This window comes from Equus caballus, chromosome 17 (assembly GCF_041296265.1).
Source record: "Equus caballus isolate H_3958 breed thoroughbred chromosome 17, TB-T2T, whole genome shotgun sequence".
NCBI classification, from domain to species: domain Eukaryota; kingdom Metazoa; phylum Chordata; class Mammalia; order Perissodactyla; family Equidae; genus Equus; species Equus caballus.
Genome location: NC_091700.1, coordinates 53,691,799 through 53,763,887, shown reverse-complemented (window position 1 = coordinate 53,763,887; position 72,089 = coordinate 53,691,799). Strand labels below are relative to the sequence as shown.

The 72,089-nt window shown below is 34.2% G+C and overlaps 1 non-coding gene and 1 pseudogene across 1 annotated transcript; both read left to right on the top strand.

Moving 5' to 3' along the window:
* The first annotated feature begins 39,341 nt into the window (after positions 1 to 39,341).
* Positions 39,342 to 39,447, top strand: LOC111768716 (U6 spliceosomal RNA). The gene has a single exon (XR_002801187.1). It is a non-coding gene; the product is annotated as a U6 spliceosomal RNA (small nuclear RNA).
* Positions 39,448 to 42,844: 3,397 nt separating this feature from the next.
* Positions 42,845 to 47,777, top strand: LOC100630189 (large ribosomal subunit protein eL31-like; annotated as a pseudogene).
* The last annotated feature ends 24,312 nt before the right edge of the window (positions 47,778 to 72,089 follow it).

Sequence of the window (72,089 nt, the reverse complement as noted above, 5' to 3'; positions counted from 1 at the left end):
TGTTTGTCCATATGATTAAGTTCTAGCCCATGAGATATAAAGTACAGGGTTGTGTGGGACTCTGATAACACTTTAGAGCCATCAATGTAAACTTAAAACTTTTTTTAAAATAAGAGAAAAAGATACACTTTTGTTCTGTTTAAGCCACTGGTTTTGAGTTCTTCTGTTATTTGAAGTAGAACAAAATTTTGATTGATGTAGAGTAACTGGAACGAAGAGTGAGGAAGGAGTCCTTCTTTAGTAAGGCAGTTTGAAAATATTTGGAGAGAGATAATAAAATGTATTATAGCCCATGTGAGGAGTTGGGATTGTCTCATAAACCAGTGTTTCTCCATTCTGGCTACTTTGTAATCACCTGGAGACTTAAAAAAAAATAAAAACATATAACTTCCAGGTCCCACCTTAAACCAACTGAATTGATCTCTAGGGTAGGGATTTTCAACCTTGACTGCACATTTAAATCATGATGCCCAGGCCACATCCAGACCTAATATGTCAGAATCTCTGGGGGTGGGAACTTGGGCATCAGTATTTCTAAAAATCTCCCCAGGTTATTAAAATGTTCAGCCAGGGGTAAGAAACATTGCTGTAACCAATAGACTTGGAGAGTCTTATGAGACTTTTAAGTAGGTTGGAAAGATTTAGTTTATGTGTTATCATTTTGGCTGCAGTGTGGAGGATCAATTGATTAAGAAAAAAATTATGTTTTAGAATGAAATGTACTACTTTCCTCTAAATTGTGCAAAAGAGTTTTCCTTGGAGTAATAAAATCTCCATTTTCTACATTAATATGAGTAGGTGTGTACCCCCAGGCGTGGTATGACCTAATTTTTAAAAGACACTAGACAAGGAATCAGAGTATCTTAGTAATCCTCATCTTAATCATATCAATTTGAGGTGCTTCTGGCTGTAGCTATTGGAAATCCCACTAAAATTGACTTGATCGATAAGAGTATTTATTATTTCACCTAATAAAGTCCAGAGCTAGGGTGCTTCAAGATTTAGTTCATTCTTCAGATTAATGGTGACATTAAATCCTTCCACCTTGCTCCTCTGCCATTCTCAGTGGATGACTTATGGTTGTTGTAGATCCAGGTGTTACATGTAGATAATAATATCCAGAGACAGGAAGAGAGAATAGCATGCCTTTTTGTTCTTGGTTAAGAGTGAGGACAGTGTCTGATGAACCCTTCAAGCCCATTTCCTCTAACATCTGATTGGTCAGAATTATATCACATGACCATTCTTCTTTTTGGGGGGGGTGGGGGTGGGAAGATTAACCCTGGAGCTAACATCCACCACCAATCCTTCTCTTTTTGCTGAGGAAGATTGGCCCTGAGCTAACATCCGTGCCATCTTTCTCTACTTTATATGTGGGACACCTGCCACAGCATGGCTTGATAAGCAGTGCATAGGTCTGCACCTGGGATCTGAACAAGAACCCTGAGCCACCAAAGCAGAGCACACAAACTTAAGTGCTACACCACCAGGCTGGCCCCATCACATGACCATTCTTAAAAACAATCACTGTCTTCAGGATGAATTACCATGATTGCCTGCTCTCAGTTCTACCTGCTGTCCGTGGATCTTACTGAAATTTGAGCTTTAAGTAGGGCCAAATTGCAGGAAACCCCTTAGAAAACACTATCTATGGCAAAATATACAGACAGAGAAAATCCTACCTATAGATTTAAAACAGGAAGACAACCAAAACTGAAACTGTGAGCACCTCCAGAGCCAGGAGGAAACGGAGCTTCTTCATCTAGAGTCAATTGGATGGAGAACATGTGAAGACAGGAGGCGGAAGTGGCAGGGCTTCCCTGTGTTGTTGGCACACTGTGGTAAGGGAGCTAAAAAGATCTGCATTGACTCTGTTATTAATTATACTGTGGCACTAAATGCTTAACCTTTCTTGATCTCAGTTTCTTTGGTATAATGATTATAATAATTTCAAAACTTCCTAACGTGATTTTTTTTGGAAAAAATTGGGAAATTAGATACTTAGTTTATTATCTACAAATTGCAATTATTATATAAGTTTTTAACATATATTTTATAGCTACTGTAATAGTAAAAACAGATAGATGTTTATGACTTCAGCAAAAACTCAAACTTGATGTCAGTTGTAGGCTGTTATCAGGTCCTTCAGGCGGCCCGCATTCCTTGCCTTGCGGCCCCCTCAATCTTCAAAGCCAGCAACGGAGGATCTCCCTTGTTCACATCCCTCTTATGCTTCAAATCTTGGAATTCTAGAAGATCCCAGTCTCTTTTAAGAGCTCAGCTAATTAAGTCAAGCCCATCCGGGATAGTCACCTGTCTTAAGGTTAACAGTTTTGAGACCTTAGTTGCGTCAGCAAAAATCCCTTTACAGGGGGCTGGCCCCGTGGCCGAGTGGTTAAGTTCTCGCGCTCCGCTGCAGGCGGCCCAGTGTTTCGTCGGTTCGAATCCTGGGCGCGGACATGGCACTGCTCGTCAGACCACGCTGAGGCAGCGTCCCACATGCCACAACTAGAGGAACCCACAACGGAGAATACACAACTATGTACCGGGGGGCTTTGGGGAGAAAAAGGAAAAAATAAAATCTTAAAAAAAAAAAAAAAAAAAAAAAAAAAATCCCTTTACAGCAGCACCTAGATTAATATTGGTATCAATAAATGATAGAAGGTGTGTTATACTGGGGAGAGGGCATCTTGGGGTCATTTTAAGATTCTACCTACTGTAAGGACCCTGGAAAATATTATGCATATGATTTACATATTTCAAGGCCTTTCTTGTTCTGGTCCCAACCTTGCTTTCTTTTCTTGCCTACCATTAATCTCCTTTGCAAAGCAGTTCCATCCAAACTAATTTATTAATTGTTAATCTAAAAACACTTATGTGTTTCTGTCTTTGTCTTTTGCACTTTCCATTTGGTTTGCCAGAAGTCGTCTGATTTTTATTCTGTTTTTCACAACTTGTAAATACAAATTTTAACTACTGTATAATTTTCACCAGCATTTCCATCTGAAATTATCATTTTTCTGTTTTGTTGATATATATGCACCAGCCATTTTTAGATTTTTGGCAATGTAGGGGACATATTTTCAGTAGCAGCGCACTATTTCTCTAAAACAAAGGAGTTTGAGGTCAGTTGCATGCTACCTGTTGAGCCATCTTGTTTGCATAAGTGCTGTTTAATTAGAAGAACATTTTCAATAGAGGATTAAGGGGACTCAGATTAGTAAAGGAAGACATTAGAATACCTTTCTGTTCCAAGACTTTTCTTGTTCTGATTCGGAAATACTTTGACTCTTTGATATTAATTACAGCTATTTACTGCACTGTATGTCTTAATTATTGAGCAATATGGCCACAGTTATGCATGTTATTAAATGCGTATAAGATTAATTTTTGTGGACTTACTGAGTGTTTGTTTTTCTCCTTTAGGCTCCACAACGAATTGATCACGTAGCAGGTTCCTGCTTACAGGATGCAGAGTATAGTGGACAATACCCTTTGGAGTAAGATCTAGGTTTACATCCTGGCCCTACATGGAATTTGGGCAAGTTATGTAATGTTTTGGGGACTTATTGCATTTGAAAAAAGGGAGATAATAAATATATGTCAAAGAGTTATTGTGAAGATTTATGAGATTTTTTAAAGCATATGGAACAAGTAGGTAATAAATAATTGTTTTCTTTTTCATCTTTCCTCCTTCTCATAATTCCCAGTAATTTGAAAAAGTATGCATTTTAAATTGAATGTTTAAAGTGATATGTGGTAATAAAGGGAAAAATTTGATATTAATCTCCTCAAAATAATATTGAAAGGTATTAGAATCCTGCTGTGAAAGTTAGACGGTAAGTTAGCAAGGAGTCTATTACATATCCCCTCAAAGAGATATAATCTGATGGAGGATACTACCACACTAAACAAAACCACAAACTAACACACTAAGAAACTGAAAATCCAAAGTGGGGTAGGGAAATTGGTTAACAGTCAAATCTTGTTCTTGTACAGTAATGTTGGCAGATAGGCAAATATTGGCACGGCAGTCTCCCCTTCAGTAAGAGACAAGAAAAGGTATATTGACTTAGAATATTATGCACTGCTTCGTATTTCTTATTCAACATTTTAGATGTGTTATGGGGATATAAACATGCTGGTCCTAAGGGTATATATATTCCTCTCCACATGATTATTTTTTGTTGTAAATTTGTACATTTTAAATATGGCATAAATGATCAGACTTTGTGTGCTTAGTCAATGTCAGTCTACCTTCTGAGAAATAGAGTTGTTGCTCTCTCTACAGTAATGAATTCAGATTTTTGAGACTGCAAAACTAAGCCCCAAATCCTTTTCTAGAACTGCATCCTGGAATTATACAAAGGCTTAATAATGGAAGGGAAGATTGAGAGAGTGAGACTGATGGGAAAAGAAGTCTGTTTCCATATTCTAACACGTGGTCACTATATTGAAAAAAGGATAACATAAGTTTGATGCTTTTCATGGAGGAATAAGGTACTTCATTATACATGTTTAAGCCATTTTTTTTAAAAGTCAGCTATTGTATTTTAAAACTTAAATATTTGATGGGGTCGGTCCCATGGTGTAATGGTTGGGTTCATTGCACTCTGCTTCAGTGGCCCAGGTTCACAGTTTCAGATCCCAGGCGTGGACCTATGCCACTCATCAGCCATACTGTGACGGCCACCCACGTATCAAGTGGAGGAAGACTGGCACAGAAGTTAGCTCAGAGCTAATCTTTCTCAACAATAAAAAGAGGAGGATTGGCAAAAGATGTCAGCTCAGGGCTAATCTTTCTCAGCAAAACAAAAACAAAAACACTTAAGAATTGAGGAGTTTTTGTGATCGATGTTTTAAAGTATGATTAATCATTAAAATGCTGACAAAGTAAGTAGAGATATGTACTATTTTGCATGTAGGAGGAAACCATCTTTCTCTTCTATCAATTGACTATATAAGAGGCAATTTAGACGCAGGTACGGGGAAGAGAGATATTAGAGAAATCTGATAAAACCATTAGAAAGGAATAACATAAAAAAGATTACTGAATCCTGGTACTCTAAAGAAGGCACTGGGAACAACATGGTGAACAGGAAGAATAGGATCAAGAACATAAGTAGGGTGAAAAAAATCCCTGCAGAGATGTGAAGAAGCTCCAACGTTGACTGTCTTTCTTACACAAATAAATTTCTATAGGCAAACCATGAGCTATATATTTAAAACAATTGAAACTGCAAGTTTTATTCAAGTCAATAAATGTGTGTATTGAATGGATATTATGTATTATAAACTATGCTAATTTATGTTGCTTCATAATGAATAAAAGATGATTCCAGTATTCTAGTGGTTCACAAGGGTGATAAAATTTATCTGGTTATAAAAATTGCAATACATGATGATAAGATATAATAAAATGTGATGATAGTGGCAAGGTCAGGGTCCTAGGAGATGGTGAAAGAGTGTGGAGTACCTAACTTCTAAGACAGTCAAGCCAAGATTCACAAAAACATTAAAACCATGGCTGAAATTTGAAAATAACTTGAAGTTCACAAAGCAGGTAAGGCCAGAAGGACAGACTACCTGGAAGGGTAATCTACTTACAACATCTGTTATGCCCTTAGGAGTTGATCTGGGTCCAAATGACCTGGCTGGTACTATCTCCCTGTTTGATCTGACCACTCCATATGTATTCATCTTGAACTTGATACCTCAATCAAACAGTATGACCTTGCTTAATTAAGGCATACCATTCTTTACATTGTTTTAATTTTTTTGACTATATTATTCTAAGTTTTTGGTTTTATGCCTTAGCAGACAGTTGTCTCAGAGTAGATAATTTTTGTAGAAATTATTCATTAAATCACTGAATCCCAAAAAAGAGGGAATATATTTAAAAATACAGCTTACTATATGGATTGAAAAATTGTATTAATTATATACGAGAAAGAAACTATTTTATATCCACTTCTGTTATTCCTGTTTTGCAAAACCTACTTTGATTTATATCTTGTCTGGTTTTCATTTCTAAATGACTGTAGAAACACTAAAATTAGGTTAAAGAAATGTCACGGGGTATTTCTACACATGTATGAATTTAAGTAATGTGATGCTATCTATCAACAAAGGGGAAACTGGAGCTATGATGAGTCTGAATTATTTAAAAAGTATATTAATTCCGATTTGCAAAGAGCTTGACAAAATCAGATACATTTGGTCTACCATCTATTACAATTTCTCATGTGTCATTTGCATTTTATTTAAAAAATTGAGATTATATATATTTAGTGGAAATACTTAAATTTCCCTTTCTTCTCCCTGGCTTTTCCTTGCATAAGTGTGTAGTTTTTCTGTGTAGCCCTATGAATCTATAGAATTTTAGACTTGATAAGTAGTTAATTTGCATATGTCCATCTCCCATAAATTTTAGGGAGTATAGATTCTTTTTCAACTTTGTTGGTATCTTCTATGACAACTAGTATGGCACTATTTATTTTAAGGGGGAATAAAAAGGAGCTATTTGAAATGTAATTACTCTACTTGAATAAATCTATTGAAAATATTTTTTTCTAAACCAAGAAAAACAGTTATTTTCAAGTATTTTACTTCTTTTGAAAGATAAAATTTTAAAAATAAAAGTGTCATGTGTAGAATATATTTCTGAGCAATCCTCCCCCACTCCCCATGAAACCAAAATAACAAGTGGAAAAGACAGAGAAGCCAATAATATCTATTTGGAAAAAAAGAGGCTTTTATAGTCAAGTTTATTATTTATCCAGGGCTTATTTTGTGGCAGACATTTTTCTAAAGACTGTATATTAACACAGATATGTACAGATAAGCAGTATTAAGTTCTTCATTTCACAGAAGAGACAACAGTCATAGATAATTAATTAGCTTGTTGATGTCACACAGCTAGTAAAGAACAGAAGTCCTCTGAACTCAGGCAATCCAGCTCCAGACCCCAAGTTCTTAATCATTATGCTTTCTTACCTCTAAGGTATAATGAGATATACTTTTATGGAAGAAGTACATATATAGTACGTGCTACTCTTTTCTACAACTTCCAACCTTGAACCATGAAATGTCTATGTTCAGAACATAAAAGCAACATTACTGTAACAAGTGCCCTTGGCAGAAATATCACCTTCCGTCCTAGATATGGTGAAGAGAGTTATTTTCTTCACCGAAAAGATCTTGGAAATCTTTCGGTATGACTCTTGACCTAAGTTTTTTGATACGGAGGGAGACTATATTATTTACATTGATGAATCTGAAAATAATGATGAAAGTGTTATAGGATAGTATAGATGTTAAATATGATTCTGATTAGTGCTAATTGGTTCTGTGATAGCACATTGTAGGTTCCTGTTCCCTGAGCTCTGGGCCCTGTGAAGCCAAATGTGGCTATTTCCATTTGATTTTGCTGGTGAACTGTGAGTATGTGTTGTTATTTTTCGCACTTACTATGCTTAAAATAAAATTTACAAAAAAGCGATAATTTTTTATATTTTTTCTCTGTAATTACTGTAAATATTTATAAATTTGTCTCTGCTAATTTTGTCTGATTATTTTTCAAGCCCGTACTCTCCAACCATCTGTTTGAATAATTTACTTTATGTCAAGGCGACATTCGCGACCTTTGGGAAGAAGCATCATATGTGTGATATTGAAAAAATACTATTGTGTAGTAGAAAGACACAGGATTGTATAATATAATCCTACTCTGTGATTTATTAGTTTATGGCCTTGGGCAAGTTACCTCACCTTTCTAAACCTCACTTTTTCATCAATAATAACGGGATTAACAACAATTATTTTCAACTTTTTTCTCAATAAGAGAAGATGTTTAAAATCTGTCACAGATTAACCAATTAAAATATCAATTTTCTTTTATACTGTTTATATTTCTAAGAACAATTCTTTAGACTTCCACCATTTATCAATCAAGAATCATAGACTTAAAGAATTTCAGTTCCCAAGGCAAAAATAAAACCAATAATTATTTATCCTGGCTTATTTCATCTTTAGACAGTGGTAATTGTTAGAATACTAAGTCAAAAATCTTCTCTCTGATTTTCATCCATGGATCCAACTTCTGATGCCTGAGGCCAAAGAAAACAGTCAAATTGTTTCTAATGATATCTAATTTGGCTTCACTATTAATATTTCAAATAGAAATTTTAAGAGCTCAATATCTAAATTTTATTTTAATGATAATAGTGTTTCATAATATGCACAGATAATAAAAATCTACAGTTTATGCACTTTATAAAAGCACATTGTGTATATTATTATTAATACTGCAAATGAGTATCATTGATACTTATGTTTTGAGATCAAGTGCCTCACTAATACATGTGTAAGAAAACTGACTGTTGGCGACGAATCTGATTTATTTGATTGATCTCAGAATTTTTCCATTTCCTTCAGTGTACTGATAGTGAAATTGCAGCTTATGCTATACAAGAAAGCAAGAACATGCTAAAGGAGTCTTAATCTTTTCAGTTAAAAAAAGTTCTCTTCTTAGAGAGAATGACAAGATCTTTGTAGAAATTGGAATTCTTTTTCCACGCTTATATTTGTTTCTTTGCTTTTCATTACTGAGAGGAAGCTGTTTACCTTGTTGCTCCTGTTAAGATCTTATATTAGTCTGGGCACTTTTTGTTTCAGGAGTGCAGGGGTCAACTGTACAAGTTTAAGAGAATAGCGCACTAGAAAGTTCATATTGGATCAAGTTCTCCTGGGTCTAGTGGCTCTCATGAAGCCATCAGGACTTGCTATCTGAGGTTCTTGGGTCTTTTTCCCATGTGCTGCATCACTCAGGCAGCGGAATGTTGCCGTGAGGTAGTACTGTGGATACCAATAGCTCCAGGCTTTCACTCTATCCTCTCAGACAATAAGCTTAAGAAATGCGTCTTTTTATTGCAATTCCTAGAGAACTGCCAAAACCGGCTGCATGAGGCCCTTGGCAGGAGCCTCTTGCCTTAGTTAAGGGTGTTAACGGCTAGGGACATAAAATGTTCTTACTAGTTTTTTGGGTTATGTACCCACTCCCAAAGTCAAAGGGTGGAATCAAGTGTACACATACCAGCTTGCGAATGACTTAGAAATAGTTGTTTCCTCAAGGGAAATTAGAATGTGAAGGAATTAAAGAAGAGTAAGAAGGAAAAATGTTCATTACGGCTCCTTTCTTTATTCTTTAATAGATATGATGCTTGGAGAACTTGTAAAACTTGCTTAAAGTCACACCACTAGCCATTGCTACAGTCCCCTCCCCCATCCAATCTCCTTGCTCTCTAGTACAACGTTATATAGTGTGAGACAATATAGATACTGCCCCACCACTTGTGTTGATGTTCTTATCCTTCATTGCTTTTTTGAAATGCTCGAATACCATAAATGTGAATGAATACAAAAAAGGTTTTATGTGAATAGAAACAAAAAATAGATTTCTACCTACAAGTATGATTTAGTCTCCAGCAAGAGAAAATCACTCCCATAGCAACAACTAGGAGAAAAACAAAAGATGAATTACAAATCTATGTCTTTTAATGCATTGGAAGTGAAGACAAGATGAACCAAAATAACAGATAGGAAAGAACCCTTCTTAGATAAGCTTGAGATTGCCAAAGGTTTTCTGTCCCTAGGGTCATGTGGTTGCAGGGTGAGGGGCAGCCTTAATCTAGTTAGATTAAAGTAGATTAATCTAGGGAGATTAATCAGTTCGGGAAGAGAAAACATCAGAACTTGTGACGGCCATGTGGACTGACATGCTGGATTGGCATCTAGAGGAACTCCAGGCTCATGGCTGTTTTCCTCACAGGACATTACAGACTGCTGAGATGATAGTGTAGAAGGCTCAGGGGTTGAGCTGGACAACCCAACTGAGTTCTTTCAGCTGGATGGTGCTTAGGAGGCAAAGTCCCATTAGAGGGATGACTTGCAATAACACACAGTACATCTTGTCCTGGAGACATTAGAAAAGAGAGATGAGCTAAACCTAACTAAAAACTGCAATCCAGCCCTGATCCGGATCAGGGCCTGATCAATTGAGGTGACAGCCCTTCCCTATCTGCCTAACAAGGAGAAAACCCTCTCAAAGGGAGAAAATAGCATCAGCTTTAGTGTTAGTCTTTTATATTTCTTTTACATACAATGTCCAGCATAAAAGATTATATTTTAATATATAGTGTATATGATATATATTATATAATATATAATGGATACATTATATTGTAAAATTATTTGATATAAGAAATAACTAAATAATTGTTTATATTAAGTAATTAAACCAGTACATATCAATAACATTTTAATGATAAATAATTTATGTCATGTATAACATAAATGTATATAAAACTCAAAGAATCACAAAAATGTGATTTTCTTCTTTCTTCATTGACCAACTCTTTTTTTTTCCCTCCTGATTCCTCCTTATCTTCTCAACCACTAAATGTTGGAGTGCTCCAACTCTCAGTTCTCTAAACTATCTAGTTTCTTCTCTGCACTCATTCTTTTTATGATCTCATGGCATTAAATACCATCTATGAAGGATAATGTCCAAGAGGAATTCACCTCTCTGCGAACTCTGGACTTGCATATTCAACTGTACACTCAAATTTACCATTTCGAAGTCTATAGGCAAACCAACTTGAAGCATCCTTAACAATACTCCAGATTTCCATTAAAAGCTTGTTTTTCTCACAGTCTTTATTTCAGAAAATGCAATTCCCACTTTCTAGGTAGTAAGACCAAAAACCCTGAAGCCACCTTCTCCCATTTCGTTTTCTCATGTCAAATCTCCAATCCAACAGCAAATCATGTTGGCTTTGTCTTCAATATATGTTAAATATATGGCCACTTATCATTTCACTCCCCTGTTCAAGCCATAATCATCTCTTACCTGGAGGCTTGCTTTAGCTGCAACTGGTCTACCAGGTTACACACTTGTTCTTGAGCAACCTGTTCTCAGCACAGGGCCCAGCATGAGAAATTGTCCACAATAGTACTTTAAACCCTGGAACACTTCCAATTTCCATCAAAGGGAAGCTAATATCCTTACAACAATCAACCAGGCCCTACACAATCTATTTTTCTGTTACCTCTCTGAACTCATTCCCTGTCACTAACCTCCTCACCCTTTGCTGCAGCTGTTCCTTTTGTTGTTCCTGAAAGGTACCCATGCCTGAGTGTGCTCGCTGCTGCCTGCACCTGGAATACTCTTCACACAAAAGTCAGCATGGACATCTCTCTCATTTCTTTCATGTCTTTAATCCAACACCACAGAAATCAGGCCTTTTCTTGTAACTGTATTTGAAAATGACACTCTCCCCAACCTATACCCGATTACTCTTTTGTTCTCTGTATTTTCTCCACAAAACAGATTACCACCACACACACCCATACACACGCGTTCACTTATGTATTTGATTATTGTCTTTCCTCTATGACTAGACTATGACTGTAATGAGGGAGGCAATTTTTTTGTCCTCTTTTGTTTATTGCTATATTCCTATCATCTGGGACGTGGACTGGCACATAGTAGGTACTTAATAAATAATAATTGAATAAATAAATACGAATATCATTAATGTTTCCTTAGCAAACATTGCTAATAAGATCTGATGTTCTCTTTATTGGAGAGATATCTTTATTTAGCAACAACTCAAAGAGTTTTGGAGTTATTTCATGGTATAATGAAGGTATTATTTAAATCATACTTTTAAATCATTTGCGCAATACGCAATTGGGAAGAGAACTCTCAGTGCTTCTACACACACGTATAAAATGTACACAGAATTAACTTAGATAAGTGGTAGCAGGAAGCCAGATGTGTGTATAGTCAAGATTACTGATCATTTTATTAAACTTACAAACAAAGTTGGTCTAAGAAGAAAATGGAAAGGACATCTGATATCCATTATTAGATACTCATTTAACGATTCTGGGAAATAGCAATTCTCATTCACATTTTCTGTTAACATCCTAAAAGTGGTCCTGTCTAACAGTGCAGCCATGGGGAGATGTGTTTTGATCAAGCCTGTTGCTTTTCCTTTCAAGTTGAACTACGTAATGCACCTGTGTAACTTCCCTTCTTAATCGGATCAGCAGCATCTCGTTGAAATGGAGTGTAATGCTGCTGCAAGTTGAGCTTGCTTGAAGAAAGTGTCCTAATCTTTCTTCTCTAAAAGAATAAAGTACACAATACTTATATGTCTGTCCCCTAGATTTAGTAAAACTGGGCAAAACTTTGAAAAGTATCTTTTTCTGTGCTTGTCTTGGATTTGGCACTTGTTTTTACTAGTAAAACCATCTTTCTATTTTATTAAAAACTATAAACTCCAATTTCAGAGAAAAGAATTTTCTAAATCATATACTGAAAACTTCACTAATAATCTTGGGTTGCTATTTCCTTGAAAATAACATGTTGGTAGGAAGGCTAGCTTCTAGACTAAATGATTTAGGAAGAAGGAATCCCTGTTTCTTCGCTCATTTCCTGTTTTTGTGTATTTCTTCCTGTATGCGTCATGCTTTTTCTTTTTCTCCTCCTATTATAATTAGCTGGCTCTGAATCAATAATTTGAAGTTAATAATTTACACACATTTGTGAGTTTTTTGCATCAGTGTTGTGTTTTATGACAGCATGATATGTTTTTTTATTATCCCACACTAGCTGTGGAGGCCGTAGGAGCAAAGGCAGACGTACTCGTGGTAGTGGTGGGGTTTTAAAGAATCGTCCTGGTTTTCCTAAAGTGTCAATCATTTTCCAACTAGTAAAAACTTCAGAGGAGAATGTTCAGGAAAAAATCTACTATATTCATGGCCATATTTATCTTCGTATAGACACATGGCTACACTTTCCTCTTAATTAAGAAATAATTGTAGTTTATAACTTCTCACTTGCCTTGTTTGGATCTTTTTTTGTTACATTAGTTATCAGGAAAACTCTTCAGGACTTTCGAAGGTTTAGGAAAATTTGAGTGGAAAAGGAAGAAACCTGAACATTCAACTATGATCACGGCAGCTAAAAGAAGATTGAGATTGTTGTTTTATATAAAAGGAACATATTATTTTAAATGACAGAGAAGATTCCTACAACACATTCTAACTTCCTAAAGCTTTAAGTTCCATGGTGCTCATTCTTCAGTTTTTCAACTTCCTTTAAGATTAATGCAATTGACTCCCTCCTTCTGCACATGACCAATTTAATTAACGTGGTCATACTTCCAGTCTTTTATATGTCAATCTTTAGCACAAAGCAATTGATCTTCTTGAGAATAATTGTTATAATTTCTAGTTTGTGTATCTCAATTGTTACAGATGGCACACTTCTGTATTATTATAGGTATGTGTTATTAATAAAAATGAAAAAATTTAGTATTGTAATAAGTAAAATTAGCATTTTGCAAATAGAAAGATTCAGCTGCACATATTTGCTAAAACACTTCATTATCAGAATGCGTTCAATGATTTCTCTTTAATTTGTATACACCTCCAGGCTTGTTGATAGGTAAGAATATGTTCATACTACACAAAAGTTATATTTTAGCAAAAAAGCAAATCAGTGCATGTCATTATCCATATTAAGAAACTATTAGCAAATGTCTTTTTATAATTTGTTTGCAGGATTTGTCATTAAGCACCTACTTTCTACTAGATTCTATGCTGTGTATGGAAGCTGAGAGGATTGCTTAAAGAAAAATGTTGGCAGTAGAGCCAGCCTCAAGCCTAGTTTTAAATTAGTAAGTGAGTAAAGCTTTTCCTCTATTTTTTTCTTTCTTTCTTCCTTTCCTTTTTTCCTACTGTTTTTGTCTTTTGCCCAAAGTGCTACCTTTTATGAGGAAATACTTGCTAAACCAAATGCTTACTGACCATCTAAATGGGTCACAGTCAGGATCCTTATGCAAATTCTTCTCCAGAAGAGGGTCATTCAGATTCCTGGTTCAATGTATTTACTTCATCAGGTGATCATTTCACTGAGCCAATTTGTGGGTGAAGGAGGTTAAACCAGGGGAAATAAAAAGACTAGAAGAGTGGAGAATAGCTAAGAAATTTAGTGATCTTGTATACTATATTGGTGATATATATTAGATATATATTAGAACAATAGATCTCATTCAGGTAATAACTTCAAATCCTCTTGATTCCACAGTTGTTTGTTTGTTTGTTTGTTTGTTTGTTTTTTTGGTGAAGAAGACTGGCCCTGAGCTAATATCTATTGCCAATCTGCCTCTTTTTGCTTGAGGAAGATTGTCACTGAGTTCACATCTATGCTAGCCTTCCTCTGTTTTGTATGTGGGATTCCACTGCAGCATGGCTTGATGAGTGGTGTAGAGGTCCATGCTCTGGGATACAAATTCCTGAACCCTACGCCACTGAAGCAGAGTGCACGATCTTAACCACTATCCCACCAGGGCAGCCCCTTCACAGATTTTTTTTTAACATAAACAATGGACAAGACACTGAACCATATATAACTACGGAGATGATCCAGCTTTGCCTTCAAAAAATTTATAAACCAGTAGGTAAAATATCATAATTGTATAAATAGGTATAATATAAGGATTGATGTGACAATTGCCTTTAAGGTATAAAAATCAAATCTTCAGTTAAAAACTCTTAATTATTTTATAAAATCCTGTGTTGGAATGAGGATATTGATGTTAAGATACCAGAAATGTCATTAAGATCTACACTTGATCAGAGTATGAGAGAAATTTTACCCAGGGTTAAAGTTAACATTCACCTTACTTCAACCTTTGCTTAAACGTGAAGCTTAATTAAAGTCACTTCATATCTTTGTAGATACTGGGAAACTTTGTCTCTGTTTTGAACAAAATGTTAACTTTTCTTTAAAATATTTAAATCCTTGGACACCACATTTTATTTATTGGTGTAAAGGTTTACAAATATCAATATCTTTTACATTCGAAATTAGTATCTTCTAATGAGGGTTTTTTTGGGCAGATCATTTGCAATTCATACTGTAGACAAATGAATACATCTTTTGAAAAATTATGGGATTCCTTTGGGCCAATCAGACACATAGTACATGGAGTAGAGCGAAGGATGGGGCCGAGGAAGGGGATATGAAGGAGGAGAAAGGGGAAAAATAAGGAGAATCTTCCTGCTGTGTAAAGCATCCCACAGCTTCTTTCCCTGAAAACATATAAGACAACATTAGAGATGCAATTGCAGTTCATAGCTCTCTTTACTGAGAGATAGCCAAAAGCATTTGAGTCGTGGGGAGCAATAAATGTCACAAAGAACGGTAATGTGAACATTGCAAATCACGAAGATTTCAAACAACAGTGTTGTGTCTAAATTTCAGCCACATTATGCATTATTGAAAGCTGCACAAATTACAAAAAGATCAATATACAGAATTTTTCTTTTGTTGTTCACTTTACAGCCACTTATAAATTATTTTGTCTATTTACAAAAGAAAAAATGTTTATAATGGAGTTTTTGAAAATAAAGAAAAGTGTAATGAGGAAATCAGATTCACACATAATCTCACTTACCCAGCTGTAACCACATATCAGTTAAGACTATTTTGGTTGCAAGTGGTAGAAATCTGATCTGAATCAGCATAAGCACAGGAAAAAATGAATTTACTTGAAGATAGTATGGTGTTTTACAGAAACAAAGTAAAAAACTGCAGGATCTCAGGAATACATGAAGCCAGACACTCAACTACAATCAGGTCTTTTTCTCTCATCCTCATTTCTACACGTGGCTTCAGTCTGTGCTCCCCACTGTATCTGGACGAACAGGAAACACTGCATATTTTTTAGTTTCAGCCACAGGAAAGAGAATGACGTTACCAAGTCCAACAATTCTAAGGAATGAGAGTAATCTTACATTTCAAATGCACACGCTTGGAACAAGGTCTGTGTCCAAGTGAGGGTCACGTGGTACTACCTTGGAGATGCTGACAGTAACCCTGTGGTTGGAGACGGAGAGTTCAGACAAGGGTGCTAGGGCAAGAAAATCCCGTGGGTGTCCACCGCAAAGACCGTTAACATCTTGAAGTACTGTCTCTTGTGGTATAAGACATTTTTAAAATGCAAATTAACTCAACAGTGGTCTATTTGAAAAGGAAGTGATATGATAGTATAATGAGGAAGTCCTGTTGGTTCATGCCGCCAAATTTCCCAACACGTTCATGTTTTAAAGAGATTAGGGACAAGTTTTCTTCCCATCAAAGGCTTAACAGTATAGGGAGAACTTATAAAAAGAGCTGAAAATAATACAGAGCTACTTTTCTTTCATAGGAGTGACTGCTTTAGAGGCTTGAAAAATACTACACTTTCAACTATGTTAAGATGTCTGGACAAGCTGAAAGTGCTAATAAAGAAACTGTAAAGATATACTCCTGTGTGAAAAGAAAAGTAAATGTCCTTCAGGATTTTTATTTCAAAGGAGGAAGCAAGCAAGGCCCCCAGTGTTTAAGACTGCAAAGATCCCTCACTGCGATGCTAGGTAAAATGCCCAGAGAAATTTAACCATCCAATGTTTTTGATGGGATTGTTACCATTTTTGTTGGTGCTCTGGTTACAAAATTTCAAGATTTAAGCTGACTGCTACTACATCTAATTTTCCCATAAATTCAATTACTTTTATTGTGTGATTTTGTAGAATGAAGGTTTTTCAGGGACACATATATGGTATTTCAGCTGAAATGCTTGTATATGCATTCTGGCTTTTTTTCTCTTTTTATATCTGTACACACACACATGTGCACACACCACATATACACATTTATACACATACACAAACGCCAATATCTTTAAAACATTTAAATATTAATACTCATGTTATGGGCTGACTTGCGTCCCTCTCCTCAATTTGTATGTTGAAATCCTAACCTCAAGTGCCTCAGGATGTGTTTGGAGACAGGGCTTTGACAGAGGTAATTACGCTGAAATGAAGTGGTTAGGATGGGCCCTATTCTAAAATGACTGGTGTTTTTATGAGGAAATTTGGACGCAGACATGTACCAAGCAAAGGCAATGTGAAGACATAAGGAGAAGATGGATGTCCACAATCCAAGTAGAGAGACCTGGGACAGATATGTCCCTCATGATTCTCAGAAGGAGCCAATCCTGCCAGCACCCTGATCTAGGACTTCTAACCTCCAGAGCAGTGAGAAAATAAATTTCTCTTTAAGCCACCCAGTCTCTAGTACTTTGTTATGGCAGCCCCAGCAAACTCATACAACTCACTTAACATAGTTAATTTATAAATTGTAGAATATTGCTTTTGTAACTGGCCTTTTTTCTTTAACGTGTTCTGAACGTTTTCCCATATCTATAATATCTCTTTTTTTTTTTTTTTTTAAGATTTTATGTTTTTCTCCCCAGTACCCAGCCCCCCGGTACATAGTTGTATATTCTTTGTTGTGGGTCCTTCTAGTTGTGGCATGTGGGATGCTGCCTCAGCGTGGTTTGATGAGCAGTGCCATGTCCGCACCCAGGATTCGAGCCTATGAAACACTGGGCCTCCTACAGCGGAGCGCGCAAACTTAACCACTCGGCCACAGGGCCAGCCCCTCTATAATATCTCTTTTAGTGACTGTGTAGTGTTCCAATTGTTGAATAGCTAAAGTGTTTCAAATTTTTCATTTTTATAAAGGATGCTGCAATAATAAACTTGTGAATCCATCTTTGCTCACATCTGTAGTTATTTTATGGTAGGTTCCTACAGTGATAAGTTATTGTGTTTCATTATTTTTACATTTTAAAATGCTGATATAAATTACTTAATAGCCCTCAGCAATGTTATACCAATTTATACATCTACCTATTCTTGCATGAGGGTGCCTAATTCTCTATAATTTTTAGTTCTGAGCAATTTCATTTTTTAAAGTCATACAAATTTGATTGTGTAAAAATGGGAACTCATGTTCTAAGTTAACGTTATTTGGTTAATGGAGAAGCTGACCACTTTTGTTCTAGATATTTTTGTCATATGTTCTATTACTGTAAATTCTCCATTGCTATCATTTTTCCCCTTGTCCTAAAAAACCCATTTAATCCTGATACCTGAAGTCTTTCTCTCCTGCCAGTTATTGGCCATGAAACCATGAATCATGTGAGTTATGCGGTCAAGAATGACTTAAAGACTCTTTGGAAGTTGCATTGACCACATGATGCTTGGGTTTACAATAGCTTGATCTCATCTCAGATCAGACTTAGAGTCACTTTCACAGAGATTTTTATAGATAATTATCTTATTATAAAATTTCCAATTTGTTCCTTCCTATAACAATATCTTATAATAAAAAAGTAGATTTGTCACCAAAAGTAGCAGGAGGGAAGGCTTTTGGCGTTTGCCTTTTCCAGCTCGTTTTTGTTAGGATTTCTTGATATTCAGATCTCAGATAAAATGTGTGAAGGGTTGGTCTTGAAACGAGCTTAGGCTTGTTTACAACAGTCTCTGAGCTTGCTGCTTAGAATCTCCAGCTGCCCTGTCACGTTTTTTTCAGTCCCAGAACTCAGTTCCTCCCAGTTCCTCAAGAATTTTTTGAACTCTCAGCATCTTCCCAATGAATTATCTTTTGCTTAGAATAGTCGTATTTGGTGTCTGTTGCTACAACTAAAAATGCTGACTGTTTCAGTCAGCACCTGAAGCAATAATTTTGAGGTTGGGGAGCTGTTAAATGTGGCAAGCTTTCGGTGGTTTGCTGTGGCTTAAGACTTTGGACAGCATATGAGCACCTGGGGGATGGGCATTAGACCTCCAGAATGTTGAAGGGAGGTTAAAGGGGAAATGTGAGGATACAAGGAGAGATATCATCTGCTTCACAGTTTTGTCTAAAATGACCCTAAATTCATAAACCAAGCAGAAATATTTGAGCAAGTTGAGCACTAGGGGCAGAAAAATCTGGGCAGAATCAGAAACAGATGGTGCCGTGACATGGTCCCTCAACTGGGGTTATGCACCTGAGTTCAACAGACCACTGGGCACCTGTCCAAATGCCAGGAAGATCAGGCTGTCCTTGATAATTAAGGCTAATTGAGTTGTCCTCTCATGTAAGGCCAATGTTGGAACATTCAATATATATTGTAGATAAATCTTATTTAATCTGGAAACATTTATGCAACAGGTATTTTTTGATCACATAGTAGGTGAAGATTATGATATTTACCTTTAAGAATTGATTTATCTGTACCTTAGGATACTTTTGAATTGAAAAATTATGGAATTTCTTGACCTCTATTATCAGAGATTTTGAATTCCAATGTATACACATACATAAATATTGACCAAAGTGAAATATTGTCTTTCCTTACTGTTTTTACCATTCAAGAGTATTTTAAAAAGATTTCCACAAATCTGGACCTTAAGGAGTAAATTACAGAGAATCATAACTTCTTAATTAAATGTAGCCTCGTTTGCCCATAAGGAGTAAATCCCATTTTTCTAAAATATCACTGTTTTCTTGTTTTATTTCCTCCTGTGCCTTCTCCATTATGTTGTTTGAAATCACTGTTGGAAGTCTGCATTCAGAATAATGGGATTATAATAAAGAAGTTTGAACTTTTTGTGCTTTTCCACTCATAGATATTTACATTTCCTATCTTTCATTTGTAAATGAACTTCTTGAAATTATTGTTTTTGTGTGTGAATTAAGTGCAGTTAGTATTTGCAACTCTGGAGACTTCTTACACACTGTGTTTCATCTTTGTGGGAAATGAAAAAAAAGACTTCATTAAACATTCTTTATAATCGGATATATTGGAGATGAGTTCCTCATTTCAGGAGGCACATGCATTTCCAGTTCATGTATTTAGGTCATATAAAAAGCTGATCATAAAAGCACACTTTGAATGTGCAGCATTCCTACTGTAAGAAAGGGAAGCTGTTTATTTTATGTATTTGCTTATTTTTTTGTCTGAGAAAATAAAAATTGCTTGCATAACTTAATTATTTAGATCAATTATATTACCCATTAAATATGGATTGATGTTTGCTTGCATATTCAATGATTGTGCAAGAAATGTTTATATGTTACTTTTAAATAACTACTTAACTGACTTCTCTTTTTTTGCCTTTCATCTTTTCCTTCTTCTTCTGAAGTATTTGACACAAGGAATCTATTATAGTAACTCAAGTGGGAAATCTTGTAAAGACTCACGTGGATAGAGAACACTTGAGCATTCACGAGCTATAATTTAACTCACACACGTACAAATATTCTTTAATGTAACAACTACATACTTAGGGATTTTAATAAATTCACTTTAAAAAATACTAAATTTTATTGGTGCCGGTGATGCAATGGTTAAGTTTGTGGGCTCCACTTTGGCAGCCTGGAGCTCACAGGTTTGGATCCCAGGCACAGACTTAGCACTGCTCATCAAGCCATGCTGTGGCATCATCCCACATAAAGTAGATGAAGATTGGCATAGATGTTAGCTCAGCAACAATCTTCCTCAAGCAAAAAGAGGAAGATTGGCAACAGGTGTTAGCTCAGAGCCAATCTTCCTCACACAAGAAAACCCCCAACAACTAAATTTTATTAACTTTTTGATGTATTTGTTGCATTCTTTTGGTAAAGGGCTTCGATGTTGGTCTAGCCTCATCATTAATCAGGCAATGCCTGCTACCTGTAGGGAGCAGAGTATCTGCTGTGCTACATTATTTTAAATGGTGCTCAAAAAAAACAAGTGTGCTTCCAAAACTGTTGATAAACTTAGTGTCCACAAGAAAATCCTTATTACTACTATGATGACTATTTTCTTACAACAGAACTTTTAGTGGTGACTACTTCCTGTTAACTGATTTATTTCTCAAAGATCATAAGGAAAAGTATTTTATCGATATTACTCTTTATCAATACTGTACTTAAATACTTCTAGCACTTTTTTAAGATTATTGAGTGATTGAACTATTTGTTAATGACTATAATAGTTTTAAAGATTTTAAGAAGTGAAATAGTTGATTCAATTGTCTTAAAATCAAGATATAATTATTTTAGAAGATAATGATCCATAATAGAAATAATAGAATCAAATACATACTGTTAATCTTATTTCATTGTATATTACCGCCCTGATCTTCCTGAAGAGGACAGATAGAAGAGTTATGCTACACTAAGAGCCTTCTTATTTGAATTTGTTACAGTAACTAGTTACATGCACACACACTAACAGAGTAACTGCTCCTACAGTTTATATAGATTCTACAGAATGGCAAAACAAAACACTCCTTACGTGCATGGTTCTATTTCAATGTAATATGATAGGATAAATCGTAATGATGCTGTGAAATATTCTGTTCATTCCCCTCAAACTAGAGAGTCAACAAAGATGAAGAAAAATGTTATGTATTGTCTAATCTTAAATTTTACACAAGTATTATTTAAACATCACATAACCTTGCCTTCAAGGTCTGTTAATAACATTCAGACTTAATATTTTTTAAGATCCTGGAGCAAGCTGTTTGTTATAACATAGTTATTTTAAAGACGGTCAGCTCATTTCCTATAAAATGTCTATAGGACACACAGACTAGGCACCAAAAAAATCTCAACTGCATACATAATTGATTTTAAAGAGCAAATTAATTATTAAATGAGCATGTTAAAATATACTAAATTGTTATTCGATCTGATTCTTTTTGCAACTGCACCATAACAAGGCTGCATAGAAATCTCCATTTCTGTTACCTTCTGAAGAATTTTCCTTTCTGTTTTCTCCTTATGAATCTAGATACAACTTTGGTAATAGGAAACTTTCCTCATAAAGGCCATATTTTGCAAACATATGCAAAACATATGTTTTGCAAACATAAAGTCCAGCATTTTCCTCTCTATATGGAGGGATATTTGGCATATGAGATGTATATTCCTCTCTGTCCTCATTTGTAGTGAGCTGTTACACAGGAAGTTAGGATGTAATACAATTTTGAGTAGTCCCTCTGTGGTTATGATTAGGTATGTGAAAGCATTCTCATGATCAGCTGGCCGTGAAGATAATTCTTTCAAGGCAAGAACTGAAAGAATTATCCAGATGATGTAAGCAAAAGCCAGGTATCTCAGTTACGTGTAAATTTCTCCTGGACTCACTTGGTGCCTGAATTATTTGTAAGATTGCAATTTTCTTCCTCTACAGGAACAAGATAAACTTAGCATTCCTTTCATCCCTTTTCATGAGTAATATTTTTCACTGAACCATATTTTCTCTTTTTCATAATAAATTTTGTGGGAGATTATGTTCGTGAAAATAAGAAATTAACAGCACTGTTAGATGCCAAGTGACTAAGCCAAGGATTAGCCTACTGTTTAGCAACCCCGTACAAATCCCAGGCTTCTCCTGAGCGAAGTCTTCCAAGTCTGTATTATTACCAGAAATTTGTAGTCCAGTGATGTGGACAAATGCGCTAAATTGAAGCCATTAAATTCACTCAATTTGAGATCAGATCCAGATTAAGCCCAAACCTCTAAAGGTGAAAGTCAAATATATTAAATCAATGTATATCATGAAGCTTCATGCAAGATGGTTCCAAGCTATTAAAAATCTGTTAAAAATTGAGATATAAATTATTCACCAAACAAGAAAGTCCATAACACGTTCAATTTCAATATCTCTGTCATCTTCACCTTCCAATAGATTCTATTGCATTTCACTTTAATATAAACTTCAGCAAAAATTTGTGGATTGCAAGTGTTTCGGAACATAACAGTATGCTTAAGTTTTGCCCAGACTAATAGACTTTGAACATTTGAATCACTAGTTAAAATTGCTAAATCCTCCACTTCAGAGATCAATACTATGGGAACAAAATTTCCAATTACTAAGAGCTTTTTTCTGACCAAAGAGACTAAAAAGGATTTCTGTCCCCTTGGTCCACTTTCTTTCCGCATGTGCATGTTGGTATCTCTGTTAGGGTTGAGAAAAATAAAAGAAGGAAAACCTAAATTAAGAGATGAGTACTTTCCACATTGTCAGAGATAAAATCATAATAGCAATAAATGAAGACTATTTAGAAGAACTTGCTGATTACATTGAAGGATATCTATATCTGTCTATCTAGCTACCTGAACAGTCTAACTCAAGGGGGTCAGAGATTTTTATCTTTGCTGTTCACTTGTGTATCTCATGCACACAGAACTGTCTCTGGAACATTGTAGAGATTTAATAAATAGTTATTAAATGAGAAGGGATACTTCAATAATATAGCAGATACATAAATAGATACGCTAGGCTTCTAAGTATTTTAATCAAATACCACTTGTGGTCTATTCCCACATGTCTTTTCCTTCTCTGACTTCTATTTACCAGGAACTCCATCCAAACTATTATCAGAAACTGCATTGTCAACTATATCACAATAACTTGGCTTGAAGTTACCAACACCTTTCATATCTCATAAAGGTAAAAGCATGTCTATTCCTAGGATTCTTGATGGTGCATATGTTAATAAATGGATAACAATAGTATTTAGAGTATCTATATTTTTATTAGTGAAAGGACTTCCTAGCATCACCAGGACATTAATTTCTTTTTGATATCTGAGTTAATTATTTAAAGATGTTACAAGAGGTAAAGAAAGTCGTAGATAAACTTTTGGAACAAAAGAACATGTGTGAAGTAGTCTTGTCCTAAATTTCAAACTGGAATCTGATCAAATATCTAGATCCAATTAGCATTTTTTAGGACATACAAAACAAAAGGATAAGACCACCATGGGGATATCTTAAAATCCAGACTTTAGACTACACTGTGGGAAAGCGATGTAAGTTCATCAACAAATACATTGTAAGGAGGAGAAAAAAGAGATAGAAGGAGAACGTGTACATTAAAAGGCCAATCTCATGGGGTTGAAGATAAGATTTAATGCGCTAAAATAGTCCATGTAGGGGCTGGCCCACGGGCCGAGTGGTTAAGTTCGCAGGCTCTGCTTTGGTGGCCCATGGTTTCTGTGGTTCGGATCCTGGGTACAGACATCGCACCGCTCATTAGGCCATGTTGAGGTGGCATCCCACATAGCACAACCAGAAGGAACTACAACTAGAATATACAACTGTGTACTGTGGGGCTTTGAGGAGAAGAAGAGAAAAAAAAGAAGATTGGCCACAGATGTTAGCTCAGGTGCCAATCTTAAAAAAAAAAATAGTCTCTGTATGTTTCCTGCTTACTAAAAATCTTAAAAGGCTGAACACTAGAGTCTAAAACTTCTAAAAGTAATTTGGAATTTATAATTCTAGAAATATTTCACTGATTTGAACTATTTATGTTTTTACTCTTAGTTCTCAAATATACTGGCATCCAGGTATTCTAGGATATATGGCAATATGGATCTCTAGGGTATTTCTAGTTTTTGGTTTAGGTTTAAAAAAGATATAAGTAATACTGTCTCTGAGAATAAATCCAAAACTTCATTGATATTTCACTTTACTCATCTAGGCAAACTAATAAAATACATATTTCAAGTATTTGCTGAATAAGTCTAGCCAACTTTAAATAAAACATTTAACATAATTTTGCTAACAAATAAATATTTCCTTTTCTTTTTTTATATCACAGCCATGAAAAATTATTATACCTTATGAATGAGAGATAACTGACAAGTAGGGTGCCCTTGTTAGATATAAACTACAATGAATCAGATGTTATCTGTCATATTCATCAAATCATTATGTCACTTTGATGATGTTTGATTTAGTTTCTTCTGTAAGGTGAACAGCTAGATGTGAATAAATTTTGATTTAATATGTGAAATGAGTAAAAAGAGAACACACTACATAATTTATTACTGGTATTTATTTTCATTTTGTTTAAACTTGGGTTTCTATTTTCCTTTAACATTGTAATAAAAAATAATTGTTTTAGTTTTCATGATTAAAATAGCCCTATATGAGAAAATATCTTATAGAAAATTATGACTTTAAAAAATTAAACAGTAACCCAATTGCTGTATTGCTCAAGGCTCATAAATACCAGTTGAAGTTGAGATTTACTTGTAAACATGAACATAAACCCAATATGCATTCTGGGGTATTTTGAAGGTACATCAGGATACATTTTTAGAGTTAAAGGTAACAAAAGAAATATGTTGATTAGAAACAAAGAATAACACATTTGAAATTCAGCACCTTAAATCTTTCAAATTCACTGACCGTTACACACAGATTTAACTGGATCCTCAATTTTCTAGAATTAATTGAATTTTAGATATGGTTTTTAGGATGACAACTTATATTTCTTGTTATTCTTTGGTATTTCACAAGCTGATCATTGCAAAGTAAAATCATATTAAAATATTGCGCATTTAAAGTTTGAGGTGTTTTTCCATTGCAAATATGAGTATAAAAAGAGGTGGGAAAAAAATGCAAGGCCACATGAAGACCCTACCTAAACTTTTGTTGTGCTTTTTAACTTTATTTCTAAGCTGCTATTTTGGATTATGCTCATTTTGCATTTTCTTTTAATTGCTAGGTCAAAAATTTGTACAGAAAAAAACTTTTGTTACATATTAGAAGGTGAAATTTCAAACCATGTCAATTTTAAAAGAAAGTTCACAGAATTTTATAGAGATGTACTGACTACTCACAAAAGAAATGCAATGATAATTACAATTGAAAATTCGTTCATTAATAACTCATACCGTCTTCAGATTTATCGACAGAATCAGTCATAATTATTAAAATCCTGTTTTGAAAGGTTTTCCAAAACATCACTTTACAACATTTCCACAGAATTGTAGATGCTTGAAATAGAAAAGACTAATTCATCTGAAGAGTGCTGTCCAATGGAAATGTAATATGTTACAAAAGTGAGTCACAAATATCACTTAAAATTTTCTATAGTTACATAAAAATAGTAACGAGAACATGTGCAAGTAATTTTAATAATATATTTCATTCAGCACAAATATACAAAATATTTTCATTTCAACATATAATTACTATAAAATATTAGTGAGATATTTTGTATTCTTTTTCTCTATTTCTTCAAAAATCATTATGTGTTTTACATTTAAAGCACATCTCAGTTTGGAATAAACATTTCATGCGCCCAATAGTCACATGTTATTGTCTGCGATGTGGGATGGCATAGATCTATAGCACCCCACTATCTTGATCTTCAGGTGTGAGAATACTTATTTTGAAGTGAGTTGATGTGGATGAAGGCCAGAGATGTGATGTATTTAGATAGGTACTGGCCTCTAGAGAGGCAACAGAGCTACTGGATGCAAGAATAAACACTGGAGCCTACAGCAACTGAGTCCTGAGTCTCCTGTTGACTATGTGTGAGTCAATAAGCTGTGTGACCTTGGCATGTTATCTTTCCTCCTATTTGCTTAGTTTCATCAAAGGTAATAATCTCACAGAGCAGTTACACAATGTATGTAAAGTTCTTATTACAGTTCCCCGTATATTAGGAGAATTATTGTAAGTATTCCTGCTTTACCCAACTTACTGTCTTTCTGTAAATTATTTATCTCCTATCATATACTTTCTACTGTTAAAAATCAGTTTGGAATAATTATTGATTGTAGAATTCATTTCAACATAATAAGAGCTTCTTGGATCAATATGCTACTGCTAAGTAAAACGTGTGCAATTTTTTTGAATACGTTTGTAAGGCTGAATAACTCACCTTCTCAGAACTGGCTATTAAAATCTAAAATCATCTGTTAAAATTTTAGATATTTCTGTATTTATACTATTTATCTTCGTACCAAATTAGCCAATTCTTTTATTGCATAGTATATAAATCAAGTTTCTGTATATTTTCATGTAACTTTTTAGTTATCACTGGACCAAACTCTTCATCCTTGTTTTTTTTCCCCCTTTTTAATATCTACTTATAATGCCACTTGATTCCCGTAGTCATTTTGAGCTTTTTCTCTGAACTCCTTCCAATCTGTCTACACTTCTCTGCTGCTGAGGCGACCGGAACTGAATGGTACTTTGACGCAGTTCATCAGAATTCCACAAGGAAGGCTGTCACCCATGTGTCCCAGGATGTCATGACTCTCTGCCTGCAGATCAAAGTAACAGTGAACTTTTATGCATTTTATTGAAGCATCAGCCAGATCTTTTCAGTGGATGACTAAGGTGCTCTTAGAAGAGAAGAGTCAAAATTAATAAGACTCAGACAGAGGGTCTAAAAGAAATGGAATCTATTCAACAGCATCTTCAGAACTTTTTTTAAAAGAGACTTTAGGCTTAGAATTGGACTTTATCAAAAACCATTTGAGGCAGGTAGATATTTGTCTAATGTTAGTGGGAATGGGGGAGTGGAGATAGGAAAAGTAAAGGATGGGAAAGGTAAATGTAAACATGACAATGACATTTTGCAGTCCTAGTGAGTTTATAAATAACTTCTTTGTAAATATATCAGTACACAGAAAACATATTGTCTAAATTTGTTCTTTTTTGTCTTTTGTTTTGATGTGCCCCAATTTTTTTTGTTTAATGTTTTTCAAATTCTTTACTAAAAAGTTTATTCAGATTTTGGTAACTACTTGATTATATGTTTGTAGTATCACATTTTTAGAGTAAATAAATTTAATTTTATATTTTTGCATTTGTGTCCATTTACAGAATGTAAAATATACACAAAGTACATGCCAGTGAACAAAATTGTTCAGGCTGTGCAATTTCAGTTAGCTGAGATAGTAGCCAAGCTCATTAGAAAAGTGTATGCCAAGCTAAATTTAAGAAGAAAAGATGATCTCCTTTCACTTTGGAGAATGTGAGAATGCAAAGACAGAATTAAAATGCCTTCTGCAATCAAGACTCATTGACACTCTAAGGAAACCACAGGAGTTAGGCTACTACACTTCCTGGGTATTATTTTTAGCCAATTGAAGAAAGGAGTATTGTTTCTGTAATTCTTTGTGATTCTGTTTTGTGTAGTAAATCCTATTGAATTTATTTGTGCTTCTATCATGATGTTGGAGCTCATAAAAGCAGAGTATCTCATTTTTCTTTGATTAAATCCCTGTAATCTGGTGCACAGTTACGCTTTGATAATAATGCTGCTGAAGAATCAACTTTGTAACTGATTGTTGTTAATATCTAGTACAGGAAACACTGAATAAGTCATTGGATTAAAATCCAAGTATGACAATATTGTGTTGTTGGCATTTACATGCGAACATGTGAATGCCAAGATCTTGCATCTTTCAAAATTTAGGCAATATACCTGAATTTAGAAATCCTACTTATTCTGAATAAACATACATTCCTGTACTTAGAATTTTGAGAAGTTTAGTATAATGGTGATTTTTAATATGTAATCGGCACCTGAAAAAACCTGAATATACTAAAATATGAAATATAAAGTTACTTTAATGATTTTGACAATAATTGCACTCATCAAGTTCAAGCTAAATAATGTTTTAAGCTTATAACTTCAAACTTTAGGTAATTGTTAATATACAATATACTATCTACCTAATTATTTTGTTGTCAAGGTTTATCCCTAAAGAGGGAGATTTATTTTTTCAACAAAAATAAGCATACAGACTAGTCATCTACTTATAATTTTTAAGGACTACATCAGGTACGTGATGATTCTTTACTAATTCCACTTTAAAATTTCAACTACAATTTCACATTGTATTTCAAACTGAAATGTATTTCTAATGTGCTAAGGGAAAATGAATGTTTATTATTATTCTTATGGGAAAGAATTAGCAATCTATGACCATTAAAATTCTGTTAATATATAGGAAGACAATCATATTTTCGTTATTCTTATATATTCCCTATGAACATAAGAATAATGATGACTTCTAATTTTTAGGATTATTAGTAAGCAATTTGTATTTCCCCATAGCAACTGTTTGCTAGTCTTTCCTTTAAAAAGTTCCATTTAAAATTTATAAATGGAACTATAGATGGTTATACGTATGTCTGTACTTTTAGAAAAGATGGTGTTCTAAGTAAGCATGCCAAATAGATAATTTTGCCATTTGTGCTTTTTTCATTTTTTAAATTATTTTTCCCTTAATACTTAATACTCCCTTATTTGATATGATGAAATAAATGCATACACTTCCTTTTCAAGAGCATCCATGCTAATTTGTCAAAAGTTTATATTGGACCATATAGTTAACCTTAATATGTAACCCCATGAAGAAACATTTTTGGAAAATATTTTCTTAAAGTGGTGTATTCTATTGGAGTGATGGTAGTTTTCTGACAAACCTTTGCTTCGAGAATGTGGTAAACACAGTTTCATATCAGCATCGTATGGGTCTTAGAGGCAGCAAAGGTAACTATCAGTTCCAATCAAAGTAAGTTGAGTAAAATATGAACTTAACTGAAAATTACACTGATGAATGATTAGCACAGTTATGGTATATTTTTCCCCTTTGAACTGACTGCAGAATGATTTATTTGCTTGCAATAGCCTCCTGAGTCACATGTGAGAGCTCAGTTACTTGTGAAGGGGGCCTGCCTATGTGACCAAAAAAGTGTCTTCATTTGACGTTGACTTGATGTTTTCTCCTGCCACCTGCATAGACTTACCTAAAAAGGCAAAGTATCCACAGCCAAATCTTGACTGCTTGGTGTCATTTAAACAAAACGTATATACTCTTAAGGTTTATAACATTGTACTTGAGTTTCGTTTCATGTCTGCATTTTCCCCCTCAAATGCAAGCCCATTGAGGGAAGCAACAATGTCTTATTCATCTTTGTACATTTAGTACACAGTTAGAGTCTTTCAACTATTTCCTTGATAGTTCAAGAATAAAAAAATTACTGACTCATGCAGTTTAGAAATATGGGGATTATACATGAGTCAAAATAAGTACTTTTAAAACTAGGCTAACTATTTAATAAATTAGTCATTGTTTTAGAACAAATATAGTTGTTTTCTGATGAAAATCTTTCTAGAAATGAATTTGCAGTTGATTTATATAGCTTACTGAATTACATCATTGCCGTTTTATACCACTGTGGTAATTTGGAGAGTTTACAAACATGTCATTATGGAAAGTTATTATTCCTCGCTTTTCTGCAGATGGAAAGCTACCACTGGTACTTTTTTGCCGATTAGACATTGGCTCCAGGGGGAAATGAAATACAACTTTTATCTATCTCTGAGAGTAGCTCTAACAGCTATTTCTTTATTACCCACATGGTCAGACAAAATATGACCGAATATTTTGGCTCAGGTATATTTAGCATTGTTCAAATTGTGTGGTAATGAAAGAATTTTGTGATTATCTTTGAAATTGTAACTCAAAGCAAAACTAACTTAAAAAATACAGTTTGCAAACTCTCAACCAGAGTATGAAGAAGTTTGTGTATTCATAAACTTCCCTGAAAATATACTACATACCTTTGCCTCTACAGAGATATCCATGGTGTTCCTTCCTGAACCTTACTTGCATCCACTTTTCTTTGCAAGGAAATGAACTTCATCTTTATTGAAAGACTTTCATTTCATAAAAATGAAATTTTGTATACAGTCTACAATTGCTGTTTTTCCTTGGAAATTCAGCATCTCATGTTCTGAAGTTAAAATTGGGTTACTGACTTCCAAGTATGAGGAGGAAATAGGGAAACTTGCATTAGCAAAATAATTGGTACTGGAAATACTATTTAGAATGTATTTTGAATTAAATAGTCTTTTACACAGATATATAAATACATGCATCCACAAATGCGAATACAGTGCTGACAACAGGTGATGTCAATGCTGCCCATTATAGATAACTCGAACTCTTAGTAAATTATCTGCCACTATCTGTAGGCCCTGCCACCTTAAAAAGCAAAATATAACTAGCTATCACTATGCTTTGAACATATAACCAGTACATTTACAATAATTACATTTACATGTACCTTTCCTAAGCAGTTTATGGTTTTTAATTCGCTTATTCACCTTAAATGAGTAAAAATATACCTTATTAACTTTAATAATTAAACGTTGGAATTAATAGGAATTTAACATTTTCACTGCTGTTTTATTCTATATTTTCTTGATCATTTGATTATAATAGTTATAATAATTTTAGTATCATAACATTATAACCCCAGACAGATAAAATTCTTCTTCTTCTAAATCCACCCCCTGTATCCTTTGCCAAATAAATTATTATGACAGATGTATCACAATTCATTTAGGTTTCAATCCAATTTCACCTGACTGGCTGCTTGACTATAACTTCCAGTCCTTCTGGCATTTCTCAAAATGGCCTTTAAGTCTGAACTTTCTAGAACTTTGCTTTCTTTATAAACACATTCATATTATCTCATAAAGCTATTACGAAATTAATCAACAATGAATATAACACCTAGTACACTACGTGACATTAGTAAATGGTAGCTGTTGTTATTATTTATTATTACTATTATTTACCTCAGGCATCACATATTGCCAACAGATCCACAGTAAATCTCTAACCTTCCTATTCTAAATACGTTAAATAGATTCAAACAAGTTGTTGCATCCTTTGCATGGACTATCTTCGTTTTCTTAGCTTCAAAACTTTTAGTGCTTTTCCACAGAAGTGGAACTTGAATATGAAGAATTATTTTTATACCGACATTATCCCCAACCTGTGGCGTAATTGTGCAGTAAACAAGAGTTTTAGGTGGACCAATTCCTGTGCAACAATGCATAATTAATATCTTCAAGTAAATTAAAATTGCCTAAGTGGCAAAATCCACATAGTTAAGCTCCAATCTTTTACCCAATTCAGAGAATTGAAACACCTTATAAACATGTCAGCATTGTATAATTTATCAAGTGTATGGAGTCTATAAGATTGAAGGTAAAAAAATATGATTTCTTGGGTGCAGCCTGGTGGCATAGTCGTTAAGTTTGTGAGCTCTGCTTTGACAGCCTAGGGTTCACAGGTTCAGATCCAGGGCACAGACCTACACACTAGTCATCAAGCCACGCTGTGGTGGCATCCCACATACAAAATAGAGGAAGATTGGCGCAGATGTTAGCTCAGGGCCCATCTTCCTCACCAAAACAAACAAGAGAGAGAAAAGAAAGTCTGATTTCTTGGCAATAATCTCTAAATATCTCTAATAAGTCTGATTTTCAAAAGAACTCTCAGTTTAATTGGACCCTTTTTTTTGAGTGGAGATTTTTGGAGTTAAATGTTGAGCTTCTGAATAGAAAATGACTTTAAAGCAAAATGACCTTCTGTTCTTTGCTTGCTATGACAGGAATCATCTTCTTAAAAGACTGAACACAATTGACCCGATATTTGTATGTTGTGGCAAAGGAAGTCTAAAGTTTTGCAATTACTTAAATTTTGTGTATCATTGGACTTCATACCATCATGCTATTAGTAGAAGTGATGTGTTCCTAGTATGATCTTAAGTGATTTCAATTTTGTAAGATAAAGCAATTGCATCAGTGACCTATTCCATTATAGTCTGTCAATTTTAAGTGCATCAAATTTAAGAATTTTATCTGTTTCCTAACGGATATAGTATGTCTGATGCCTTATAATATTTAAAAGGAGCATGCTTTAACAATGTTGGCCAAGGGGAGTGAGTGGTTGGGCAGAAGCAAATTAAGAGTTAAATAGTAAGGCGCCTAATATGTAATTGTTAAAATGAGTGGATAATAAAGATGCTTTTAATTTTACATGGTTTAATAGCTTTTAATGTACTTTCAAAATATTTAGTCATTTATTTTTCCAGCAAATAGTTGTAGAGCAACTGTATTTGGTAGGCATGGGGCTGTTAAAATGAACTTCATAAGCTCTCTTTTTGCAAGAGTGTTATGGTGTAATTGAGAATATAGATAAACAGGTGATTTTAATACTTTTCCCAACACAGGGTCTAACACGTAAGAAATAATGAATGCTTCTATATTGAAGAATGAATGAATAATGAGCATGGTCTAATTGAGTGCTACTGAACAAAGTGGTATTCTTACTACTACTCATAATAATAACAATTATACTAGTAAGGTTAGCAGTTGGCATTATTGAAGGATTAATATCTACAGGGCACTGCACGGTGCTGCTTCATTTAGTTTTTAGAGCAGCCATATGAGGTAGGAACAGGACCAGTTACATAATTTGTAAGGCATAGTGCAAAAAAAATGTAGGGCCCTTTGTCCAAACACTATTAACAATTTCAAGATGGCAAAAGCCAAACATTAAATCAAGATCCTTCTAAGTGTAAGGCCCTGTGTAACTGCTTAAGTCAATTACAACGAAGCCATAGGAACTACAATTATACCCCATCTTACAGTTCAGGAAATAAAGTATACATTTATTGAGGATGTTTGCTCACATATTTTTCTAAATTTTTGAGGACCATTGCTTCATGGAGATATTTAGAGTGTAGAATAATTTAAAAAGGACAAGATTGAGTTCAAAGACCATTTCAGAGGCTGTTACATCCAACCAGTTTGGTGATTATCTGATTAGCTCTTATAAGAACTTGCAGTTAGAAAGTCAATATCAAAGTCCTAGTGCAATGCTTTTCAAGAATGAGGTCAAAAAACCCCAAGACCTACTTTTCCAAAGCTGTTCCAGAACGTCTGATTCACACCATCCTAAGCCTGAGCATTCCAGTTACTTTGATCTGTCTGGGGAGAGTTATCCTAAAAAGCATCAAAAAATGTTCCCAGTAATGTAGTGTTTGAATATGGCTCCAAGATGGAAATCTACCATCATTAGCCGGCTTTTGATATTGGGACTTCATCTTGGGACGATCTGCACTATGGGGTTGATTGGGTCAATCATGTCCCTTATCTAGGACACCAGTCAAGAGTCCCTCAAGTATCGTTGTCCATATCATCATTGCCTTACTGCCTTGTGTTACATCTTCCCACTCAAGGTCATTTCTTCATTACTGACCTCCTTCACAACCTTTATTTGATTTTCCTTGAAACTTTCTTCAGTTTAAAAGGCATCACCTGGATTTTTAGCTGAACATAGCAGATTATCTATAGATCAGCTTCTTACCAACAAGCAGAATTTTAAAAAACATGAAAATGATTGAACTAGACTTTAAAATGGTATAAATACATAAGGATTAAGAAGAGAAGAGACAACTGAAGATAAATATTAAAACATAAAAGTCAATAAATTATGAAAAAATAAAACAGAGATAATTGGTACCTGACATAATGGAGCAAATTAAACTGAAACCTGAGTGTTGGGAGGAAGGAAGCCTGTGAAGACCAAGTCAGTCTCTCCCAGAAGTTGCACACATGTGTAAAATGGAGGCACAAAGAACTTCAGAGTGTGGGAGTGAGAAGATGTGCTGAAAGAGAAAGGATCTGTTGAAAACCAACTTTACCTCAATCCACCTTATAGAAAAGAGACTTTTATGGTCTTGAGATATTAAATCTGAGAGACTGTAGGTTGGGGCCTTCAGAACCCCCTGAAAGATCATAAGGTGGGTGTGCTAAAGGTAAAGAGATAAGTCAAATTCTATATATTAAAAACTTGGGCAGCCTGTTGCCACATCTTCAGCTCCCAGTGCACTGGTGTATATAGGTTTATATCCCCAAGGTAAGAAAATGCTGGATTCTTCTCTGGAGACAATGACAGGCTGAGAGAAAGATTTATAAACGTTGATATTTGGTAAACATTGATATCCCCACTCAATCTTTTTACATTGAATCTCATTTACTCACAATACGCATACAGGCGCAGAGCTTCCAGACAGCTTATTCATGCCTCATAGTGTATTATGAAAGTTCAGCCAAGAATTGACATATCTGAAGAAATCTACATTGAACAAAAATGAACATGAAAGGAACAGAGACAGTACAGAAAACAGAAGAAATCTTTCTAGTTCTTAAAACAAGAATACTGATAAACAGACAATCAGAAAGTTAGAAAGCAATTTTTAGAAATTTGAAATTTGTAGCTGAAATATAAATTTCATAAATATAAATAGTGGAAGAGACATTTTGGGACATCACTGAGAAAGCAGAATGAAATAGGTGGTGATGTAAAAGTAATAAGAAAGAAATGATAAGAAAATTTGAGGATGAATCCTGGGAATCTAAAAATCCTACTAATAAGAGTTCCAGGGAAATTGAAAGCCCAGTGTGGAGGAAATTATAAAATAAATGATTCAAAAACTTCTCCCAGAATTGAGGGACGTGGAATAGTCAGTTCAAAGATTACCCTGAGCACCTGGACAAGGCATTTCAAAATTACCCATATTTAGATATAATTGTCATAAAATTTTGAAACACTTGAGAAAAGTTAATGCTGTTAAAAGCTTCCACAGAGAGAGAGAGAGAGGGAGAGAGAGAGAGTGAGTTGATGCCAAGAGGATTATGTTAAATAATGGTGTTAATTTAGCAAAGCAACCCTGACAGTTGAAAGGTAAAGAAAACTCTTCAAAATCTAAAGGACATTTATTTCCAACGTAATAGTTTACAAACTTTCTATGTTATCCATCAAGTATGAGTGTAGAATAAAGCATTTCTGTAAATGCTAGCTCTCAAAAATTTTGCGTCTTATGCTCTCTTTCTCAAAAAGCTACCAGAGTTATGTTGCACTAAAAAAACAAATAAAACAAGAAGAAACAGTATATCCTGGAAATGGTAGGAAGTCTCCAGTATAATGGATCTAGATATCAATCAATATGGATTGGAGCTAGAAAATGAGACTCAGGAGGAAGTAGGTCTCCCTATGACCACCACACCAAAAACAAAGACAAAATTATTACCTTACGTGTATGCCTCATGGGTCTAACAAGGGTTTTACAATATCTGTGAAAAACTTTGATGAAAAATAGCAATTAGCACCTAGAAAGTCCAGCAAATAAAAAAAATCCATGTATTCAGAAGAAAAACATTGAACAATGAAGATAATGCTACCTTTGAGGCTTGGCTGCCTTACTGCTTTAGTTTTTACCCTCACTTACCAGCACTGCCTTAGTTCATCTCTCTTCTCTACTATTGTATTTGTCCTGTAAACAGTTTTCTTACTTCAGTATTACTTGCCTCTAATCTATTCTCCAGATTGCAATTAGAAGGATCTTTAAAAATAAAATTTAAAAACCGGTTAAATTACTCAGAGAGGAAATGGTTCCACATAACATATGTTAATTACCAACTGTGAATGTTTAGCTTAAGTAAGGGGGACAACTTGGAAAATAAGTTTGGAGATAAGGCAATGAAACCTTAAAGGATTTTTTAATGAGTTTTCACTTCATCGTGTGAAAAATGGGTTGATTAAATCAGGTGTTGGAGCAGTGAAGAGGTGGGAAAGCAGAGCTTCAGAAGTCTGAACTGTCTGCAATGTACAGGTAAATTTTAGTTCAGGTTATCAGTATAGTGACTCTTAGAATAGTTTAGAAGTGAAATGCCAAAGACTTCAGTTAACTTGAGACTAGTGGAAATACTGAAACATGGGAAAATGAAGCATTTGAGAATGAAGGAGAAACTTTGGGATATTGTGATAGATTGGATGTGTGGTGTGATGGAGAGGAAGGGCTCAGTTATTCTCTTGTGTGGTGTTATTTAAGAAAAAGTTTCCCTCCATGAAAAAAGTGTTCCATTTCCAAAAGGAAGAAAGGCACAAAAGTGTACCAATTCGAATTTTGTCAGCTTTCACATAGGTACTGCATCACCAGGTCCTATTGAGTTAATAGGAAAAGAGAATGTAAAGATAACACTGACTGAGAACCTATTATTCATTCATTCACTCGTTTATTTACTGAGTAATTAATTCATAAGACAATGGGATGATTATTTCAAAAATAATCAAAAGAAATAAGAGCTATACAAAGGTATGGAAGGACATGTCAAACAGAGTCTCAAGGTCAGGGTTCTCTTAGTAACAAGTGATAGCTCATCACTAGGAATTGATCATAATTTTGGCCAAATTTATCTAAGAAAATTGTTGCAGTTTTGGTCCAGGTTGAATTTAGATTTTGCTTTCTTTTCAACTGATGCCCTAGTCTTGGTTCCAAACTATTCGTGTATTATATGGTCTATAAAGGAGTTGCCACTTCCTTGTGTTGGGGGACGAACTTCTCATGAAGATCGTCTTGATGCTGGATGTACCTTCACTCAAATTTATATATAATAGAGTACATAATTAACAAATTCCTATGGTAATTTGTTTTCCATCTCTGTGATTTTTCAAATGCCTGTTATAGTTACTAAAATATCTTATTTCTCTAAGTGACTTTTTACTTCCATTCTCTCTGAGAACTCTAATTTCTGCTTCTATGTTTTGTTCCTGTGCTCAAGTATGAGTTTAAACAGTGATTTTCTTTGGAGGCAAGTTAAAAGTAGCTCCTCCATCACAAAGAAGCCAATACTGAAATTGTGGTTCCTAAAGAACACTATTAAATATACCATTTGTTTTTACAGGTTATCACTTTTCAGTTAATCTTATAGGCTGCGCAGTCTGAGTCATGTCGACTCTATCCTAGTAATTGAGTTGGAGTTCTTCCTACCTTCTAATTAGATTTCTTTGGTCACTGATTATGCTTCTTACAGCAATGATTTTTAGACTGCTCTCTGGTGTTTCCCTCATGCAATGAACCATTCCTCAAAAACCTAATCAATATTTTCCCTCCCTTTTCCTTCCCTGTCTCCTAAGAAACTGTGAAAACTTCAGCCTGGCTGGAAAGAGTTCAATGTTTATATTAATACATGTTAATCCTATGGCAGAAGGCTTTGTTTATTTTTGTTAATTGAATTGTATTTTGAACTATTTTTTTATAATTGCAATATGTTAATGTTTTCTGAGAATTGTTGCAGTGTACCTAAAGACTCATGACAGACAATTTTTCATATTCTCTAATTTGTCTTTTCAACTGTAAAGTTCACTGTTTTCAGGGAAATAGTTAGCTTTCAATGACAGGTTGAGACACCCATTTTCTTGCTAACCGAGAAGTTGCTGCTAACAATATTGACATTATTACTTTACTGATATATTATTGAAGATATAGCTTCTGTCTAAACTATAGAAAATTAATGCTAACTTTTCCTGGTTTCTCTTTGGTTTATTTTCTCCTTCCCTCAATTTTTGAATTTTGTTTGGGTTTTCTTAATCTTAACTATGCTGTCTGTTGAATGGAGGCCAAATAACTGAAAAAGTAAATTTTCCTTGTTTCTTGTTTTCTCCAATCCTTTTGCCCCAGGGCAGAAACCCACCCAAAAGGAGTTTCAGAGTAGGCTTTGAGCTAAAGTCAGAAAGGCTAAATCCCCTCTCTGGGTTGGGATATGCCTGGGGACAATCTATTTTCTTAGCATCTGTAGATCTAACTGATGAGATAAGGAAGAGGTTCGCCCAAGAGGCACCAGGCAGAAAAACCACTCTGAGAGGATCAACTTCCATCATCCTGATTGACAGAGTGGTGCAGCTTATCCCCTGCAAGGCTAAGATTTAGATCTTGGCAAACAATGGACAGAGACACTTCTTTTTGTTCTTTTAGGGTTTCTTTTTCCATCCTCCATTCGGGTACAATTGTAACAGACTGCAAAACTCCACACTGAATTTCAGAAGTTGTGAATTTTAATCCTCCTATCACCAACTTGCAGTGGAACCTCAGGTAGGTGACATATCTCCGTTCACTGTCTTTATTTCCTTAGCAATTGGCTGAAATGACAAATTACGGAAAGTGAATATACTAAACTGAAAAGGTGCATTATTTAACACAGTCATTTTTATAACAAAAGGAAAAATTATCATAGAATTACACTATATATTATCACGTAAAGAATTACCTTTTAGTAGAATTCAACACTTTCCTAATTTGACTGAAATAATCTAAGCAGAACAGCAAATGTACAAGGAAAAATGTGAAATTGTGATATCAGTAAGAAAACTCCCTTTGCCAATAAGAAATGAGTATAGGTGACTTGGAGATGAAAGAGTGGTAAGTAAAAGGAAGAGATCCAAATTTCATGAATATAACACATTCTTGGTCATGTGCTGCATATTTTCATATGTCATTTTATTCAATCTTCAAAATACATGCAATTGGCATGAATTTTATATTAGCTGGACAGACCTCAGCCCAGGCTAATGCTTCCTAAGAAAAGAGGAAAGCACAATAGTTTTTAGGAAATAATTCTACTGTTGTACACAAATTATGTTTTTATTTGTTTTGTCCTGAATATGGTAAAGGGGAAAAATCAAGTGACAAATTGCTAATTACTGAGTAATTGAGTCAGTCAGTTTAGCTTATGAGCTGTTAAGGTGGATGAATTCACCATTAGTTTAACTCAAAACTGTTCTAAATTATTGTAACCATTGGAAGGGGACAACTCACAAATTTTGAAAATAGTTTGTTAAATTGATATAGGTAGACACCAAGTCGGAATAAATATCTTAAAAATGAGACCACTAGCCAATTGGGATCACTTAATTGGTTTAACACATTACAATTTCTGTAGTGAGTGCTCCCTTGGGCAGCACATATGCTAAAGTGGAACAATGCAGAGAAGGTTAGCACAGCCCCTCTGCAAGGATGACATGCAAATTCATGAGGCATTCCATACTTTTAGATACGGAGATTAGATTGGAGGTTACCAGAGGGGAAGGGAGGAGGGTGGCGGGCCAAAGAGGTGACAGGGCATATGTGTCTGGTGGTGGATGGTAACTAGTCTTTGGGTGGTGACACGATGTAGTCTACACAGAAGTCGAAACATAAGGATGTACACCTGAAATTTATATAATGTTATAAACCACTGTTACCACAATGAAAAATAAATAAAATTTCTGCAGTGAGAAAAGACTACATAGATGTGCAATTTGGCCTAGATTTCAGACAATATTTTTTTTCTTTTGTTATTTGGGAGAAAATAGCTAATTTGGAACATGTGAAAGAGGTAAAGTTTTAGTCTTTATTTTTAGTCTTATCTTTAATAGGGCCTTCAAATTACATGTATTAAATTCTGAGAGTTTCACCTTGAGGGCCCTCGGTTTGTCTCTGCAAAACAAAATTGAAAGCATTCCTGACGAGCATGTCATTAGAAGAGTTATTTACGTGGCCACATATGGTAAAATTAGTTTCACCTAACTGGACAGTAGGTTTACATTAAAATTCAAGCAGGTATGCCTATAACTACACAATTTAAATCTGTAGATAATATCACCAAAAACATATATGTCTTATTGTGTAAAGAAAAATGCACTTGGGATCTGCCAAGTGACGTCAACCAGATGGCTGAGTAGGAGACCCCAGCCTCTATTGCTGCAAAAAAGATTAATAATTGATGATCCATGAAAATAAGACAGCTTTGGGAGAGCTGGAATCCACATAAGAAACTTAAGCAAGACAGTGGAACACACTGGAACAAAAAATTTGAGAATATCCGCACTAGGGAAGGAAGAATAACTGTTTCGCCTTCATCATCCCATCCCCTAAGCAGGCTTTGTTCAGCACCCAGAGGGGACTCCTCAGTTAGAAAGGGTTCCTCTCACAGGGGTGAGCAACAAGAAAGAAGAAAAGAAGAATAGGCTGAGCAGCAAGTTTCCCCAGCCATTTGGGGTACCACATGAAGGTCCTGCTTTGGTTTCACCCCACCCAAGGAAGCTAAGACATATAGAGACAACTAGGAAAAAGGGAGAAAAGCAGAGGCTGTCAGTCTCAGCCACACTGCAAGAGCAACTGAGGTACATGGTGACCTGCTCTGTAAATGACCCCAGCTGCTCTAGACCCCCTGCCGACTTTGCCAACTTTCCCCTCACAGGGGGCCTTCTATAACCTAAGGTTCCAAAACTCCAGAGGTTATATATTTTGAAATCCATAAATGCCGATGTGAATGGATTCTTTCTTGTGTGTTACTCTATGCAATTTCTATTGCTTGGCTGAAAATATATAACAATTAGCAGAAAATCAGAATCAATGGAGATCTGGGAAAAAATTTTTTCTTAAATACGAATAAAATACAAAGAAACTTGATAGTTTATTTTCTTATTACTGTAGTAATATAGAAGATGACAGGTTTTGTAAAAATTCATTTCACAATTCCACAAAAACATGTCAAAATTTCTACAAAAATGTATGTATACCTTAGGCTCATGTAATTTGTATAGTACGCACAAAACAGCAAGACACAAGGCCCAAATGAAGTAGGACTTGGTTGGAAATAGACAGTTTTTAGAACCAGCTGCTAAAATGTGAGGATCTTTTAGAAGAAAAACAAAAAGAAATTGGAAAAAGTATATTGAAATAGATTGGCATCACTGTATCCAGGTAAATCAAAAATAGTGAATATGTTGATTGAGCCTCTCTTTATTTACAAAAAGCCTTTTAAACAATTCACACTTATTGTTTACTGCTCCATGAGTTCGATATCTCTAACGCAGTGTTGGAGAGGAAGGTATTGAACCAGATAGCTTATGAGAGTGTCACAGTCTGTGTAACTAGCAAGTGCTGAAGACGAGACTTCAACCAGTGGTCTTCCTATGCTATTGTATAAGGAAGCTGCAGAGATTTTCCAGTCTCATTTGCTAAGGTCTGACTGTTTGTGTCCCCCCACCTCAAATTCATATGTTGAAATCCTAACCCCCAAATGTGATGGAATTAGTAGGTGGGGCCTCTAGGAGGTGATTAGGTCGTGAAGATGGAGCCGTCACGAATGGGAATAGTGCTGTAATTAAAGAGATTCCACAGAGCTCCCTTGCCCTTCGTGAGACTACGAAGAGAAGGCTGTGACCTGAAAGAGGCTCCTCACTCGACCGTACTTGCACCCCGATCTCAGACTCAGCCTCCAGAATTGTGGGAAATAAACTTCTGTTGTTTACAAGCCACCCAGTCTGTGGTATTTTGTTATAGAAGCTCAGATGGACTAAGAACAGAATGAAAATAGAATTCACGATAGCATTAAGAACTTGGAAACAACTGTAGCCTGTGAATTTTGAAAATTACAGGCAGAAAGATTGAGCCCTCACCAGTATACACAGGGCATTGGCAAGTTCAGAATAGTGGAGCAGGGACAGTTGACTCAGAAAACCAAGCAAAAGGCTGGTGAGTACCCTGGTGCTACAATAATTTCAGCAACTCCACGTAAAGGGGAACTGACAAGTCGCATAGAAACCATGTGGCAGTTATGCTACCCTGTGTGAATAAGCGATTGAAGTGCTAGTATGCTCTATATGGTTGATGCTATCATTTCTTATTGTGGATTTCATTCTAGGGTTTTTTTTGCAGCATGTTACCTTAGCACTTTATGTGGAAAAATGATAGGATGTAATATAAAACATAGGCCCTTAGTAGGTGAAACAAAGAGAGAAACAAACACCCAATTAAGCATACCCTTTCCTATCTAGAGAGAAGAGAGTTGGAAATATAATTACTTATTGATTTCATTTTTAACTTTTCTAATACACATCTAGAATTAGAATTGGGTTAAATAAATGTTATTATTCTTTTTCACTATGAAACAGATAAAAGTCTTGCACTTTTCCCTCAATTAGGTTTTAAGCAAAGCCAAATTAGATGACAGCTTTAGGGGAAAGTTATTACTAATATTACCTCCCAATAATATCATTGCCAAAAAATGCTTTCAAAGACTGAATTCTCTGATTTTATGACTGTGATAGAGTTTAGATAATTAACACTTCTGAAAATAAGCCCAGTATTTTAAAATCACACATTTCCTCATATTTATTCTGAATAATTGGTACTGAAGTTAAGTATCAATAAATAAAACCCTTGGCATATTCATATATGATTAATTTTAAAAGCAATTACAATTTTTCAGGTCTAAATTTATCGTGTGTATTAATCAGAGTTCTGCAGAGAAATAGAACTCTCTCTGTGTCTCTCTTTCTCCTCTCTCTGTATATATCTCTATATATAAGATAGTAATATATATTAGTTTAGAATTATATATAAAATCAATATATGCATATATACATAAAGAGAAAGAGAAATTTTAAGGAATTGACTCCCATGATCGTGGAGGTTAGCAAGTCCAAAATCAAGATCTGCAAGGTAGGTTGGCAGGCTGAAGACCTGGGAAAAAGTCATATAAAATTATGTTGCAGCTCAAAGCCAAAGGCAGTCTGCTTTGTAGAATTCAGTTTTCCTTGCAAGAAGGAAGTCTTCTACTATTAAGGCCTTCAGCTGATTGATTGAGGCCCACCCGAATTATGGGGGATAGTCTGCTTTACTCAGAGTCTATTGATTTAAATGTCAATTTAATCTAAAAAATACTTTCACAGAAATACCTAGAATGATGCTTCATCAAATATCTGCATACTGTGGCCCAAACAAGTTGACATATAAACTAACCATCACACCATATATAATGATTCTTAGATTATTCCCCTAGATGGTATATCTTGTCTCTGTTCAAAAGCAGTTAAATAGTCTGTCTTAGTAATTAATCAATAGAAAAGAATGTTGGTCATCTAGGGTGGCACTAATCAAAACACTGGTTACTGCACATTCTAGTAAATGATACGTACAAAGGAGTATTGATGGCCTTAGAAACAATGCAGGTATTCAGGAGGAGATTTAGCATCTAAAATTTTGAGAGTGGTTAATTTTAACGGTTTGTCAATAATACGGTTATATGGTTTTCTCGAGAAATAATTACAACAGTAGTATTTCTTCTTGTTTGTAACATACTGGAAATTATAAGTAAGAAGTGGAATGTTTATTCCATTGTTGCATGTCAAGATAAAAAATTTTTCCTTCCTTGAAAATTTATTTTACCTGACTTCTAGTAATTTTTATTTATTTTAAACAATTCTATATTTATTTTGGAAACTAAATCAGATGTAGGCAAATATACTATTCATTGATTTTGATGAATTTTCTTTTAAAGGTCTGTGTGTGGGGGGAACATCTACAAGCCGAATAAATGAAGTTTGTGTCTTCTGTTAGTTATTCTGCATTTACAAGGGCATCTGTTTATTTTTGATCCCAATTTCGCACTTAATATATTTGTTCTTTCTTCTTACTGAGTGTCTAGAAGCAGTAACTGAAAGAATAATTTTAATTTGGTTCTTCAGTAACATAATTTTATCTGTTAAAAGGTGGTAAATTACAATAAGAGTCTGTCTATTTCTCAATAGAAAATATTTGGCATTATTCCTTTTAGAAATATTTCCCACATGTTACCTGTCTGGAAATTTAGAGAGATGTTTAAAGTGTTTATTTCCAAGAAACTTCTAGTAACAAATGTGCCAGTAAATGTCATGTAAAATATATTGCTAGGTTTGTAACTTATCTATCATAATCATTGAGTTTGAAGTAATTTTAATAGTAAGCTTTTTAATTGTAAAGCATCGTTTGAAATAAACATTGGAGGAAACACAGCCATGCAGACACTTTGATTTTGCCTAGGAAGACCCATATTGAAATCCTACCTACAGAATCATAAGATAATCAATTTGTGTTATTTTCAGCCAATAAGTTTGTAGTAATTTGTTATAGCATCAATAGAAAAAAGGAAGGGTGGAGAGAAAAAGAAGAGTAAGGTAAGGAGGAATTGGAATGCAGTGCAGAAAGATTTATTAAATAGTTTGCTTAGGTAAGCCTAATTGAGAAGATGAGACTTGAAGAGGTGAATGATTTAAGTGAATATCTGGAGGATCGGCGAAAAAGGCATCTATACAGGCTATAAAGCAAGGATGTTCCTCGCATGTTTGGAAAATAGCATAGTAGTCAGTGTAACTTGAAAAGTGTGGATGAAGGGGAGGGTAATAAGAGAGGAGTGAGTCAATCAGCTTACATTTTAGAGTGATCTCTATTGCAAGGTAAGAAATGGAAAGTGGAAATCGTGAGTGAGTAACAATTAAAAGGTTATAGGGTCAATGGATTGGAGCTCTTAACAGACTTGAGAGAATGTTGGATTTGGGATTACTAGAAAGAATGAGTTTGAAAATTAGGAAGAGGTAGTCAGAGAATAGGATACACAATGTTGGATTTATGGCAATATTGCTCTTACAGTAATGCCAAGGTCTGCTTTCCTGTATGACCAGGGGAGAGCATGGTTGGGATCCATCATTGGAGAGCCATGGATAGACTGGGAAGTTCAAAGGTTGGAAAGATTGTTTTTAATGTGTAAATTGCTATAACCATGCCATAAATGGCATGGGTTGCTAGGAGTTGGGAAGTAAACAAGATTTGTAAACAGCAAGAGCAATCAGGATTATAAAACCTACAGGTAAATAAGTATCAAAGCTAGGACTTTTAGAAGACAGTGAGGGAGAATATTGAGGCAATCATGAGAAGGCAAGTCATACTAAGTCCAGTGATACTGATTTGAAATAAAAAACAGGCACCAAGGAAGCAGCGATGGCAGAGTACAGCCAGTTTTATGTTGAGGCAAGAAAATTGATGGATTTGGGATTAGCACTTTCCAAATCTCACACAAATTCACTTAATTTCTAAATTTAATTTTTCATACCTAATCCTACCTGTAATGATATCTGGGAAATGTAGTTTTCCAGCTTTCTAAGTTTTGCAGCACAGAAAAATTTCTGAGGAAGTGAGAATTAATTGTGATGGCTGCTAGAGCTTCCATCAACATGAGCTCATTTTATTAAAAAGAGAAGGGGAAAGCAGGAAAGAGCCAGAATGTATGCTTCCTAACTGATTAAGCAGCTTCCACCAATATTTCTCTTTTTAATCTCACTGACCACACTTTTGTCACATGCCCATATTCAGCTTAATGAAGGCTAGGAAATGTATTCTTTGGCTGGGAACATTGGTTTACTGAATAAAATTAGAATTCTATTTCTAAGATAGAAGTGAGAGAGGATATTTGGAAGGTATCTATGTTTCTGCTTCGTTTCTGGGGGTAACAGGATGACTTTAGGTGCATTCACATGGACTCATCCTTAAGATCTATCATGTTATTGGGGAGAAATAGGTTGAATATGCCATGGTACTTTTTACTTTAAAGGGCTTAACATTATATAATTACATTATAATACTGAGAAAAATGCAGCCCATATTAACCAATAATTAAGAACCATGTATATTATAAACTAAAAAAAAAAATGAAGAAGAGATAAATGTGTTAAAGTATATTGATATATTGACAGTAATTCTACCAAAATGTTTCTGTAATTACAAGAAATATTTATATGTACATATCTTGCATACATTAATTCTTATATCTCAAATTCAATATTTTCAAAAAGTAAGTGATTTTTTGTTCTTGGGTCACTGTTCTATGATATTAATGGGGAATTCATCTCTCATTAGCAATATATATTAAGGTGAGGTGAGATGTTATTCTATGTGGTAAAGATACAGTGGTAATCAAGACTACATGTTCAAGGAACTTTACCATCCAGTGGGGAGAAAACACATTTGAATAAGAACATTTTTGGTGCCATGAGAGGGGATGGATCCAGTGTTATGTAATTATACCACAGAGGTATCTATGTAGTGATGTATGGGGTAAACAGTTAAGGCTCCCTTCATCAGAAGAGTTGATGTTTAAGCTAAGATCTAAAGAATACTTCTAATCTCGGGAAGCAAAAAGAAATCAAAAGAGGTATGGGGAGAAGTAAATAAAAAGGCCTTGAGGAGAAAGAAAGGAATGAAGGAAAATCAATGGCAAAAGATGAATCTGCAAGGTTGATGGAGTTCAGGTCGCAAAGGTATTTTTAGGCCATGTAAGATTCTGACTTTATGCTAAAAGTGATAAAAAGACATGGCGAGTTTCAAACAGGACAGAATGTGATCAGATTTTCATTTCACGATAGCTAATCTGAATGCAGAGTGGAGTCTGAATTAGGAGAGGAGACGGTTGAAGACAGGACACCCTTAGGAGATTATTGACTGATACTTGAACTCAGTCAGGTAGAGGGTATCCAGGTGAATAGGATAGATGGATAATGAACAAGGAACTTGGGGCCATTGACAGGATATTGTTGAAATTATGGACTACAGGTAGGCAAATTCAGGGGCGGCTGAGAGGTAGGAAAAAGTAGAGAGGTCCATGTGATGGAGACTTTAGTTATATGAAAGGATAGGTATGATGAAAGCGTTTGAGTTATTATCTAATTTAGTGATTTCAGAGATAGAAGATTTTTAAGGGATAGCAAGGTAGGTGGAGAAGGATGCTGAGCACAACGCAGAGGATATAAAAACACATTGGAGATGTATGGGTTACAAAGCAGGGAGCTCAGGATATCGAACAGATCGTAAAGTGTTTCTTGATGTGACTCTGAGCCAAATGACAAGTGTTCAGTGAATGAAGTGGGGTAGCTAGCTAATTGAAAATCAACAGAAACGAGCAGAGATAGAAGATGGATCTCACAGAATAGCATAAAAGGCAGAGATCTTTTTTGAATGAATATTTTAATGAAAATTTGTAGTAGTAACATCATTGAGGATCAAGGAGGTCCACTTCTAAATCTTCACACTTAATTAAGATGAGCGATGTAGAAAGAAGAGATTTTGCACAAATTGACAGGTTTCAATCAGGTTCAAAGGGTGAAAGTAAGATTCAATAAAATATTTAAGGGTGTAGGGGAGAGTTCTTTCCAACTCGGCAGAACGGCTCCTGTAAAGAAGGGTGGGGAGAAGGGCCTTTCTGCCATCATTGAAGTGGTGACCAGAGAATATACCATCATCATTCACAAGTGCATCTATGGAGTGGTCAAGAAGTGAGCCCCTTCTACACTCAAACGGATCTTGAAATCTACCATGAAGGAGATGGGAATTCAGATGTGCACATTGACACCAGGCTCACCAAAGCTGTCTGGGCCAAGGGAATAAGGAACGCCCCTACTGTATCTGTGTGTGGTTGTCCAGTGATGAATATGAAGAGTCACCAAACAAACTCTATGCATTCTTTACCTACATAATTGTCACCATTTTCAAAACTCTACAGGCTGTCAATGTGGATGAGAACTAACTATTAATTGTCAATAAAGTTATAAAACTACAAATAAAAGAGTGTAAGGGAGAGTTTTAAATCATATAAATATGATCTTAGAAAACATAATGGGAAGTCTGGGAAGGAATAGAAGCTCTTGAAAACTGGAGTGAATTTATATCAATACAATATGGAAATAACTTGAGATAAAGAAAAATTATCAAAGAAATATACATATTGAGTGGTTAAGAGGAAAGTAAGGAAATATAGTGTATATTTTGCTGTCATAAGCTTGTGAGAGAATTATTCTAGCTGGAAGTATGATAAATTAGTTAAGTAATTTTAACATTTAGTTCCAAGATATGTACTGTGAAGACTTTCAATTAATATTGTTTACAATCCTAAAATTTTCTTATTAGGATTTCTTTTTGGTCATATATTCAACGTAACTCAAGAACTTTTTATTCACATTTGCTGAATCCATTATATTTAATGAAAATCTACTTGTTATTTTAATGTGTGAAGATGGCAATACCTTCTTATAACTTCTGTTCAAGGTTATATCTGACCTAAACTGGCATAGATTTTTTTTCTTTTTAGGAAAGAATAGCAAGATCACTGCTTCTTTTCTTGTAAGTCTGTGTGAAGGAGTTTTTGTCAAGTGTCATTTGTTGATTTTGTCCTAGTGATGACACAGTTTAGCATTTTTTATAAACTATACTGAACATGCTATTTTTCAGTTCATGCTTTAAAATTTGACTTATATTTTGTTAGTAAACAAGTCTTTATTGAGGAACTACTACATACGTAACAAAAAGCAAAGGTTTTTTTGGGGGGAATAACAACAAACATACCCTCTAGGAGCTTCAAGCTTTGTTGGATATACATGGCTCATACACATGAGTTAGTTTAAAAACAATACATTGAATTATGAAAAGTTAGTCACTTGCTACAGATTATATGCCACTTTTTAAAAAGAGTGGAGACAGAATCACATAATCAAAGTAGATATTTTGGGAAAGAAAATTTGGTCATGATTTGTTTCACTATTCTGTACAGGTCTTTTGAAAATCAGAACCTCTTCTTCATGAGGAATGTCTTTTGTGTTCACAATGAGCTGCAATAGAATTCCTTAACCCAAGGCGAGTAGGAAAATCGGGTGACTAAAAGTTTTTTAACAGTGCCTGTGAAAAGGCTTGAGTCTCTATGTCAGCCCCGTTTTTACCTGCTCTTTTACTTTTGGCGGTTTCATTTTGTATGGAAATAGGTATCATGACGAGTGTAAATATGAGGATTAAATAATATGCATTGTTATTAAATGTGTGTAATGAGTATATTGCTGAGAATATGAAGATGTGACTCTCATCTCCAGAGGCTGATGGACAGCAGTACTTTCCATTGGTATTTGGATTCCCTGTGTTTGTGCTGGTTAATGACTGTGGAGGGCAAACGGCACAGCCTCTCGGAAAACTCAACAGTGAGAACCATTCTATTGCAGAATCTATGAGCTGTTACCTTTTTATTTGGTTTTATTCATGCACATTTGTTGTAAATATATGTTACCTGTACTGTTGCTGCTAAAAATATGGAATGCCATATGTGAAATATATGGGAAAGAATAAAAGACCGAAGAACAAGTGGGAACACTAAAATGGTGATATTATTTCTGCAGTTTCTTCTAAGTTTCCCAACTTGGGAGGAAAAAAAGGGATATTCAATTTTGATAATACACCAAAACATGGTGTTTCCCCAAACTGTAGTGTTAACAAATGTAGGGGCAATAGAAATGATTACATTTCTGAGTTAATCTTACATCAGTAAAAGTTGATATTTAAAGTCAGACAGCAATAAAATCCTTTTCTTAAAAGTTTGGCATTTTCTTACAAAAATTTTTTTCTTGAAGTATCGCTTTACCTTTATTTTAGTAACTTCTAGAAAGTTCAAGGGGGCTTTCTACCCAAAACTGAGGGATTCCCTCATATTCTGAATCAAAATCCAGATTTTGATGTCCTTATCAAATGTTCTCTTATCTTATTGTAAAGTTCAATGCACCTGGTCTGCTACTCTGTGTCCAGTAAGCCTATTGATCAGATGGGCTGATGGTTAATCAACCAGTGACAGCCCTCAGATTCCGCAGAAACTTGCTTTGCAATGGCCTGTCTGCCTGCACTGATACCTGCCCTTGGCGATGGACAAACCTCTAAAACTGTATTTTCTCTTCCGAAGGTACACACCCTTCTCTGGAGTCTTATTTTCTCTACAAGGGCCATATAGTAGATGGGAAAAATGTCTGTCTTCTGGTCCTTAATAATCTCAGAGATGACATAGCTTGATCACACTTACTTGGGTGGATGCTAGAGACCTTACTCTCCCAGCCATACAACAGTTGGATTTATCTTGAAAGAGCAATCAAAAACCTTACACAAAATGTTTGACTCTCTTACCTTTGAAAATACAAGAACAAGCTCTACCCTACGTGTCTCCACAAGTCCTGTTTCCATTGTGTAACCTTGTGCAGTAACTTAAGGCCCATTTGACCTTAGCAAGTCTTTCAATTGCTGTCATTATTGTCATTCAAGAAATTCGAATTCAATAGCCAATCATCTTCATAGACTAAACTTTCCTGATTTTATACATTTTAATATATTATATGTTCTTTGCATTTTTACATGAAAGTCATCCTATGTTTCTTATTCAAATCAAATTTTATGTGACAATAGGACAACCCAAGTTGTGTGTGAATTCTTAACCTAAAACTACTTCTGAAATACCCTTCTTTGTATGATTCCTTTGTCCTATCACGATTAGAAAAATCTTCCTTTCTTAAGAAAAAGACTGTGATTTGTCTATAACATAAGATTCGAAGTTATTTCACAGTATTATATTTAACTTCTTTTTTTTAACTTCTTTTTTAAAGCCACAACGTGTTATATAATTTTGTTTACATTTGTGAACTTAGGTGACTATTATATATTTTTATGTATAATTAAAATATTATTCTACTTTTTGGATTTTATTTCAAAAATCATGAGTCATGTTTGTAATAATTACTTTGAATAGAACCAAAGGCAGTTATATGCATGAAAAACAATATGTAGAGAATTCAGATTTTGTCTATATTGTGTCCTTTATATGGTCTGACAAAGTATGTAATGCAATTTACATTTTATTTTCATATAAACAACTGGTAAGTAAAGTAAGTAGAAAAGAAACTGATAAAAATGTTGAAGCATCTAGTTTCTGGATCTCAGTGATTGGGTTATTATTTTGTTCTCAGCCTTCATAACCTCTGGAGTTAAGAGTGGATTATTATCAACTAAGAAGAAAAGAATTATTTATGGTTGGGCTCAGTACCTTTGTGGCACTCTTTTGGTTGTAGTGTTCAGAAAGGGGACATGATTGACTGGAAGGGAAATAACGACATGCCTTGAGACACGGCAGTCTTTTGCAGTCAGTGTTGTTTTCTTGTGCCAATATTATTGTAATGTAGGAAAGACCAATAAAAGTGTATCCCAATAATTTCAGTGTGGTAATTCAACTTCAATATAAGAAATGAACCTAAATATAAAAAGTCAAGGAAAGAATTTTATCTCAAAAAATAATATATTTAATAGAACTAGCTTAGGGAAAATTTGTAAAATTAGTGAAGGCTGGTTGGGGGGACTTCCCATAAGCATTCTGCTATTTTCCCAGCTATCCATTGACATCTTGAGGCCCTTCTGTCCAAACCCTATTCTTCCAGTATTTACATTCATATTCTATTTCCCCCTGAGTTTTTCAGAGATGGTGCTATCTGCTAGACCAGAGTTTTGACTTGGTATAGACTCTGGAAGGGTCCAGGGGATGCTAGGAGTCTTCAGGCAATACATCCAGGGTGTATATGAAGTCAAACTATTTTTACAAGACTAAGACTTTTGGTGGAGTTTTCTGTAGGATACATGACATATTATTACAGTAGGTTGAATGCAGAATTCATATGACAATCCAATTGTCTTCTATTATCCAGACATTAAAGAGCTTTACAAAAATGTAAACAACAACCCTATTCTCACCATTATTTTTTGTTTTGGGAAATATATGTTTGGAGAGTAAGTACCTGATAATTAGCCTTCTTGATTGTAATATAAGTGCCTGACATTAAGCTTTTGAATGCCAAAGCATCCATTTCAAAGACATCTATCTTGAATAAACAAATTGCCAGCTACACAGCTAGTTAAACAGCCAGGTCACCCATCTATGAAGTTCCCCTTTTAGAAAGTCCTGGGTAACCTGGATAACTGACTGCTTGAGTGACCCCACTTTTCCCTTCTTCCCACGCCCTAATTCCCACTATTATGTTTTAAATTCGCCAATAAAGGGTGAACCTGCAAAACCACACCCCACCTCCTTCAGCCCCAATAAAGGCAGAACCTCCCTTCCACTCTCTTTGTACCGGTAACCTCGCTATGTGGCCTTGGTTGTAGTGTGTGCTCTTCAGTAATTGTGAGTAAGAAACCCGATTTTTGCAAAGTTCCCTGACGGTTGTTTCTGAGGTGCATCTTGCAATCCTAATTAGAACAACAAGGGCTGGTCCAGACAGAACATTGGCTCAGGTCGGGGAAATGTCTGTGGGGGCTTCCACAAGTGGCACCAGCCCAGATGAGTGCCCCCAGGCATTCCTAGTCCATAGTATTACTATCAATATGCTGAGACTGACAAAGCAATGTTTTTTCATTAAAAATATGGAATTTATGTTAATATGCAATTTATTTATTATTGCTATTTTAAAATTAATCAATGAATATTTATAAAATTTATCAGTTTGAATTTCTAATGCTAGATATACATAGTTCTAACCTATGTGAGCAATAGCTCCTTGGATTCCTTAATAAATTTTAAGAATGTAAGGGGGTCTTGAGACCAAAAACTTGAGAATCACTGTGGTAGACAGTCTGAAATACTGACTAATGGCAACTAGGGTATTAAGTGAACATTTTAGGTAATAAATTTGTATTTTACAGGAGGTTCCTGGAATAATGGTTTTTTACCCTAAAGTAATAAACTTAACTATGAATTTTAAAATTCTGGCAAGCTATTAAACCAGATTTTATTGTGAGAGTGGGGGAGGCTGGTGGGCAGGGCAGACAATTCCCATTTATGGAGGAATCTATTTACTTGTCGCAGAGCTGGCAGCGATGAATTTTCAGATTCTGAATGCAGCTTAGTGACTCTACCATGATATGGGTTTTGCACTTTAAAAGTAGAGCAGGTAGCAGATGGAACCCCATGTGTCTAAAACCACTTTCTGAACTTGTGAATGTTTTTTCTCTTCCTAAAGGATCACTATAATTACATGTGCTATTTCGGTTAGTTCTGTGAAGGAAAAAATTTCCAAGTTACGTCAAAATCTTGTTCTAATTTTATTAGTTCGTTATTAAAACATGATGACATTACTTGAAGGTGCCTGACTACTTAAATTTTATTAAGCAATTAAATTTTTTATGTGTGAACATTTCTTCTGTTGAACTTAAATAATGTATCAAAGTGTAAAAGCATAAATATCCAGTTTAATTATATTGAGTTTTTGTTGAAAATCATACTGATTATTCCTTGAAAGCTTGATGAAATGGACTTTGAACTGCCCAGATGGAAAAATCTAAATACAACATAAACAGGAAAAAAAGAACATTAGATGGAAGTACTGAGCAGATATCTGTTGAATGATCTGTTTATAAAAATAATGCAAATGTTGAAAATTTCAGTTTAAATAATGGCTAGCTCATTTCCTGATCTTATTTTTATTTGTTTTAGTATATTTTGCAAAGAATGCATATAAATTACCAATGTATTTTTGTTTGGCACATTTGGTCCAAACCTTTAAAATACATAAAATTAAGATAAATTAAGATTAATACATATGTTTAAAAACTATTTAAGATAAAACTATCTTAATTTTATTTATTTTATATGTGTAGTGTATTTATATTTTATTAATATATATTATATATATATATATCCCTACTGAATCAAGAGAAAAATTAAAATGAAGTATTCTTAATTTTTTAAAGGAGTAAAGATAATACTCTAGGCCACTTTTCCAAAATATTTGTTTAGATAAATAATGTCCCCATGGAATTTCATAGAGCTTCAGCTAAAAAACATTTTATGAAATAAGCTTGAGGAATATTCCATACTTATTCTCTCTTGGAGTTTTATAGTGCACATTAGCTTTTTAAATACTCAGAAATGTTCCAGTAAAGAGACGTGTGTTTTCGCTGTATATGTGTGTAATTTGATCTTGGAAACACTTGTTTAGAAACATCAGTTAATGATTATAGATAAAATTGAGTTGGAAATAGTCTTTGATATTATTTAGGTTGCTTTTAATTTGAGTAAAGCTTGAATTTGCCATTTCTAAACTTCTTCTTGCCTGAAATTATAATAGAAATATTTTTATTTTGTTTAAACAAGAAAAAAATGGATTCTACAAGAGTGTTTTGTGAAACTTTCAGCTAGGCAAATATAAAATATGTTAGATATTAGAAATAGCATGAGTAAGCGTTATTTGAGTATTAACTAATCCCTTCTGCCTGCCTTTTGCTCCAACAGCTTTAAAATAGAACCCATTTACACTCATGCTCTGCCTATGGTTGTCTTTTTAAAACCTGAAATGTTGTTACTTGTTTTTGTATATTATCTCAATTATCTCTTAGAGGATGTTTGGCTAGATTTAAATTTTCTAAGTGGTATATGGGTATGGGTGGAGAATTAAGGAAGGAAGCGGAGGTAAGACTGCTTTATAAGTACCGTTATCCCACCCAGTGTTTTTGTGGCATGTTATTCAGTTAACCGTGTTGTCCACCAAGATGTGACGTAAAGGCAGAAGAGGCTAGTAAATCATTAACCCTATTGGCTCATAATGAAAGACATTGTAAGGAAAGAAGTAAACAAATGTTTAAAAACGACAAAATTAGGGGGCCAGCCTGGTGGCGCAGCAGTTAAGTTTGCGTGTTCCACTTGGCGGCCCAGGGTTCGCCGGCCCACATCCCAGGTGCGGACATGGCACTGCTTGGCACACCATGCTGTGGCAGGCTTCCCACATATAAAGTAGAGGAAGATGGGCACGAATGTTAGCTCAGGGCCAGGTTTCCTCAGCAAAAAAGAGGAGGACTGGCAGTAGTTAGCTCAGGGCTAATCTTCCTCAAAAAAAAAAAAAAGAACAAAATTAAAGATACTTGTATTTTCTCTATTTGGGATCCTCAAAGTTACAATCAAGAGAAAGTTTGCTTTATTGAATTCATTTGTGGGGTTACTGGGTACATGTGTAAGGTGAGAGTGTACTATTTCTATTTTACCATTCATATAATATTTTTTCAGAAGTGAAGTATCTAACATTTTACTTTTATTAATGATATAATATTATGTAGCTAAGTTTTTCAGTTGTGGAATTATTATTTTATTAACCTAAAAATAGGGGGCCAACCTTCACTACACAGGTTATAGCATGTAAGTAAAGTATTAAAATAGTAAGTATTACTTATAAGTAAACACTATTCTTTGTCTTGCCGAATTTTACACAATTTTTCTTTATATTTTGTGTGACATGCCTTTTACTCAAACTTAGGGGAGTATTGATTAAAATAACAACAGAAGGTTTTATACATAATAAAATGAATGTAGAATAGTAAAAAAGAAAACTAGATTTGGGTTTATTTACTACATGGTCTAGTATAAATTACAATAAATTCTAGAAAATATTACTACTGTTACTGTTGCTTTAGAATTCAGCAAACTAGAGATGCACATTATAGTTATCGTATCATTTTTACAGAACTCTTTTTTAATTTGTTATTTAGAAGATTTGGAAACTAATGAGACACTGTACTAAAATTGCTTTTCTCTTTTCTTGATAAAAGGACACACTAAAAATAGTTAGGAATTACATTGTAATTTAGTTTTAACGTGTATTTCAACTAAACTGACATTTATTTTTTTCTTGAATTGCCCATGAAGTTATTGGGAAAAATAGGTTATGAAATTTGGCATGTTCTGTGGTTTAGGATCTGAATACTATTGCCTCAGTTACGATGTTTATCTACAATATAATCAGTGATATCCTTAATAGAGTTATCATGCAAACCGTGAACTCAGCTGTCTGTTTTATGATATAGTTCTGGCAAAACTGGTCTGAAAGCAGAGTTAATTGCACTGTATCAGTTATAACTCTTCAATGGCAAAGAATAGAAACCGAACTCAACCCACCTTTAAGCAGTAAAATAATTTTTTGACTTGTACAACGAGAAGGTCCAAGGATTGTTTGGCTTCAGGAATAATTGGATCCAGGGACCAAGATAATTTCACTGGGAATCAATCTTTCTTCATCTCATGGCTCTGCTTACCTGTCTTTGGCATGATTCCCAGAGACTCTCTGCAAGTATTGTCATTAAATGTAGCCGTCAGCAGCTTCAGTATTTCACCTTGGCATTTCGGGAACTTCAGTGGAAAAGTGAACTTCTTCCCAAATATTTCAAGTAATATAAGGTTCTCCTTGGCTGGGCTGGGTCATACCTATCGCTGAAATGATCACTGTAGCAAACCAGTTGGTGCTCTGATGAGCCAGGTCTGTGAAGTGCTCCAGGAATTTGGATGTGAGCCAATCCTAAGAGTACTCATAAACTGAGAATGAGGAAGGAGCATTCACCAGAGGATTAGCATGGAGACTTCACCAGAAGAAAGGTAGACAAATGTTAGCCAGGCTAAAAACATTCATGTTCATAAAACTTGAAAACAATTATAATTTTTATGCAGCTGAAAATCTTCCTCTGTCATTTACATTAGCCACTAGACATTGCTGACATTATAAATAATTTGTACACATACACTTTGAAAAGTGAATTTTATAAGCAATGTGCTTTTCTACAGAAATATATTTCAGGTTCCATGTGAGCTATATTTACATCTTAGAAAAGAAGCCTCTTGTGTAGCTGGAATCAGCAATTTGAATTCTCCACTGTTGCAAGTAGAATAGAGGCTGCACATTTTGAAGATTTGTATAATACTTTGATTTCTATAATAAATGGAAATAAAGATCAAATAGCAGCCACACTAAGATTAATAGTGCATCAAATAATGAGAAAGTCAACACATTCCACATGAATACCCAGAAGCATATGTTTTTAAGAAGTCAACATATTACCCATCACAAAAACGAGTTATAGCTACTATCACCTTAAAAAGAAAAGAAGAAGAAAGGTGGTGACGTTCTTGAATATAAAGTTATGTTTAAATATACTCTGATACTCTAAAATGTAGTCTCATCACTCAATTTTCAATGATATCTGTGTATCTTAATTTAAAAGTAATATACTTTACTTTTCAAATAAATTTTGATGCCCAATCTCAGCTCTAGGAAGGATTTACCAATAAAATTCAGTAGTTTGGTTTTTAATTATTACATGCTAGCTACCCTAGCACAAGGTATAAAAGCAAACCTGAGTAAAATACAAGAAGCTTGGTTTTCAAATGTCTCACAGTCTGCTAATATTTATCAACACAAAAAGGCACTGTAAAATGGTACAGTAATAGGCGTGTCATAAAGTATTGTGAGAACATATATGGGGTAGCACATGATTCTACATTTGAGTGGGTGTAAGAAACAATATGAATAAGTAACATGTAAATAAATTTTTTAATAATATAAATGAAAATATGTCAGGAGAAGAAAGAGAGAGAGCATTCCATGATGGAGGAATATTGCGAAAGATTGCCTGGAGGAATACGGGAATAAGGCATTTCAATAGATTGGCTTATTTAGGATCTATGGCATGTGAAGGAGTCACTCACAAAATTTCTGGGGAGGGAAGCTGGTACTGGTATTGGTGTCTAACTATCTAAAGAGCTTCAGTTTTATCCTGTATACCAGTGATCTGCAAATATCTTGGCTTCTGGAACTCTAAACGCTTAAAAAAAATGATGACTCCGAAGAGCTGTAGTGTGGTTGGATAATTTAGGTGGATAGTGTCTGCAGTAGAAGTTAAAGCTGAGAAAATGTAAAAATATTATTTTATATTACTTAACTGAGTCGTGTAGATCTTCCATGGATTGACACATTTCAATTTAGAGCAAAAAATTACATTCCTTAATATCATTACCAATCTTTTAAGTATTTAGAAGCTGTGACAAAAGTCTCGATTTCCAAAGAGTTTCCAAAACTCTAAATTTCTCTTAAAAGTATGCATTTTCACATTTATATCAGATACTGTCATTTGTTTCCCTTGGAGTGACTGACTGTCTTTGTTCATTTTCAAGAAAATGTGTGCCAAATACCCGTTTGCATACTGTGGCTGTCCACCACTTTTTACAATAAAAATGGTGTACAATGAAAATGTGAGTAGTTCTTTATGTTTACTTCCCCTTTTTTTCATACAGTATGATGAAAAAAGATTTTTTTCAAGGTCAAGATTTAATACAATTAATATTTTGTACTGCTTTATCAAGCCATTCTTAAATGAAAGTATGCAACAGTCACTTTTGAAAAATAAATCAGAGCATATGGCAGTAAAGAATATTATAGTTCCTAGAACACGTTGGTGTCAGTGGCTTGATTCATGCCAAGGTGCATGCAGTTTTACCCAACATTACTGTTGCACTAACAGTGCAGATGTCAATACAGTGAAAAGGGATGATACCTTTTAACATTGTAATGAAGATATGATCTCAAAGACCCCCTGAAAGTGTCTTGGAGATCTCCTGCATCTGTGGAACACGTTTTAAGAACTGCTGTCACATCTAATAAGAGGTAAAGTAAAATACAAAGTTGACATTTAAAAATTCCAAATATCTGTGAGGGATGGTACACACATATATTTTAAAATTTTTGCTGAATATGGTGACTTTACCATATTTGTATTCTAGAAATTTAGTTGGCTTCATGTAGACAATGGAGAGGATTGGAGAGACGCAAGTTCCAGAGTTTTCAATAGGACATTATTCAATAGTCCAGCTAAGAAGCAACAGGAGACTGAAATCAGTCACAATGATGATGAAGAAAACAAGGAACATGATTATTTTAGGAGTTAATAAAGGCTGGTAATGGTTTAACAAAGGGATTGAGCCAAAATATAGTGCTCATTAATGCTTCAGATATCACATTTGGTTGACCAAGTGAGTAATGATGTTATTATTTGAGACAGAACTGTTTAACTAATATGTATTCAGCTGAGTTAAAGACAATATATATCATGTGTTTTACATGATTTTTTCATATGTTAACTTTATGGTACTTATAAGAAATAATAGGTAGAAGTATACAATGAGATATTATGAGTAGTAAGAAATATGCTTGGAAAAGCAAAGGGTGCTATTAAAACTGACTCAGTCATCAACTATACAGATGAGCTCATGGGAGGCTTTGAGAATTCTTACTCTAGTTGTGCCTTTCATAGCACTAGTGCCTGAAGCCTTCATCTGTGTTCCCTATTAACCAACATAGGGTGTGAGATAGAGTAGTTGCTTAAAAAATGGATGAATGAATCAATGAAAATCATCAAAGGCCAAAGCCAAGAAAAAAAATACGGAAGATAAAATTTAAGGAAAGAGAAGAATAAGTATATAAAAATAGATAGCAATCGTGCTGACTCAGGGATAGATGAAATAGTACAAAATGGTTTCTCAAAAACTTGATTCTAAGAAATAATTTAATAAATAATAGAGGCAACATTATAAGTGAATGCTGAATGAATACTTTATAAGGTAGTGGTAGGAAAATTAACTAGAATTTAAAATAATTTAGTTTTACCCAATATAAAAAATAAGTAACAAAGGAAAGTGTTAATATTATCAATAATTTACTAGAAGAAACTAGCAGTATTTATCTATAGTTAAGCAAGGAGTTTCTAAGTACAGAACCAATGGAAAAAGCAAATAGGAAGATGATAAATTTTACAAAATAAAAATTAAAATATGCAAATACTAGTAACAAAAATAGAGATAAGATAGCTGTTTTCCTAATTTCTAGACAAGATTGTATCTATCTATCTATCTATCTAATTTTCCTCCTGCCTGCTACTATCTTTACACTCAGCACCCTGGGAAGAGTGAAGGAAGTATAAGGATGCGCTACAGGAACAAATACTTCTGGTTCCATAATGGAAAGACAAGTAGCAATTATTGTATGTTCTATCAAAGTCGTATTCTGTCTGAAATCTTTTACATTCGTTTTCTCATTAAATACTACCTTGTGGAAATACAAACAGAAAGAGATATTTTTCCAGTAACTTTTGAAGTCAAATCCTTGTTATTGAACATGTTTGAATGAAAGCTCAGGGAGAAAACTTTCCTGTCCAATTGGAAAATGTTGAAAGTAGACTCTACTTAATATGAATGGTGAGAAGACATTCCAATTCACTGCTCTTCTGAAGGTAAATTAGTGTAATTCTTGATTATTTGTTTATTGTAGATACAGAATGATTACTACTTTATTATAAAAATATAAATGACTGATCAGAGATGTAGAAGGGGAAGAGATAAAATTAGTATTTAGGAAGAAAATGGGAAATAAATGTTCAAAAAGCCCATATAGTCAATTAACGTTGGCAAATGCTATGTATGTGTGGAGAGGGATGGGATTCAAACACTGAGTATGTGGTTATTAGGGACGTTTTCCAGGCAATTTCCAGATTACCAGTTGTCTCTGTTCTATGAGCAATAGAATAGTGTGCATATATGTAATGGGGGGAGGAAGGAGAAAGAAAGATTGAGAGAAAGAGAGAGAATGAGCGAGAGAGGGAATTAGTTCTAGCAATAAATAATAAACACCTACCTCACTTAAATAAATTTCCTGATAATCTCTTGCTATAAAAAATTCGAGGATATTTTTGTGTAATATTCAAGCTGATGCTTAACCATCTCCCTGTCCATAACTTATCCCCTTCAGTAGTTAGCCATATTAATTTTCCACCTGAGTAATTTTGATATCATTGTATTTGTGCTTATTTTTACATCAGTGTTTGTAATTGAATGCTTAATATTATTTCTGAGTATGACTTTGTAAATAATGGACACCATATACTTAATGAATATTAATTGAAGAAACGGTAAATATTTGTCCAGTAGGCATAAAAATGTCAAATTTGAGTACTTCAGATGCTTTTCTTGTAATATACTGTAATGTGAACCAGACACCTGTGTCCAATAATGCTACATTTTCACACCCTTCCTATTTTTCCTCATCTTTCCTCTCTTGTTTTTCTCCTCCTCCCCTGCTATTCTTACAATATGAAGGTCACAAACTTAACATACTTGTTAGTGTAAGGACATTAACAGGAAAGAAATTCTATAAAGGGGCAATAAAATAACTACAGTTCTAGTAATTCATCAAGTAAAATAAAAAGTTCTCTACAGGTAATTAAGAATGATCAGCTGGATTCTTCCATCTGTTCTGGGAGCATGAATTCCCTGCTCTCCAAGAAACAGTTGTTTTGCTTTTACCCCTCCAGGAGCCTGCATTTTATTCAATGAAAGGCAACATTAACAGTGTAATTTGGGAAGCTCTGATAAATTTCATATATTCATCTTCAGTCACTCTTATTGTATGTTCACAAGTAATTAAATGCCTGCTTATATTGGCACTTAATTATCTTGGGTAATGAACAGATACACAATAACAGTTTGTCAGGAAATGAATACATGTCAAATACGTCCACTTTTCCCTTTTTCAATATCACAAAACTATTCCAAGCCATCATCATATTTCTTCTAACAAATATGCAATTTATCCGATTTCACCTTTGCAATCTTATATCTAGAAGATAACTCAGGAGAAAATCTATGTAACTATGGGTGTTATTAATGAGTGTTTAAATAAACACCAAAAGCAAAATCCATGAAAGAAATTGATAAATTGGACGTCATTAATTGTGACAAATACAGCATCCTAATGTAACATGTTAATAGTAGGGAAAATTTGGTGTGGATAAACAGGAACTTTCTGTATTATATTTGCAATTATTTTGTAAATGTAAAAGTTTTAAAATAAAATATTTATTTTGAAGAAAATCAGAACAATATTATAAAATGTGAAAAGTTTGGTGTCATCCTTTGTTGAAATCCTTTCTTGCACTATGTTTAAAACTGAAAGTCCATTAATATGATTTGTAAGACTCTCTAACATTGTTAGTAACACCCTGAATGATATAGTCCTGATCTCTCTTTCCAGCCTCTCGGACCACTCACTACCTTAACGCAAACCATGATCCTGCTTCTCTGTTCTTCTTCAGTCCCTCAGTTTCCGGCTGAGTTATTCACTCATTGGGATGTAAGTGGAAGTGATACATGCCACTCCTACACCTAGCCAATACCCCTTCCTAAAGCTTCTTCATTCCATTTCTGCCTTCTGACTGAATGGAATGAAAATAACAATGTTGCAGACCACCTGTTGAAGATAGTAGTCTTCCTCAGCCTGAGCCTCTGAATAACTGTGAACTAGAGCCTTGATTGACCTGAAATGTTACATGAAAGAAATGAATTTTTTGTACTCTAAGTCGCTAAATTTCGGGAGTCTATTTGTAATTGTAGCTTATCCTTCCAGAGCTAACACAAGGTTGTAGTGAAGATTAAATGATATAATATGTGTAAAGTTCATGGAACAAAGACTGACACATGGTAAGCACAACATGATTCATAGCTTTTATTATTGTGATTTCAAAAAGTATTTATATTACTTTACTCGGTGTAATTGTGTTGTATGCAGTTTCTAGTCTACATCTAAAGGTTAAAAACTGGTATATTTTAAGGATTTGGCTGCAGAATCTGTATCTGACATATCTCCTAATTTTCTAAAACATCTATTCTTAAGCCTTTTACTTAGTGAGGTGCTTAACACATGAGTGGAGCTAAACTGGTTTCTACTGATGTTCTCAGAGTTGGATGTGTCTCGAATTACATATTGTTTACTAGAATTATTTTCTGGAACGTGACCCACTTGTTTATGCATAATTTAAAATCACACTATTAATAAGTGAGCATTTTATATGATTTCAGGGTATTTTTTCTTTATATTTGCAGACTCTTCAAAGTTTTTAGAGCAGAATAAGACATTGTATTTTTTCAGGTATCAGATTTTCCAAATTTATAAAACTAATAAATTTATTCTTAAATATCTTTAATTTTATTTTTTTACCCTACAATCACTTATTCCTCCTCCTGTTGTTAAAATGATAGGCTTGGAGATAAGATGAAGCCATCTGGGGGCTGACATTAAATATGAATATGCCTCCACAGAATTAGAAAATATTATAGAGCTACATTACTTCTAGAGTAGAAACAACTCTTTTTCTTGTAAGTTAATGCTCTTGCCGATATGAACAGTTTAAGTCTTTCCCTAAACATCTGTCAATTGTCATGTATACAAGCCCATAGAGAGAAAATAGAGGAACAGCTGGTGCTATCACACAGCTGGCATCAGAATCAGTAGCAAATCATTGCATCATCAAGAATAATCTTGATTAGACTTTTCTTTAGACTCTATCCAGGTGTAAGGGCCAATAAAACATTATTAATTCTGTGGTTGAGTAATGTGGACATACACTTCAGGTTTTCTACTTGCATTACCTATAGAAAAACGGTATGCATAATTAAGAGTATGAAAATGGGCTATTTCTTAAGAGGGAGATTTAAGTCCCATATTGTTTTAACCAAATCTAACAGAAGGTTTAAACACTAACAATCAGACAATGATATATTTTTGATTCTATCAAGAACCTAAAAAGTTGTAAGTTTTTAAATGTCAGCATGCTCCCACTTTTTGCTTGATTTTGTTGAAAGTATTTGAATTAAAATATGTATTTCTAAAATGTGTTCTTTAAATACGCCATTTAACTTTATTATTCTGAGTTGATAAAAATAAGGAACGTTAGGAATATATTAACATTGTTCAATGAAGAAATATATCTTTTAATAGTATAATATCTTTTTATTATATTTTTAATTTTTATTTTTATAATTTCTTAAAATTTTTCTTTCTGCTTTCAATTTGCATACTATAATTAAGCTCACAAAAGGCCACATACTTAATAAATGAAACTTACAGTTCATTTATGTGATCACGGAAAGAACATGTGTGAGTTTTCACTTAAAAAGTCAAATGAAGTTTACTAGACTACAAATTGTTTCCATATTTTAGATCTGAAAAATTATTACAGCACGCAAAGTAAAATTAGTAGAGGTAATTGAAAATTAGAAACAAAACATTTAAAATGAGAACTTTAGAAAATAGAAATCAGGAATCAGGGTGGTGGTGTAAAGACTTGTAAGCCCAGTAGGAATAATGACCAAAACCTTATAGGGTTGTTTGTCACTCTCTGTAAATCTTTTAAGGCTTCACCGTTATCATTATCTCTATCAGCAACAGCACCTCCATGACTACCATCATCATCATCAAAACTAATTATTATTTATAGGACAGAGAATATTTCAGATAGAAATATTATATGAAATTAGGTAAATTTAAATTTGAAAGAATTTTCAACTTATTAATGACAGGCCCTCACTTTGAGTAAATATTTTCTATAAGTTGAATGTAATAATTAACTTTCCACTTAACTGAGAGATGAGAATAAATCCAAGAACATGAAGCTGGTTTCCAGATGAAAGAATATGTTATATGTTAGAATCATTATTATTCATGAAACTGAGAATACATTAAAGAAAATTATTGTGCCAAGAGAAAAGCGAATTAAGAGAGATTGCTTTGTTCATGGAAAAAGATGGTATTTTTGAAGGAGAAAAAAAGGAAGGCTAGTACAGAATTCCAGCTATTTTAGAGTGTAACAGAGTTAAAATTTATTTGCCTTTGACTTTACCCTTGGCTATACAGCTTTGCCGTGTAAATAATACATATTCTTATAGTAATGTCTAGCATGATATGGTGAAATCACTTAAGGGTAGGGACAAACTCCTTAAGATGGATTATTAAAGCAGTTTGAACTTATTCGTAAAATATGTTTTATAGACATAAAACACTAAGGGCTCTTCCTTTTGGCCATCTTTGTGGAGCTAGTGAAGCCTGACATACCGGCTGTGGAAACTGTGAAATGAAGAAGCCATCAATGATGGGTGTGGGGGATAGGCTCCTTGGATCAGATAACCCAGGGAATATTTATTATATTTTGTGACTCATTAAAGGTATAGAAGGAAGAACAAATATGCGTTAAAATGTGCATAATCTTTTCTATCCCCAAATCATTAAATATTACTCTATTTTAATGAAATTATGAACTGTCATAACACACCACTAAGGTGAGTTGTATTTTTGTTGATGTAATTTACTTGATTATTAGACCTGTGGGTTGGTGCAGAACTAACTATATCTTTAATGGATAAGCTGTGGGTCTGAAGGTGGCAGGATCAAACTGCCCTACAACAGGAGTGGCAGGTGGACCATTTCTTCTCTAGGTAAAGTCAGACAGCATATTTGAGAAGATTCTTGAAGATTTTGATATATTTTGCTTATTTTAACAATAAAGACACAATGAGGTAAAGGGTTTTTCATGACAACCATGAATTTGACTACCTATCTTATAAAAGACCATATATCCTAAACCAAAAATCGTGAACAAAAAGTTTTTACCTTTAAAGAATGAGCGGTACAAGCAATATAATGTTTTGCTTTGTCACTCTATATTTTAATTTAGTCTCAATTAGAATGTAATTTAAATTTTTGATGAATGCCAATGTGTGTGAAAACTCTGAATCTAACAGGATCTTCTTAAGATTATCACTGTCTTTTAGATTTACCAGAAACTTAAGAACTATGACATTTCCTAAAATTGATTTTAAAAAAAAAAGCAAACAAGAAGAGAATTAGTAATATTACCCCAGCTCAGAGAGGTTATTACTTCTCCTGCAGGGAGATAACTAAATGACTTAAACTGTCGAATTTCAAATTGGAAGTTACTAGTGTTATCTCTCGAAAATTTAAGTGCGGATTTTCTGGCTGGTACAGTTTTGATGAGAATAGATTCCTGAGTGATAACAAACCATCTCCATATGAGTGGATTTGACTTGTGGCTACTGAGAGCTATTGCAAACATATGGATATCATAGTGAAATAGTAACAAGTTGTGGGCAGAGAAGTCTATGAGTTTTTGTTTTCTGGTTTCTTCTTTTCTATAGAAACAGATGTCCAAAAGAAAGCAGAATGACAAATGACTTGACTTGAAGACATTCATGAAAGCAGTGATCTCTCTAAGTTTGCAGCCATATAAAAAAGCCAGATTCTAGAAAATGGTATCAGTTCTACACTTCAAATAATCTTCAGATAGCTAATACAATTTTGTTTTTTTTTGATTTTTAGTGCTGTTTACATTTATTATGTTACATTTGCCAAATAATTGAAAAACATATGTATGATTTCAATTTAATAGTCAATATGTTTTAAGAAAAGGTAAAGTTTTTCTGTATCTGTTATGCCAAAATGTTTATTGCATATTCAGTAATAAAATAGAGAAATTTCTACATTGTTTTAATTCCATTTCCAAACCTATGTCTTAGTTTTAAGACAGTATAAAATAAAGTGAACTTTTGTTTTTTTTGAGGAAGATTAGCCCTGAGCTAACATCTGCTGCTAATCTTCCTCTTTTTGCTGAGGAAGACTGGCCCTGAGCTAACATCCGTGCCCATCTTCCTCCATTTTATATGTGGGACACCTACCACAGCATGGCTTGCCAAGCGGTGCCATGTCTGCACCCAGGATCTGAACAGGCGAACCCCAGGCCTCCAAAGCGGAATGTGCACACTTAACTGCTACACCACCGGGCCGGCCCCTAAAGTGAACTGCTTTTTAATTAAACAAATATAATAAAAAACTTTCAAGAAGTTTATTTGCACATTTTAAGCTTATAAATAATAACTCTCTAGTAGTAAGAATATTCTTTCCTTTGTTCTTTTTTTATGCTATTGTACATGTGATTTTATTAATTATTTTTTAGATTGTTCATTGTAAGGGTATAGAAATGCAACCAATGTATGGATGTATTGATTTTGTATCCTGCAAATTTACTAAATTTTTTTATTAGTTCTAATTTCCTTTTTTTTCAAAAAGAAAAGGAATCTTAAGAATAAACTTAGCCAATGAAATGAAAGACTTGTACAATGAAAACTACAAAACATTGCTGAAAGGAATTAAAGAAGACATTGTAAGTTGAAAGACATATCATGTTCACGGATTGGAAGACAATATTCTTAAAATGTCCACACTACCCAAAGCAATCTACAGATTCACTGTACTCCCTATCAAAATCTCAGTGGCAATTTTTGGAGAAATAGAAAAGAACCATCCTAAAATTCATTTGGAATCACAGGAACTCTGGATAATCAAAACTATATTGAGAAAGAACAAAACTGGAGGCTTCACACTTCCTGATTTCAAAACATGTTACAAAGTTACAGTAATCAAAACAGGATGGTACTGGAATAAAGACAGACATATAGACCAATGGAACAAAAGAGATAACCCAAAAATGTACCCTCACATAAATGGTCAAGTGATCTTTGTCAAGGGTGCCAAGAATGCACAATGGGGAAAGGATAGTCTCTTCAACACATTGTGTTGGGAAAACTGGATATCAACATGGAAAAGAAGGAAGTAGGGCTCTTACCTTACAATGCATACAAAAATTAACTCAAAATGGATTTAAGATGTAAGCATAAGACATGAAACTCCTCGATAATACATAGGGGAAAAGTTTCATGACATTGTATTTGGCAATGATTTCTTAGATATAACACTGAAAGCATAGACAGTAAAAGCAAATGTAGAGAAATGGGATGTTTTGTGGTGAGTGTTTGTATCCCTCAAAATCCATGTGTTGAAATCCTAATGCCCAATGTGACCTTATTAGGACATGGGGTATTTGGGACGTAATTTGGTCATGAAGGTGGAGCTCTCAGGAATGGAATTAGTGTCCTTATATAAGGGACCACAGAGTGCTCTCTTGCTCTCTTTCCACCTAGTAAGCATGCAAGAGAAGTCAGCAGTCTGCAACCTGGAAGAGGGCTCTCATCAGAATGTGATGATGCTGGGACTTTAATCACAAATTTCCAGCTTCTTGAACTGTGCAAAAAATTTTCTGTTGTTTATGAAATGCCCAATATGTGGTATTTTGTTACAATAGCCAAATTGACTAAAACAGGATTACCTCAAACTTAAAAACTTCTGTGGCCAAGGAAACAATCAACAGAATGAAAACTCAGCCTATGGAATAGGGGGTTTTTTGCAAACCTTATATTTGATAAAGAACTAATATCTAGAATATAGAAAGAACTCCTACAACTCAACAACAAAAATAAAATAACCCAATTTAAAAAGTGGGCAAAGGACTTAAATACACATTTCTCCAAAGAAGATATAAAAATAGCCAACAAACATATGAAAAAATGCTCTATATCACTAATGATAAGGAAAGGCAAATCAAAATGACAATGAGATGTCACTCACACCCATTAGGATGGCTATTATCCAAACAACAGTAATTAACAAGTATTGGTGAAGATGTGGAGAAATTGGAACTCTTGTGCACTGTTGAATGGAATGTAAAGTGGTGTAGCTGCTATGAAAAACAGTGTGGAGGTTCCTCAAGAAATTAAACCATATGATTCAGCAATCTCACTTCTGGATATATATTTATTCAAAGAATTGAAAACAAGATCTTGAAGAGATTCTTCACATTCATGTGCATTGTGGCATTGTGCACGGTAGTCAAGAGGTGGAGAGAACTTAAATATCCACTGACAGATGAATGGGTAAAGAATGTGGTTTATACATACAGTGCAATATTACTCAATTTTAAAAAAGAAAGACATTCTGTCCTATGCTGCAACATGGATGAAACTTGAGGACATCATGCTAAGTGAAACATGCCAGTAATAAAAAGACAAAGACTGCATGATTCCACTTATTTGAGCTGTCCAAAGTAGACAAACTCCTAAAATCAAGTAGAATGGTGGTTGCCAAGCAATGGGGGAGCAGAACAAGGGAAGTTCTTGTTTATTGGGCATAGAGTTTCAGTTTTGCAAGATGAAAAGGACTAGAGATCAACAACGTGTAAATAGAGATCAACAACAATGGGTACATAGTTAACAGTACTGTACTATACACTTAAAACGATTAAGATGGCAAATTTTGTGTTACGTTTCTTTGTTACAATTTAAAAAAGAAGCTATGGTGGGCATGTTGTGGTATCTTCTTGACAGTAACACAGATAAATGGAATCTCTCTTTTAGTTTCCTATTTGATTTAAAAATAATAGTGATAACAATATTAAAACAAAAATGTTTATAGAAAAAGTCCATTGGTAGAACATGGATTAAGTGAAATCGAAAGCTTTTTATTGTGAAAATAAATATATTTTAAGAATATTTTCTTGGAAGATATGATGGGTAAATATAACAATTTGTTATAGATTTAAAAATATTATTTTGGAAAAAATACACTTTATATGGGGCTGAATGTGAGGTCTGATCAATAATACAATAAATTCTTAGCATATCAAATCTCTCTGTAAAAAGGATATTTATTCTTATTTAGTTCATCTGTTTTTTTGTTTTGTGCGCTGTCTTAATATCTTCTGAATAATGATGTGAAGCAAACCATTACCATTAATTTTGTTTTTTACCTATACAATTAAAACTTGAGAGAGTAAAATCAATTTACTTACATATGTATTAAATTATGTAAGCTCAGAGAAAAATATCATCATATAAAATGAAGGTTTGGAAGTTCAGAGAAAAATGATTATAAAATATTTAAAATATTCTTTCATTCTGATATAAGAAGTCTGGAAATTTTGGAAGTACCAATAATTCTACAAGTTAAAGAATTTCTACAGCAGCAAATTTGTGCGAGAAAAATATTTAATTCCATGAAGAAGTGTAAAATATTTGCAGTGTTATTCTTCGTAAATTATTTTTCACAGCATTTATCATGCATCTTTGTGAATTATTCTCATCTTTCTACAAAATGCCATTGCTCTTACAGGTTTTAATCGAGTGTCATAGTTATTTATTGGAATTATTAATTTCATAATAGAAAATTATAATTGGTAAACAAATTTTCGTTTCATGTCTCTTATGAAACACAAATGTGTATTTTAAGCAGATTTTAGACTTTCCCCTAAGCTTTCTATAATTATAATTTTTACTTATAATGAATTGAAATTCAGGAGAATACAATTAAAATAGCTATCCTTTAAATATTGTATACTTCCAAGTGCTCTATCCATTTAATTATTACCAAATAGGTCTTTAATACATTTCAGAAGAATACGAATTCTTTAAAAGGTTTGTAATATAATTTTATTGATTACCCTATTCTCTTCATCTATTTTCTTATTTAATCTCTATGTTTTGGGTACTACAGATAGTGCCATGAATTATTAGAGCAATATTACAGAGCACAGCTTCATAAAATTTGGTTAAACATAAAAAGAAAGCAGAGGGTAAGGAAGGGTCAAATATTCAGAATAGTGTATATTAAGCTGGCAAATTGTTAAACTTTCTAGTTCTGAAACACCAACTTTTTATCTGCAAAAATGTTGATAATTTTTAATTATTGAATATCTCTAGCATCTCCAAAGCTAAAATTTACACTCAAAAATTGTTATCCATTTGGGAATTAGTTTACTCTTTCATTATCCTAGAAGACAATTAAGTACAAATAGAGCAATGGGGATTTTCTTAATTCTTTTAAACAAGCATTGACTGTGCACCTTACTTTGTGAACACATTGTTAGAAAACAATAATTCAAGGATGAATAAGAAGTAATCATGTTCTCCAGTAATTCACTTTTACACACACACATACATGCACACACACTATCCAATAGAAATAGTACATGAAAGTATAGAAATAAATAAAAGATCGAGTAAGTGTTCAGCGAAGCCAGGGACATCTTCACAGAGGACATAATGATTATTCTGGATTTTATAGAATGAAGAGTGTGTGCCAGGCAGACAAGAGGACTAATGGCTTTCTAGAGAAGAGGACAAAATTGCTAAAAAATATAAAAGAGAATCCTGGGATTATCCTGGGAACTGCAGGTGGTGGGTAATTCTAAAGTGTGATGATGCAGAACTTCTGGAGAGGTAGTAACCAAAAGTCAGAGCATAAATGCTTTGTTACGTGAAAAGAAAAAAAATAATATTTACTCTTGGAAATGTATGTGTGTATCTACTTGGTCTAAAATAGTTAATATAATTCCTTTAATATTCAAGAGAGAGTGCTTAATCTTTAATAATGAAGGAATCTGGACCTTTTACTGGAAGACATCAATCATTAGTTAAGGACAACTATATATGCCTGTCCTCAGTTTATTTATTTGTTTATTTTTTATTGCAGTAACATTGGATTATAATATAATGTAACTTTCAGCTGTACATTGTAACATATTTTGAATTCTGTGTAGATTAAATCATGTTCATGCCCCAGAGGCTAATTATAATCCACCACCACACGCATGTGCCTAACCACTCCTTACACCCTCCTCCCTCCCCCTCCTCCCCTCTGGTAACCCCTAATCCAATCTCCGTTGCTATGTGTTTATTTGTCATTGTTTTTATCTTCTACTTCTGAGTGAGATCATATGGTATTTGACTTTCTCCCTCTGACTAATTTCACACAGCATAATACCCTCAAGGATCATCCATGTTGTCACAAATGGCCAGATTTCATCATTTCTTATGGCTGAATAGTATTCCATTGTGTATATATACCACATCTTCTTTATCCATTTGTCCCTTGATGGGCACCTAGATTGCTTCCAAGTTTAGGCTATTGTGAAGAATGCTGCGATGAACATAGGGGCGCATGTATCTTTATGCATTTGTGTTTTCAAGTTCTTTGGATAAATACCCAGCAGTGGAATGGCTGGATCATAAGGTAGATCTATTCTTAATTTTCTGAGGAAACTCCATGCTGCTTTCCATAGTGGCTGAACCAGTTTGTATTCCCACCAGCGGTGTAGGAGAGTTCCCTGCTCTCCACATCCTGTCCAACACTTATTATTTCCTGTCTTGTTAATTATAGTCATTCTGACAGGAGTGAGGTGATATCGAACTGTAGTTTTGATTTGCATTTGCCTGATAGTTAATGGTGTTGAACACCTTTTCATGTGCCTGTTGGCCATCTGTATATTTCCTTTGGAGAAATCTCTGTTCAAATCTTTTGCCCATTTTTAATTGGGTTGTTAGTTTTTTTGTTGTTAAGATATATGAGTTCTTTGTATATTAACCCCTTATCTGATATATAGTTTTCAAATATCTTCTCCCAATCGATAGTCTGTCTTTCCGTTTTGTTGATGGTTTGTGCAGAAGCTTTTT